The sequence below is a fragment of the Falco punctatus genome (genome assembly GCF_963210335.1).
Source record: "Falco punctatus genome assembly, chromosome: 3".
Lineage (NCBI taxonomy): Eukaryota > Metazoa > Chordata > Aves > Falconiformes > Falconidae > Falco > Falco punctatus.
In genome coordinates this window covers 25,112,302-25,184,390 of record NC_137582.1, presented here as the reverse complement: position 1 = coordinate 25,184,390, position 72,089 = coordinate 25,112,302, and the positions used below count along the sequence as shown (strand labels likewise).

Below are 72,089 nucleotides of genomic sequence, written 5' to 3'. Positions count from 1 at the left end.
GCACCCTAAGCTGTAATTTCTAAGGAATTCAGGCATTCCTTGATTTTTACAGTTATGAAAATTGTTAATTTTCTTGTTTACTAGCAGGACATATAGATACAGTAAAACACATTCTATCTAAAAGATGCCCACTTTAATGTGGGTTGGACCATTTCACGTGAATTCCCTGCAAATGCCTGAATATACCATTCCATCATTTTATTAGTATATCAACTGTGCTTGATGCATCAGGATCACAGCAGAACAAACTGTGACCCATAGGATGACCTAGGAAACTATTTGTGCTGGTAGTACCCATGTTCTCTTTTCATAACAAAAATACGGAATAGGAATTGTCTAAGAGGTAAAAAGAGCACACTGTATAGCTCTAGGTGACTTCATATTAACACTTTGGGCAGTATTAGCATATTGCCTTTTGCTTCTAATTTACTGGAAATATATACCGCAATACATTGTGAAGTCTTGCCCTTTACAGAAATAGAAATTACATTTATGGAGTAGGATCAAGTCCAGAAAATTCAGGACCAAATAAGTGCCACATATTATCTATGGATCTTTTCAATGCATTGGTGAACATGGACTATTTCATGTGATCATACTTACCAGTTTGTAAAACATTTTACCTAAACTGTCAGTACATGTAAACCAAAATAAATACTGAATAAAATGAAAGATGATACTGAAGCTAATGATAAATTCCCTTCATCAGTAGAGACTTCTTTCATGCTGGTTTTCAAAAGTAAAATAGTTTTTGAGCAACAGCCTGAACTACCCAGCTGAGAGTTGATGCAGTGACAATATTTTATGTATGGTGAGGTTCACAGCAGCTACTTTTTTGACAACTTTTGCACATTTTTAGTTCAGAAATAGTTTGTGGTTCATGTAGTGGAATAAGTTCTTATTCCTTTCCACTTAATAACCCTGGGGTTTCTAGCAGTGATACCTTTGAAAAGAATGTTGTGGTTGAAACTTTCAGTTGCTGTACTAATGCATCTCTGGTACTTATTGTAGAACTACTGTGCAATTGAGGGCAAGACAGTAAAAACTATTATTTTTAGCAGCCATCTATTTGCCAAGCAAAGTGCTGATGACTAAATAATTTGTTACATATGTACTGGTCCAGATTCTGCTTGTCTTTTGCAATCAAAGCTCTCCTTGATGCGTCTAGGAGAACTGAGATTGCAAGCATAGCCAATTCATTCCCCTAAACATTGAAGGATATGTTTTTCTGCTTTTCTAACCATTGAGTATGAACATACCCTGGAAATAATATTTGTAGGATCAGTCACAGAGTGAAAAAACATTCACTGAAAGTGAAAAATTTTCCCTTAGATTTGTAACATGCTTGTACAGGCAGAAAAAATACTAAAACTATGAATACTAAAAAAAAAATCTCAATTAAAATAATACAGCAACAATGTGTATTATCATCTAAAAGCCAGGATGTCACAAATCCACTACTATTCAGTGCTGAGTGTCTAAGCTCAGTAACTGTTTGCCATTCCTTTAATCTCTGCCATTATCTCTCAATTTACATGTGCCAGTGGTCTCATTTACTCTTCTAAATGGTATCCAATGACTACATCTAGGTTAGTAAATCAAACAGCATTTCCAGGAGCAGAAAATCAACTGCCTCCACTATTAAATTGCCCGAATAGTCCCTGGGATGGCTGTGTCCCAGGGCAGCTGGCAATCTCCCAAGTAATTCCCGGGTGCAATTCAGGAAGAGGCATAGGCCAAAGACCATTGCAGTTTGGATGCAGCCACCATGTTTTGGAGGACAAGAGAGGTCAGCAGTAGAGATGCAGACCATTCAGTGCCAATTTGCTTCAGTACCAAAGAATGGTCCTGCACACATGGATTCACCTACATGGGCACAGCCAGTGAGGACCACATCAGAGCACAGCCTCTGAGACCTCACCCATGGTAAATGCAGTCCTTTCACCAAGAATTTCAGGATACAGAATATGACAGTCCAAATAGCATCACTCACAAGCATGACCTTTTCTGTATTACCAGAGAAGTACATGAAGTTTCAGTAACCCTGTTAATTCTCACTACAAGGGGTCTTTCACCAGAAAGCTCTCACACCCTGGCATCTGGGTTTGAGTTCAGGTCCTGTGATTCACTCACTAGAGGCAAATCCATTGTAGGAGTATCATGGAGATTTTTCTCTCCCAACATCCATATGGTTGTTGTTATAGTTAGGGGTGATCTAGCCATCAGCTCTCACTTCTGTTTCTATGATGCCAGTTCTTCAAGAGAGGTTATTAGTGTAAATGACAACATGGTATGGTTTCTTACACTTCAGAAGGGCTGTTAATACATATATATTCACCATTATTTTCCTCTTGCCTGTGGAGCTAAACTAAAGACATATGCACAATTTCTTTGGGTTTCCGCAATAAGCAATTTCAGCATGTAAGCTGTGTTCCTCCCTGCTCGAAGTTTCCATCTGCAGCTTACTTTCAGAAGCTGGAAGACAAGCAGTTGTTTTGCAAGGAAGAGCTGTTGACGTCAAAGCTGTATTTGAGGCAGGTCTGGAGTGCAGCTTGAGATTTTAACTTCCCTTATATTTTGGTCCTTTTGAGACAAGTTGTAGTTAGACAAAAGGCAGTTAAATATTTTATGTGGTTATAGAAATGTTTGAGTTCCCTGGTAAGTCTGGATGCATAGCCACTCACAATCATCTGGAGATACTAAGATCTAAGACCTAGAGATAAGTGAAGCAGAAATTTAAAAAATGACCATATGCAATTCATTTTGATGTCCTTCAAAATTAATTTTTACAGATCCTACATGAGCATTCCACTTACCCATCTCTATGGACACATCATGTATTTTTACATTAATTGCTGCATTTTCCAAAAATTGCAGTTCCATGGAACAGCAAACAAGTAATAAAAAAGAAAAGCAGAGGAAATATTTATCTTTTTTTTAAAAAAAGAATAGAATAAATCATTGGAATTAAAGGAAAAATAATGCATTTTAAACTCATACTCCCATCAGAATCTCGTTAAAACCTAGGCAGGTCTTGGTGCATATTTGCTTGATCCTCTCAAAATGGTATTAACGTAACTAAGTTTTTATTGCTTAGGACACAAAATAAAATTAGCAGGTGTGTGAAAATATCAGGTCAGAAACTATGTCCTCGAATTTCCAAGAAAGTTGTATGTATGCTTATACAGTTTTGGATAGGCATAACATTCACTTCGACTCTGTGCTGCTGGCCTTTACCAAAAACTAGTGAGTTGTGACAAAAGACCAAAGAATTGCCTGCAGATATATTTCAGCATAAAAAGTAGCTTTTTAGGGAATTTAGGAAGTACTTACTTATGTTTATCAGCCTCTACACAGAATATGAAATAATATATATCCATTTGTACAGTAGCTTGCAAAGAAGTATATACTAAAGTGCATTATATCAGCACTTCATACAATTTATTATTGCAACTGAGCTGTTACAAGGCTGGGTCTACTTAATTGTGGTGTGAAATGTAAAGAGGGCAGATACCCCTGATTTCTGGCTGTGCATACATGGTAAGCAATGCAGAAGCTAATCAAGCCACATTTGGGAAGCATATAGGATCTCGTCCATAGGTGCATGGGGGATTCATAAACTGCCCTCAGGATTTAGTGCAGGCAGACTCTCTGCTGGACACTTGAGTGGACCTTGATAGATGGAAGTCCCTTCCTTGTAACAACAGGGCTTCATCATAGAATGGGCAGGAAGTCTGGATTAGCAGTGATCCATTTTCATCCTCAGCTGGTATGGTTATCACTGTTAATGTTTTGTGGAAGGAAAAGCTCTGCAACTTTTAGATTTGCCATTCTCAAATGTTTTATTTCCAAAGTGAAAAATATTTTTTTTTTGGATCGAGGAAACTTAAAACTTAATTTGCCAGTACCCGAGTCCTTTAACAGCAGGCAGACAATAGAAGGAGAAGGTGTGGGGGGGTCTGGTTTTTGTGGTTGTTGTGCTGGGTTTTTTACTGACAGGGAAGATGGTAGCTGCTAAAGAAGTGGAAGAGATCTGGAAGATTGCAGAGATAATGAAGATCACCTGCACACAACGGTTGTGGGTTGAATGTTACCACTGAGCATTCAACAGGAGTTTGTGCCATATCAGGTCATCTGATAGGCCCCAAGGAAAAGAAGATCCAGAAATGTGTCTGGAGTCCACACTGCAGTTGAGAGAGGCACATAATGGAGAAAAGGAGAGGAAGAACCAAGATTTTCAGAAAGGTGTTGATGAGAAAACTTGAAAAACTGATCTGTGAGTGGTAACAGTAACCCATCATATGACCAGGAAGACAACACAGAATAAAAAGGAGAATTACTGGTGTATTTCCTTCATGGAAGAATGAAAAGGAGAAACAAAAGGTTGAAGAGAAAGGAGATTCTGTATTAAGTAGAGAAGAAATACGCTGGAGATGGTCAATGGTCACAGATTAAGTGGAAATCATGGTGGTATTTAGTAGAGCATCAGAAAGGACAAAAGGCAGAGTGATATTCAGAAAGCTGAGAGAATAGAAAGAACTTAAAGACCCACACTAAGAAAAGGCAGGTCTGTCTTACAGAAGAGCCCTTGTTAAAGATTAATAGATGTGCAATGTTGGATAGCAGAAGGGTAGAACTGAAAGGTGAGTGCAGTGTTAGTTTCAAGCCTTGGAAGAGTAGGCCAGCAGGCAAAATTATCCTTGTGGAACCAGAAAAAGGCCACAACCCATTCTTCACTTTGGGAGTGCCATGGCAAGGTTCCTGTTACAATAGATGTGGAATGATTGTATCATCTTAAAAAAATATTCACAGAAGTTCTGTGAATCAAAGGACAAAAACCGGTTGTGTGGTACAAAGCAACAACCACAGATCCAACAGAAGAATTTTTTAGAATGTGGACCAAATGTCTGTGAGGCAGGCAGATGGTCAGATAGAAGCTGAATGACTTCGGGAATCTTCCAAGATGTTCAAGGCCAGAAGATCTTGAGGACTGTGACAAAATGTCAGAGATTTGCAAAATTCATTGGCCCAAATGATCTCCTATCCCTCAGTCAACCTACAAAGTCTACCAATCACTCTAGTATAGAAGCACACCAATTAAAGGGCTTATGCAAGCAGATCATGATCTGAAAGCCAATCAAGACTAGCATCTGTTCTTGAAAAACCCTTGTGTGTATTAGTACAGATCTGTAATGCTGTTTTAAAAGTTGTTAACCTCTGAGCAATAAACACTGGAGTCTGTCTTTCAGAGAACAGGGCTTTCAAACTGCAGTAAGATCGTCGGTGGTACAAATATACTCATTATTTCCCTTTCACCAAAGAAGCCAGTGAGTAAGTGAACCATAAGAGCCCTGAGAACCATGGAGCAAGCTTATGAGCACCAGCCTGGGAGGCATTGGCAAGATCTACAACATCTGTGTTTGAGGCAGATAAGACACACAAACCCCTGGACAAGCTGAGATCCTTAGTCTCTCCCACTAATAACATTCTCAATAGGGTGCAGGTGCCTCCTGTTATTTTGAGGAATTCCATCTAGCTTCTCCTGCCAGAACTTAAGCAGCCAAATATACACAAGTGCATCCACCCAGTGCATATTATTACAGCCTGTAATGGTTGCAGAATGGTGGTGGATTATTCACTGGGAAAGCTGGAGGCAAGAAGGCATGGTTTCCAGAGTCACTTGAATGCCAATATTATAAATACTGCACATATGATGATGACCTGCTTTACCTTTCTGCAACATATGGGAAACTGGAGGTAGGGGGGTTTTATTATTGGAATAATATCTGGATACTGATGAACTCATTAGCTGAACTGAAAATCTGGAAAGAGCTCCCAAAGGCAATGCAGGCCCTAGTTCAAGAGACTAGGGAAATTAGGAAAGTCACATTGGAACTTTAGTGTGTAACGATTACAAATTTTTCAGGATCACTTTATGGTCAATAGCATTTTTATAGCACCTTTTGTTATTGAAATTCTTCACATTTTTCTCCTGCTTACTTTTTCTGCCTTCACAGAAAAGCATGAGAAGGACAAAAAGCGTTTTACAAAAAGCAACAACACCTGTTTTATTATATGAAATGTAACACATATACTTCTTTCTCCTCTGCATATATTCACCAAACAAATATAGCCCATATGGCGCTCCAAGTATGTATGTGTTCACATTCATGCCACACATAGTTATCCTTTCAAGAAGTCACCTGCTAACTCATGCTATTCTGCAGACTAGAAGTGCTCCTACTGTTGCAATGCTGCACTGAAGAAGATGGTGATCTGTAGGGCAGATGTTACTTCTGATAAATTCTAAGTGTGGTAGTGTATAAAACATGGATTTATTTTTTTTTTTTTTGCTGAATTAGGTATTGATTTAATTGGAGCCTTTTCTGCCTGCAATTTTGAGATCATGGAATGCTATTTCTGGGGCTTGTACACATTGCTTGGTGGTTTCTAATATTTCTGTAATGTCTTGAGGCTTTCTGTTTCATTGCAATCGCATTTACAGCAATAAGTTGTTCAACAAACACTGAATTTTATTAAACTGGCAAAATATGTGATAAAGAAAGCTAAACAAGCCCACAGTCAGCTGTGCCAAAAGCAAACAAGTGTTTTCTTTTAAATGCCAAAATAATGTGTAGATGAGGCTCGGCAAATCTAACACGCATAATAATTCAAAAACTGAAGTGTGTATAAAATGAGAGTTCAAGAGAAGAATAGTCACACCATTCGACTGCAGTGCCACTACAGAAGGGATTCATCATTCCACATGTAAGGAAATCTTTAACCATTTTTTCCTGTCCTTGGCAACAGTGTATTGCTCCCAGTTCAGTTAACTTAACTGAGAGACTAGATCTCTGGCCCTGAGCTGGAGCAAATGATCCTCCTTTTTTAAAACTTGTTGGGTTAATTTTCACCTGCCTGTATGTACTGGTTGAGAACCAGGAAACAGTTGTACCAGCGCAACTGAGGGCACACCGTGTTTGTCAGGGGTGAGAAAATAGGTCTGGACAAGACAGGCAACCCTTTACACCAGCCTTGCTGCCTAATCTTATATGTGGCATAAGTATGGTCCCCCTAGACGTGATGCCCTCTACCATGTTTTCCCTTTGCTTTTTACTTTCCTTTCCCATCCTTTCTCCAGTGAACGAGTGTGAAAGAAGAGGGGACAGCCTTGGCCTCGCAGTAGCTGAGCTGCTTCAGCACCCATGGAATGACTGTCAGGGTTCATCTTCTGGCCTCTTGAAGCAGCAGTGCCATACTCTTGTTGATCAGCAGGCAGCTCACCCCACAAAACCCCATGTGCTTTCAGTGTGAAACAAAAGTAGTTCATTCACTGTTTTAAATTAAGTACATATAGTTTCTCCTCCTTTCCTCTTGTATCCTGTCTTGAGTATTACAAAGCTACAGTTTGCATTTTATGGTTTTATCATGTCTACATATATCTAAGATAGGTAATTTGGAGGTGAATATTGGAAGACAAAGCAACTGTAGTCATATCAGAAGGTGTTTCCTTCTTTTTGATACAAATCATATAGGAAGTCATAGAAACATGAAATCCATCCCCTAATGCAATCATTGCTATCTTGTCTGTTCTTAACACCCTTCAGTAACAAAGACTCTGTAACTTGCTCAAGCAGTCTCTTACAGTGTTTAATTAACTTCACTTTTTTTTTTTTTTTCATTGGTGTCCTGTCTTGGTGGATAGCAATTTTTCTGTAACTGGGACACAGTTATGGCTGATAAAAAAGTCCTCTTTCACTAGTTAGGGCTCCATTGCTCTTTTGCAAACTAATCATCTTGTTAGGATCGTAACTATTTCACAGGTTCGTGGCTGGAAAAGTGTGGTGGTACTTCACACCAGAGAAGTCTTCTTCAAAGACACTCTTTCACAAGTCTGGTGACTGCAAAATATACACATGAACAAAGTGGGCATGTTTATTTCCTTAACTTGCTGATTATTAGATGTATAAAAACTTGCAAATGTCACTTCTTTACAGTGGTGAGAGAAAGCAAGAATATCACTGGGGTGAAGAAAGAAGACACTCAGGAGTTTTGTGTTGAGAACTTTAATGACTAGTTCCCTAACAGAGAGAGATTCGCTAAAAGCATTGCTTCCTCTTTCCCATTTTCAGTGGCTGTAGCAAGGCTCGAGTGAGGACACGAGGCACTTATCTAGGGAGAATTCATCTGACTAAACATAGACATTGTCAACGAAGCCATCTGCAGCTGGGCTAGTCGTCTTGATTCCCTTTACAGTTGATCAAAAGAGTTGCTTTTGGGTTATGATTTAGCTTATACCTTGGACACCTACTTTAGGAGGAGATGAACCCCACAAACACATAATTTGCTCCACTGACTATAAATTGAACCTGAGACAAATAGCTTGTATATAGACATCTAGACTCTATGGATTTATAGTGAAGTGAGATGAACCCTTCTGCTGCTGACTTTTAACATTAACAGTTTCCATGGAAGGAGTCATATTATTTGCAGGAAAATCACAGCCTTGTTTTGATTAACTTTTTTTTTCTGAAGCTGCAGTCCATTAACACTCACTCATGCAGATTGTAATGATGTATATTCTTTTAAAATCTTATGTAACAGCTCTAGTGTGTAACAACATCATGGTAATTAGAATCACAGTTTAGATTATTATGAGGCACTTTTTGCTTGGCTTGTGCTTTTAAAATGTTGTTTCTCTCCTTTGGCAGCCACACTGCCAAAGATGTGGCAAGGCAGGGGAGATGTGTAAATCATCCACTAAATTTTCTACCCCAAATCAAATCAAATCTAGTGACGTCCCAGGAAAGTCAGAATCCTCCTTTAACTCTGTTTTTGTTCACAATAAAACTTCCTCCCTTCTTTGAAAGTTTTCTTCCAGAATCAAAGAAAGATGGCAAAAATTGAGACTTCCCAGTAGCTTTGGGTGCAGCTGAGGCTGCACTACTAAAAGCATCTGCAGAGAAACTCCTCACACCATTTCATTGAGCAGGTTCAGAGCGTACAGTTCTGTGCTTACCCAGGGATACCTGATATTGCAGTGTCCGTGTTCTACCACTGCTCCTTTAGTCTGCTTTTGCCTCCAAACATAAGTCCCAGGCTGAGTAAGAACTGGATGAAGTGATCGGTAGATTAGCATTCAGAGAACCAGCAAGTATCTAATTCAGGTTGTTGTAGTAGGGTATGTAAAGGCATTCTTGACCTTCTAATGAATTTCTTTTGATTCTAAATTGAGCTGTTTCATATTTGTTGTGCTCATGGCTCTGGTAGTATAAAAACACAGCTGAGGAGGCTGCTGCCAATACTGATGTGTGTTACTACTGCAATGGTGGTGTTCACTGTAGCTCCTCCAGACGTGACCCATCCTTTGGATACAGACTTTACTTTTCTAACCAGGGACTTGGAGTGTGAGAGCAATTGGTTGAAGTGGTAAAACAGCAGCTAGCTGGTGGTGTGGAAACTCATAAAAGTTGGCCAAGAAGCCTGGAACAGCTTGTAAGGAAAATGAAAAGTTAAATGACAAATAACAGGGTATACCTTGCCACTAAGTTTCTAAGAAGTCAAGGCAGGAGAAGGGCTGGAATACCTACAAAAATTTATATTGAAGTTTGACACCTCACAAACCTACCCAAACTGCAGCAGGACCTGGCAGTGTACGTTGTGAGCAGCATGTAAAACAGATGTATGTGAATACCAAATAGTGATATTGTTAAAACTAGGAATAAAGACTTTCAAATTGGACAATTAAATTGTGCATTTGTTTTGCTTTAGGAGTTCAGGTAAGTTACTTGTATCAGCTCCTTGTATTCTGATTGTTTCTCATCTCAGTATTAGAGATGAGAAACATACACACAGAGACTTCTTCTTTTCCTCAGTATGAGGAGGCACCTTGCTCAAGGAACTGCATGGAAGTCATTCCTGCCTCAACCAAAGCAAGAAGGGATCGGCTACCACTGGCAAACTGTTACCATCATTTTGCTTTGGCAGGTATGATAACCAGTCCTTGTTTCCACTAGGCTTTACCTTTCTTTTTAAGCATGGAACACAAAGCACTGTACCCATGAATAAAACATGCTGCCTTACAAAGAGATCATTTCACCTTGTGAGTCCGGTGATTGTCCTGACAGAACCATCTCAGAAACATTGCAAAAATAATGAGATGTAGTTGAACACAAGGGGAGAACTTGGAAAAAGGAACAAAGTTAATAAATAAGGATTGGGAGAAAGCACAGGAGACTTCTTTGTGAGACAGAGATGTGGTTCAGAAATGAGAAGATTTTTAAATGGTCAGGATGTCAGGAGGGCATTAAAAAGACATTCTGAGAGCAGACTTCAGCCTGGGGAGAGAACTGTAATTCCCTTAACTTCAGTACAATTTATTTCAAGTCAGTCAAAAAAGACCCCAAATGTATATGACACACTGCTGCAGCTATGAGGAGATGCGTAACCGGGCTGGGAGCTGGAGAGGTGAGTGTGGAAGGGAACGTCCGATGCCCCTTGGCCACAGGCCTGCAGGCATACAGCTGCCTGCAGTGTCCCCCACCGCCCTCCAAGGAAGCCCACGGGACCTGCCCACCCTGCAGCCCCCCGGTCCCGCGCCCTCCCTTTGGGTCTCTTCCCCATCCATTCCCCTACAGCTGATGGCTCGGGAGCGCATGCATGTCTGCTGCCCTGGGAGAGGGGATCTCTCCGGTCCTGCCGCTTCTTGTCCTCATTTCTTGTGCAAGAGCGAAGCATTCAACTCAGCCCAGCAGGCATGTGAGCAAGGCATTTATTTCTTCTGCTCTGCCCTTAGAGGGGTGTTGCTGCTTAATACAAGCAAGCACGAGACCGCTGAGTACTGCAGGCCTGCTTGAGGAGCATGGTGCACTCACACCGCTGGGGAGCGGGAGGGAAATGGGGTGAAAACTGCCATGAGGTCAGCTGGTGATCTGCACACATTGCTCCCTGCCCTGCCTGGTACTGGGACGGCAGGACCAGATTCTGCCCACCTCCCAGTAGGGCTGGCCCCCTTCTTGGGCTCCACCAGGGGGAAAAGGAGGGCAACGGGCACATGGGGGCTTGTGCTGGCCCGGATGCCCCCTCTTCAGCTCCCCACCTGCCCCCGGCAAGGGCGGCTCCTTATCGCAAATATGTTCACTTTAGCTATAGGAAGCAACAGCTTCCAGCACCAAATTTAAGCTTCTGCAACATATTATTGTTAATGTATTCTTACATTTAATTAATGCCCACAGGATCTAGTTAAGACTCTACAAAAATTCTTAGTTAAGCATGCAGAGAGTTGTCTTTGGGGCAGCAGTTTCAAACTTGCGTATACTCAGCTAGTAAATGCTGAAACTGCGGCACATACTACCTTACCATATGAACTCAGAAAGTTGGATCGGTGGTGTTTGCTCACTTCACTGCCATTTTAAATTCTGTCTCAGGAGGCTCTCAGGATACAGTTTAGAGTATCAAGCTGTAGAGGAAGTGTTGTTTGACTTGCTTAAGGATTGCTAACATTGTCAATTCATCAAGTTGATTTATATTTCTTGTTTTCCCCAGATTTCCAAAAGTGTCTCCTCTCTGCCTTTTTTCACGGCACGCTGAATGATGTAATTCTGGTGTGTTCTTCATTTGCGAGTGTCAATAGACAGGAAGATTTATAGCTTAAGGCGGAAAAAAAATATTCCTCCAGCTATGGTCTCCTCTTGTCTTTTAGTTTAGAAGTCAGAAAGAGGGAATTAATTTTAAATTGACTGTAAATACTAATTCTGAATTAGAAATTCAACACATTACTGCTTTGCTAAGTATGTTCCAACATCTAATAGTTTGTACTAGTCAAAATGATAAGGAAAAAAACCTCAAAATCTTTCAGGATGACTTACAAAAATCTTACTTGGCATTTCTTATTTGTGGTGATGCTATGATAAAACTTAAAAGGATGTTAAAATGTTCTCCTCTATATACTAACCATTACAGTAATCCACTTAGAGCAAATCTATTCATTTATTTTCTTACTTATTTTTCTTTCATGTTGGGAAATTTTAAACTTGGTGTACAAAAAACCTCTGAAGTTTCAACATTAATAAACCAATGTTGAGCAGGAACAGGCTCAAAGGCAGATACATTAAAGCACAGAGTACTTCAGTTGCATGATTCCAATTTCTTGCATCTCCTGTATTTTTCATCCACAAATTTATCTTCTGGGACTCATCTTTACCATCACTACACAAATTCATAGTATCTGTAAATGCTCCATACATAAAATTTTTTCCATACTCTTGCACAGTGGGAATGTGCATGTCAACAAGCAAATAAATCATTTGGTTCACAGAGAAAACAAATTACCACTTTATTTGTTCACAGCATACACAAGTCCTACACGTGTACGTTCTTTGTGCCACAACTGTTCCAGATGGCACTGTTGTTACACTACTAACCTCCCATTACTGAACTAAAATAGGTTCTAGATCCTATTAGGTGATGAACCCAAGCATCTTTATATGCTGTGTAGCTCATGCACAGGATGCAGGCTTCCATGCTTTGCTATATTGGTAAGGTATAAATTAAATTGCCATGTTCTTCCTCGGTAGGTATCACTCCTCTGAACTGTAATTCCGACTGAATTATTATTGAACTGACTGATGGGTTTCATAATAAAAGAGAAAGGTTTTTTTAACAGGAAACTGAGCAAAAAAAAGGGTATTTGTTATTTTTTTTTCATTGTCATTTGGTAACATGTAGAACTAGCAGTGCTGCCCACAAAAAGCTCATGGTGAGTTTTCTGCACTTTTAATTAGCCCTCTCAAAACATCCTGCATTTACCATTATTATGCAAGATTTGGGTCGCTACTTTTCTGATAGGTTCCTGAAGAACTGGCACAAGACAGATCCAGAAAAGAAAATTCACATGACTACTCCCTTTTCAGAGCATTTTAAGCTTTATTAGCAAAACAGTTTAAACTTTGAATTAAGTAATGGAGGTCCTTGGCATTAGACATCAGCTTTCAAAACCACTGTTTTAGTTTCCAAGAAGAAAAAGCTTAATACCAAAAACATTTCTATTTCCAACTATAACAGTATCTAGCATAATGGGATATTGTAACAATAATTCCCGTCTCTCGGTAAGTGTGGATGGTTTTCTCTTCCACAGTAAGAGCAGAGGAATGCAGTGGAAGGGTCAGTTTTGAGCTCGGCAGAACACAGTGTATGTGATTTTAGGCAAGTTGCTCAAGGTTACATACAAAAGAGGTGACAGGCAACACTTACAGCATGTAACTTCAGGATCCAGTCTCCTCTTACAGTGCAGGTGGAGGGCTGCGTGTCTTAGGAAGCAATCCTGCACAACTGGGGAGGTGTCTAAATCTAGCCAGGAGAGAGACCAGAGTTATTCCTGAGAGCAGCAACTGGATGGAACACCTGTGAGGTACCGTCTCCTGCCGAGACAGAAAGTTCTGGGCAGGTGCAGAAGCACAGAAGTAGATGTCCAGGGACCTGAAAGTCTGAACCCCTCCCAAACACTTAAAATACACATTTCTCAAATTTCAGTTCCTCTAGCATTAGGTGCAGCTGACGGGGCTTTTGAAAGGATCAAAATTTTGGATTTATATGCTTAAAAGTTCTGCCTGTGTCCTACATTAAGCATTACAGCTAGCTCAGCAATCCAGCAGCTCTGAACTCTGCAAGCGAACCTACCATTTTAACTCAGCTATTGCAGTGTTACCGTGTAACATGTAGAGCAGGTATGTGCTAAACCCTTCATGAATCTGGCACATAACTGTTCTGCATTTGTTCCTTTACCTGTGAAACAGGAATAATAGTTCCCTACTCATAGTCACACTATAAAAATAAATACGTACATGGTTTTGGAAGTGTTCAGGTAATACAGACACTGGCATTGTAAAAATTAGCTGGAAGCATAGCTGTGCTATACAAGGTCCCAACAGTTCAGTAGTGGCTTTGAGGATCAAACCACTTTTAAGGGAAGAAAAATTAGGCATACACAGTCTTTCTAGACCACCATTTGCATTCCAGTCAAGGCCTTTTAGCTGTTGAAGTCAACACATGTAATTACACTGCAGATTGTATCAAGAATTAGTAGTTTATTCTAGTTCAGAGGAAGCAACACAAAAAATACAGAAACTGTTTTCTTGATACTAGGGTACCTTTGTTAATGGAGCTAGGGGATTAATTTTGGAGTCAGAGGCATTTACCAGAACAGAACTTGTAAGAGTTGAATGCCAGACAAGTAAGCTTCTGGTGATAGTTTTCTAAAAACTAGTTCCTTCAGAATACATTAAGTTAAAAATCCACAACCATTTCTTCAAGATCTTTAGCAGAAAGATATTGATTTTTCAACAGCTATGCAGTATTGAAATCAGGAGCCGCCTTTACTAAGAAACGCTTCATCTCTGTGACTGGTGGTCAGCAGGAGCCTGAGCGGTGGAAAATAAATAGTGAAGACTGAGGTGGGCATGGCTGGTGATGGCCTCTGGTCCTGCTCCGGGCTAGACTGAGGTGGGCATGGCTGGTGATGTCCTCTGGCCCCGCTCCGGGCTGTCGGCCCCCTCTGGCCTCCTCTCAAGCCTATGCCAGCAGTTCGTGGCTGGGGTGGCTGGCGGCACGGCTTGTGGGGTGGCTGGGGTGAATGCGGGTAAGCAGATGACTCACCCTCCATGGTTCATCCCAGCCTCCAGGAGCCTGGGGACATGAGACACCCTGACAGTCCACACGCTGGGAACAAAGCTGGCGCCTCCTCATGCTCCGCGTTATTTGAGCTGTGAAACTTTGAGCCACGTGAACTGGAGGGGGGTTGTGTGTGTGTTTGCATGGATTATAAAAGAGGAGAAACTAACCTGCAGCCCTGAGTGCCACCTCCAGAGCCAGTTTAGGCTCCGCGCATTTTAATTCAGCTAAACCAGGCCTCTCCGGGTGCCACGGAAAAGGCGACCACGCGTCTGCCCCGGTCACCGCGCTTTGCGAGCAAACACAGGCTACACGTGGCCCCGGAGCCGCGGAGGCTTTTCAGTTCTCCGTCCCCGCCAGCTCCGGCTCTCCGAGGACCAGCGCCCAGCGCGCTCCCTCCCCCTCTCGCCGCCCCGGCCTGCGAGGGGCAGGGGGGGCGGCCGCAGCCCGGGCGGGGCGGTGCCGGCGGGCGGTGCCTCGGGCGGGCCCCGCGCCCCGCTGCCCCGGGCCGGCCCCGCCGCGGGACGCCCCCCGCCCGCCCCGCCAATGAGGGCCGCGGCCGTCACGGCGCCGCGTCACGCGGGTGGCCGCCAAGATGGCGAAGGTGTCGGAGATGTACGACGTAACTTGGGAAGGTAACGGCGCGGCCGCCGGCCCACCGACCCCCGGGAGCAGGGAGGGGGCGGCGCCCCCCGTCCCCCCGGGCCGGAGCCCCGCTGCGCGCCGGGCCCGAGGGTGGGCGGGCGCCTGTGTCCCGGCCGCCGGTGCCGGGCGGTGGCGGTATCCAGCCGGGGCCGGGGGGCGGCGGTTCTGGCAGCTGCCGGGTCGTGCGGGGGCGGGCCGGCCCAGGCGGGGGCGGCCGCGCCGGAGGAACGGGCTCGGCGGGCCGTGCTCAGCCGCTCGGTGCCCGGGGACCGCCTGCTTGCGGCGCGCCCCCGCCCGGGGAGCAGAGTGGGCCCTGACGACCGTCCGGGTGCGGGGGTGCGCGGAGGGCGCCTGTGCGGGCCCCGGTGCGGGCCCAGGCGCTTCAGCCGCGGCCTCCGCTTGACGGGGCCGGGCCCCGTGCCCCAGAGGACGGCGGCGGGGCGCCCTCACAGCCCTGCTCCTCGACACCCCCCGCCGCCCAGCACTAGTACGGCGCTCGCGGGAAAACATGGCCTCTCGGTTGGGTCAGCAGTTCGTGCCCCAGCTCACCTTCGGAGCGCCTGAAAACTGCCTGATACTTGGCTAAAACCCGATGATAAGTGTGTGCGCAGGAACTCCTGGAAGCTCTGAAGCAATGTAAAAATTTTTGGAAATCCTGCTCTCCAGATGTTTGTAGTGTTCACGTCTGTTTGATCATAATGATTATTTTCGTATAGCAATGTTTTCTGAGGTTTACCAGACGTCCTCAGTGGTTCTCTCGTAAGCAGTACGTGTTTAAATGCGAGTTCATGCAGCACTCAACCCCGTTACAGTCTCATTATCAGCAATAAATTAACGCTTCTGCATAATTGTGGCCATAAAGGGGAAACCTTTAGATTGGTGGTCCCATACGTTACAAACATTATACGTTAGAGAAGGTAACGCAGAGAGAAGCTGTGTGATCTTTGGTTTTTTTGTTTAGGTACAGCTAATTTGTGAAGAAATAACTAAGGAATAGAATAATTCCCCAAGCATTAATTATTGAGTTTTGTGGTATGGTGATAAGGGGAGGACATTGCATGTTTTGGATTGTAGCAGATGCCAGTAACTTGCCCGCCATAATTATTGCCTGTGCTGTCTTTCCTGCACCATTTTCTGTAGGACTGTGAAGCAAAACAAGAGGGAATTCGAGGTACTGAGTTTTCAGCTCAACTTGCATTAATCTTAGGAAGTATTTTATCTGTTATTGAAGAAAATGGTGCTGTAACTGAGTGATTAATGATGAAGAAGAGGGCTTTTTTGCTATCGTGTCTGGTGGTTGGTTTGTAGGTAATTCTGCTCTGATACTTGGTTGTATCATCATGATGTCATTATACTAATTTAGCACTTTGGGTAAAGCTTGGTTGTGTGTTCCTTTATATCTCTTGTGAGAAGGTATAGCAGTTGTAAAGCTTGGCTTGGGTAGCAAGCAGGCTGGCCACTGTACAGAAGTATGGGACATTACTGGTGTTATTGTTAGGCTTTCCCAGAATTTGCTGGAAAACAGCTTGTGTAAAGAACTTTTCCAGTTTTTATTTCGCTTGAACATACATTGTTACAAAACCCAGAGATTTTGAGATTTCCCCCCCTCCCATTGTTCTTTTGTTGGAAAGAGAAATGAGATTTTTCACGGGATAGGTGGTGTGCACTGTGTATGGGGTCTCTGGACATATAGCATGAAATTGTTTTGGCTGAGAGTATTGCAGAGTTGGTGTCTTTATCCTCTAATGTAAAAGCCAGGTACAGGATGCTCAAGCTCACTATTTTTAGACTTCGCTAATTCATTCTGAGTGTCCTACTTGTAGAAATAACCTCCATATTAAATTTCCAAGAGTTTTGATCAACAATTTGTGGCATTGTGCTTGGTGCACAGTTTTGCGTATGTTGAACAAGAAATTCTTGTGGACCAGCTGGGGAGTTTTATCATATCAGATTCTCTGTTGGTATCTTACAGTCTATGTCCATTTGAAAGAATTGGAGTGTATGGAAAGATCTCGATTGATACAGGGAGCTGTCTGCTGTAGAAGCATACATTTAAAAAAACCTTATATTTTTTCCTCTATTTTAAGGGATGCGAAGTCAAGTGAAAATGAATGGAGTCCTGCAACAGACCGTGCCGTGACTTTTCTTGGAGAAGAAGGCTTTTTGCTCTCTTCTCCATATGTACTTTAACAGATCCGTGGTGCAATGAGGCTTTTCATGGGTGAGGTGGTCCCAGCAGCATTGTGACCTAGTCCCTACCAAAGACCTTGAACACAGTTACAGGAATTTAATGTAGCTCAGGTTGAGTTTGTCTAAAATGCTTAATTTCTGTGAAAGCAGGTGTATGGTTGGTGTTTTTCTGAAAAATGGCCTTTATATACTTAGTCCTTTCAAAACAAGGCAGTTTTTATTTACATATTGCTCAAAGATGGAAGCTGTGATTGGAGGTTAGGAAAAAAGAATAACAAGATGCAAAATAAATACAATTGGTACTTTGCTTTGCTTTTCACTTGGGTTCTTTGTGACAAAGGTGGGAGTTTAACCATGATTAAATTTTATGTTAGGTGAATGGAATGCACAGGCGGTTAGGAAAGACTACAGAAAATAACTGTGTTTTCCACTGTTGGAGCTGTTGTCATTATTTCTCTTTCTTTTCTGTGCTGCTGTGTCTTGAGCTTTGAAGTATATTTTGGAATCAGTGGAGCAGGAAAACCTCTCATTAAACTTCAGGGTCTTAGAGGATCAAACATGACTTTGGGGTGCTGTGGTATTAAAAGAAGTGATTACATGTGGATATGCATCATATATTTTACAGCTTATTTATTTGAGATGAAGATGGTATATTGCTCTTTTTTTTTTTTTTTTTTTTTTTTTTTTGTCACTGTTGCTCATTATCCTGTAGCAAATGGTATTACATTTCCTGCTTCCTTCATATTTACAAGTGGAGTGACAGGGAGCCAAGAATTTCAGGTTTGGCAGGGAAGCTTGATGTGGTAGGTTAGCATGTCAGTTGTAACTGGTGATGTGAAGCCTCTTATAAGAGTCTCTTAAGCTGTATAGAACTTTATAGAGACCACTCGGAAAAAATTAATATGGTTTTAGTGATACATTAAAGGAGACTTTGGCCCATCAGTGGAAATATATATAGAAAAAAAATACACCTGTATAACTTTATTTTAAGAGCAGGTTTTGGAGCACACAGATTACTTGTGTGTCCAGAATTAGTGTGGTTTGCAAACCAGAAGCAGTCATGATAGTCAGGAACTAATAAAATAATAATTGGCTTTCACAGAAAATTAATCTGACATATTGTCAGAATTGGACAAAATAAACCAGGTTTTCTTTTCTTTACCTTGCACAGAAGCATAATAGTGTTAACATCTCAAATCCAGCTAAAATGGCTAGTGTTAAGATGGGCTTTCTGGAGATCTTTGAATGCTGTCATGGCAACTCTTGTTTCAGTCAGTAATTTTTCTTCACCGTCTATCAAAACCAAAAAAAGAAAGGAATGGCATAGTCTCTAAACTAGGTTTCTTTTAATATAAATCAAAAAGAAGCGAAAAGGATGTTTTGGAAGATTTTTAATAGCTCATGGTAACTGTTGCTTAAGTTATGTTTTCTGTATCATTAGATTAGTGTTAATATTTTCTGTATTAAAAATTGTGCTGCTTAAGTAGTGGCATGTTAAAGAGTTTTTGTCAACATGTTCATGTGAGACTTTTTTTCAAGGAATTCTTTGTAATTTTGGAAGGTACCATAAAATGCTTTATAAGACAACTACCTTCGTTTCATCAGATGCGTTAGATATCAAGGACTTGAAAACTACTATCCAACTAAACAATGGGAGTATAAGTAATTATAAGAGGATTACTTCATATCTGGTTGCTCAGGCCAAATTAACTGATGCCTTAACAGACACAAGAATAAAACACAGGTTATTTCCTTTGGCTTGCTGTAGACTGCTTGCATGTTTTTCGGAAACAGCAAACACTGTGACAAGTGCGTCTGATCCTTTGAACTTGTAATGTTTTGATTTATATGTGCAAAGCTTGCTAATTTAAGAGAAACTACGACTAAAAAAAATGTATCAGTGGCTTTGGACCAGCCTATATATGTGACAGGAGTAATTGTAATTCAAACTAGACATTTATTTAACAATTCTTTTTTCTAAAATCCCTGATTGCTACTGCCAAACCTTGTATTACGTGCTTTATGTAGATTTTTCTCCAAGACTTAATTTATTTTTGGCTGACTCTTGATGGCTTTCTTAGTAAAAAATTAATTAAGTTTAATAACATTGTAAAAAGCCTAGTGTGATGTTTGCGGCAGTTTTTAGCATTCTCTTTCCTTTATCTTTTGCTTAAAATTCAGTACTTCTAAAACTAACGAGCCTCTCAATAGAGTCACGTTAATGAGAACATTTTTTTTTTTAACCTTGTTTTTTGGTCATCAGCTGATATACTATTCTCTGTCCTGCATTTTTTTTTTCCATTGCTGTAAATGCTGTACTTGGGTGATGAATGGTAGATGTGTGTTCTGTTAAAACATAATTTAGATGTGATTCCATTTGGAATCACACTGGCATGGAGGCATTGATAATTTCCAAGTAAATGAGTGGGTAGAAATCAGACAGCTTATTTATTTTCATGCCTTTAGCTTGTCAGCTTTTGTGAATGTTTGTGTTCTTTCACATTCTTGCTGTCTGACTTTGAATTTCCAGGGACCATCATGTGTCTAGAACCATTTAACTTTACCCATGCATATGAAATGTAACCCTGTGGTGGTTTTGGTTGAATTTCAAAATACAAAACATAGCACAATAACAGTCTTATGAGCTATTCGAGATCACTTCAGGTAGATGGGAGAAAGTTCAGTACTTAGTTTTAAACTGTCAGTTATGTTAAGTGCAGGAAAAACTGACAGTGTTTAGATCTATTGTGGTGTTTGTTTTCCCAGCTGTTGTACAGTTTAAAAACAATATTGCCAACAGTTATCCTGGTACCTTCATATTAATAAAGCCATTATATAGTAATGAAGAGTATTTTCCTTAAGTTTCCTTAGAATTTTTCTTGTGTATGGAACATCTACGTGTATATAAATGTATGTATGTATATAAAATCACATTCTTAGCAATTTCCTGGTCCAGAGGATGGATAAAGTCTAGGCTAGGTAGTGCTCTCTAGCTGACTTCATGAGCATGCTCGCTCTCTTGGAGATCAGATCCATAGTAAATGTACTCTTGAAACACAAATCCTAATGCTAAGATGTCTTTTCTATCCCACCTAGACAAACAGTGATGATTTTTATATCTTTGGGCACTTCCCTAATGTAGAAAGCCTTCACTTCCATGTCTGCCTTTCTTGAGGCTCCTTGTTACAGGAGCCTGTAGATTATTTTTGGAGTGGACGTTCACAGCATTTTGCTTACACTGATAAATGTAAGCAGTGATTGAGTTGTTAGTTTTTCTAATACTTCAAGTGAAAAATTATTCACCTGGAGCAGAAGTGCAATTTTAACATTGTTTGTAAATTTAAGGATGAACCGGTCTGGGAGAAGTCTCTTGTAGCCTATTTTTCCTAACCGTGGTTAATGTCTGTTAAATGTTATTAATTATTTGCCAAGCAGGTATAAGGGGGTTTGTACTGCATATGTTACTAACCTGAGACTACGAACTTAGAAGTTGAATTCCTTATATTAGAGCATGAGCATGGTTTGTGTGACATGGATTCAGAGGTCTGGTACCCCCATCTGTTCTCCAGTAGTTTTCTGGTATTAGAAGAAGTCACTTTTTTAGATCTATTGCTCTCTAAACCCATTCTTCATATGTATATTTTCCAGAAATAACATTCAGATTACATTACTACATGGAAATCTCAATATTTTCATTTTATTTTTTCTCCCCTTTGCCCCCAGATATGCGTGATAAAATGAGGAAATGGAGGGAAGAAAACTACCGAAACAGTGAACAGATAGTGGATGTTGGAGAAGAGTTAATTAATGAATATGCATCTAAACTTGGAGATGACAGTAAGTAAACAACCATTATTTTAAAAACTCCAGTTGTCTGATGATGTTTTCTCTTTTCAGCCTCTGTTTTGTACTTCTGTGTTGCCTTTCTGTGTCTGCTGATGTTGATGAAATATATTTTACTTTCTTAGTCCAGTAGGCTGCCAGAATTCCTATATTTTCTTTCCCAAGTGTGAGCTGCAGTGAAAACAGATGGAAAAACTAGAACTGTTGGTTAGCTATATAAAAAAAGTTAGGTCATTATATTAAAACTTAGCACAAAACTGTTATCTAGCTGGCATTTGATTTTCTGTTTTCAACATGGTGGCAAAAATTGAAGTATCTTTTTATAACGGAGAAAGTTATTCCTTAATCAAGTCATAGATACTGCAAGAATTAATATTAAGGCAGTTTTTATTACTATGTTACATTTGTAATATTATCGTTGAGGGTAAGTCTAAGTTTCCACTATTCATGAAATTACTCTTTTCAGGGTTTTTTAACTACCTTATACTAATTTAAGTAGACAGAGGCTTGAATGTATGAAAAAGAATTGCTTAGGAACATGTCACGGTACAGCAGCACTCTTTTATTATAACCATAAATTAAAACAAAGTGCTATAAAGATTGTATAGATTTCTATATTAGCCTCACAGGCTTTTATTTTAATGCTGCTTCTTCTTTTTCCTTTTTTTATAATTTGGGTAATTTAATGTAGATATTCTTTAATACATTTCTCTTGAAGTTCTTTCATTTTATTAGCTGCTGTTGTGTAGTGGATTTTAGCAGCCACAGTAGTACATTGTATTTACTAATAAAAGTTACAGTATTCCATATGATTAACTTGGCTCAGTTAGTTAACTTGTTCACTTAGTTTAGTGAGTTAACTTTAATTTCAAATGCCTAACGTCTTACAATGTTCCAGGAATTAAAATTTACTTAGTAATTTCAGAGACACTTTGGCTCTTTTTTTTTTTTTTTTTTTTTTTTTTTGTCAGGTGAGGAATCTTTCAGTATTGGGTTTGGGGTTCTGCAGATAGGATTTGTTTTATATTGATGCTTTGCTCTGGTTCTGTCTTGCACCCTCCAAGCTGTAATTCTGTTCTAGAGCCCCTTCCATTGTTAAGGAGCTTGGCCACTGCAAATGTTGTATTTTTTTGTATATAGATAGATGGATAATCTACTCAAAGTGTCATGTATTGAAGACACCTCTGTGCGTAGCAGTGAGTTTTGGAGTGTGTGTGTAGATTGAGTGCCTGAAGAAGATACTGCACTGTGAGGGGGTCTTGCACTGGAACAGTGAGGAACATGCTTGTTTTTAGACTGCATGGGTAGGCTTAATACACCCAATTGCAAGGGAGTTGTCATAAGTGCTTTCTGCTTTAGGAGACCTTTGAGAACTAACCTTGATTTTACTTTCTTCTCACCATTTTGCTAGTAATTTGAGAACTGTATTTTAGTAAGAAGTTGTTGAGGAGCTTGATGTTACTTTCAGATTTTACCAATGCTTTTCTGAAACACTGTTCTCTGTAATACAGGCTGAGTCATTCCTTTCTTGTCAGGGTTGAGTTTGTCCTTCTTTTTAAGACGTATGTATTTTATTCTTTTATAAACTTGACATTGAGGATTCATTAGATAAATTAGCTGCAGTGTTCATGCGGTTCTTAGCAAATGCGTAAAATTATCTGGAATTTATTTACATATTTGCATTTTGTTTAATATTTTTTTTAAAAAGTAGCATCAGAATGGCAACTGTATACAGTTTTAAAACAACTAAAAAAAACCCCCAGAACAGCTATAGTAGGCTTTAGAAGGTAGCCACAGAAGGTGAAGGAGTTGTATATCATGGATGTTAGTCTTGTTGCTTTGTGTATTTTCAGAAAATACCTGGATATTACAGTGGCTTATTTCAGAATGCATGTAGAAGGGAAAATAATGAATGCAATGGAGTAGATTATTTGGGTGTATCTGTAATTTACCTACTCGGGTAGAAGACATCCAATGTAATTGCCTGGGGGGGGCGGATCATTACTAAGAGTTTTAAAAATAAAAATAACTCATTGACAATTCAGCCTAAGAGGGATACTATTATACACATCATAATTTAATGAAAAGTTGGGATTTTCTGATGGATAATCAGTAGTCCAAAGCTATAGGTTTGGACTTCAAAGTAGAGGAGTAAGACCTGTGGCTTGTTGTTTTTAAGCTTGAAGAAGAAATCTCTAGTACAGCTTAGAACAACACGTCTCCCTGGACTGGTTACTTGGTTCTCTTACAAGTGTTCTTTTGCTTAATATCTGACATTAACCTGTGTTAGGGTTACGGTATCAAAGTAGAGGTTTGATCAAATGGGAAGAGCCACTTCATAGACTATGAAAGTATATTATTATTCTGTTTAGAATTACTTAAAAAGACATAATATATAATTTATATCATGGATATATGTTATCTGTATTTTGTCTGTATCTGTGTATGTACTTTTACAATTATGGAAAAATTGTATACATTATATAATAAAGATAGAATATATCTCTTACAACTATTTCCAGTGAGGAAGAGGGGTTACAGGCAAATTTATGCCTGGTTTTCTTCCTTTGTATAGTTAGCAAGAAGTAGTATTTTCTTAAAAAAATAGTGGAAATTCGTATCATAGAAATTATTTTAAAAAATCAGAGAACCTTTGTTATTTTTATTATATATTTTTATTTTTGAAGACATTTGGTTCTGTTTTAGTTCACTGACACACCTGATTGGATTTACATGAGTTCAAAACGCTTAGTACTTCCAGTACTCGCATTACATGTTTCCCTCTAACATAACCGCTCTCTTCTGCAACTAGCGTAGCTGCACTGTTAAGTTTTTTTACAGACAAGAACTCAGTAGATAGCCTAGAACAGAAATAATGTAACCTGGCAGTGATTTGGAGTTGTTCAACTCCAGGAAGAAGACTATGTTTGTAGGACTTTCAGCAGTGAAACAGTTAAGAGAGATGTGTTTCTTTCTAGCCCAGATGGCTGATCTCCAGGTCTGATCAGAGAGCAAGTCCTAATGGGGATCTGTTTAGAAGACTGCAACTATAACGTTAGGAAAAGTAGAGAATTAGAGCTTTTTTGCCTTTCAAGATGTCAAAAGGTACTTTGTTACTAAAAGCAATAAAATCACTTAAATACGTTTTTAATTAATTCCAGCAGTTTCTTAAAATGTCCCCATTTCAGTAGTGATCCACAGGAGTAGGAGGGGAAGAATATGCAGACAGAATTAATGAATCTTCTTTACATTTAGGTGTTTCACATTATCTTTAAAAAAATCTGTTATCTGCATTTAATGCCTCTTTTGTGTCTAGTTTGGATAATATATGAACAAGTGATGATTGCTGCCCTGGACTGCAGTCGAGATGATTTGGCATTGGTAAGTTTTCAAGTTGACTTTTCCCTCAAACCTTAAGCTTTCTTCCTGAGTGTCTCTTCCAGATAGTTCTTCAGTCAGTTACAGGATATTCTGAACTCCATAGCTTGGACTTGTAGAATATCTATCAAGAAGTACACTGCTGGGAATAAACCACCACCATCTACCTTCTGTAATGTGTAACTTTTGTTTAGACAGATTGTGTCTCTTCCAACAGCCATGAAAATATTTACAGCTACTCTGGTATGGGCTAAATGTCAAGAATAATATTGAGGTTGCCATATTGTACAGACAGTGTTTGTTTATTGAAAACCTATCAAATTATATTGGTTTTTCGAATGTTTTGAGGTAAAAAGTCCTGTCATGCATCTCATATGTCATGTTGGCTATCATCAAAGAAAGTCATTGACGTATTTGAGCAAGGCTTCAAGATGAATAAGGAGCTGGACTGCATAATGTATGAGGAAAGGCTGAGAGATGTGAGTTTAAGTCTTGAGAAAGCTAAGAAGGGATTTTATTGCTGTCTTTGAATATGTAAAAATGGGACGATGTAAAGAATCTGGACATGAATTTTTGTGGATGTCCAGCAAAAGTGCAAGAGACAAGTTGCAACAAAGGAAATTCTAATCAGGTATTAGGGAAAAGTTTTTAACAGTGGGGTTGATGAACACTTCAGGACAAATGGCACAGAGGGGTTGTGGAATCTGCTTTGGAGGTGCTCACAAATGGATTAGGATGTGGCCCAGCATTCATTTGGAAGCTGGCTCTGTTTTGAGTGGGGATTTGGAGCAGGTGACCTCCTAAGGTCCCTTGCAATCCATATTATACAGTGATTCTTGATAAAAATATTGTTAATGGATATTTGGGTTTAGTCAACTTGTATGCAGATTTATTTGAATTAAATAATTTAGATAAGTAAGATTATTTGGAACTGGAACACCTGTTCACTAGTTTAAAAATAGAAAACTACTGAAACAAAACAAAAAACCTAGCTAAGCTTAGCTAATCTTTAAAGGCAGCAACTGAAAAAGGCAAAAATGTGTATTGCTTGAAAATTGTAATAATCTTTTCATCTCTCCTTCACAGAATGCTGAAAAAAACCCCATGGGCTCATGAGCTCATCTTGTGCCCTGAAAGCCAGCAAGCTTGAGATTATTCTAAGTAAAAAGAAAGTTATTTTCAGGAGTCCAGGTCTTTTCGTGGGGATTACTCTTCCAGTGCCTTGTTCTCTGTCAGATGGCAAAATACCTCATAAAGTCTTTGAGCTTCATGTGATGTCATTTGGGTGAAACTTAATGGTCTGTGATATACAAGGGGTCAGACTAGAGGATGTAGTTGCTAGAAGGGCAATTTGAAAGTAGGCAGAACTAGACAAGTTTATCTCACATCCCATATGTATATGGTAAAATAGAGTACACTGGAAACTACAGCACAACACTCTGAACTTGTTGTGAACCCACTGAACTTCCCTTTCTTTTGCTCCTCAGAAGAAGATACTGTTGTAATATAGCTGTCTGTTTAAATGAAAACAAATAGACTTACTGTTTAAATAAATATATTTCTCTGTTCTGATTTATATCAAAAACAGTTTTGGTCTGTATCTTCAGGGTCTTTTTAGGAGGACTTTCACAAAATTGGTGAGGGAGCCAGTGTTGAAAGATCAGTTGTGAAACAATTTGTTTTTACTAACCCTGGCAGGGATTTTAAATTTCAGTTTCTGTGCCCTCTAAGGAATATTGCTTGAAATGAGGGAGTGCAACATTTTATATGCAGCTCAGAAAGGAAGTTAAAAACTTCGGGGGAAACTTAGTTGTATTTTTATTTTTTTAAGTTTGATTGATTTATAATAAAGAAGTAGTTAATTCAAACAAGCCAACATTATATGTGGCTTTTTGCTACAGCTGTAGTCCCAAAGTAGACAAACAGCTTTGGAACTTCTGTTTTTTAGCAGTGAGCTTTTGACAGCTGTGATGCATTTTGCTTAGGGGGATAGGTCTCATCTGCTCCAAATGAGGAGGCTGAGATGGTTTTCAGAGTAATTTATCTGACTTTTGTTTTTTCTTTTTCTTTCCTCTTTTTATTACTGTTGTCATCTCAGTCCTGCACAAAATGACTACACATGATGCGTGCCCCTACTGCAATCAGCCAGTTCTTTCATGTGCATGTTTCAGTGCAGTCACCTGCTGTTGGCAGGCACTTGCACTACCGGAGTTTTACATTCTGAAGCCCAGGTTTATATTTCTTTGCCTTATGTCAGACCTTTGCAGTTGAAAACTGATGTGATTAAATAAATCAGAAAGCAAATTAACTGCAAATTAAAGTTTCACAAATGAGATTTGCCATTTTAACTGCCGAGTTACTGAGAAAATCTCCAAAGTAGATTATTGACACAGTGCAGAACCAGTCCTCAGTAACATAAATGATTATGGGGATTGCAGGTTCAATTTGAGAACGGGACATTCAGTGCTGCTGAGTCCAGAATATTCTGAAGATATAGCTAGTGTAGTTTATCATGCACTTTTGTGTTTGAAAGTGTTACAGTGAGTTGTTCGTGACTGTCTCGCAGCTTTTCTAGTTACTTTGTGTCTGATGTCTTGATTTACAGGAGTTTACTTTGGCCTTGAGGCTGCTGTGTTTGGGTGAATAATGATTGTGTAGTCAGATTTAATGTGAACAATTGTGTTCTCGTAGTATTCCTGCATGTGAATAGTACTTCATCAGCATTTTACATATTGTTGATGGCATTCTTCTAGATGTAAAAGTCCATCTGCCGATTGTGGAGTTTAGTAGTATTGCATATGTTATAATTTGTGACATTTCAAAATGGGAGAAAAGCAGTGCACATTTTTATACTGAAAATCACTGTCCTTCAGGATTCCCAGGTCATTGGGCCACCGGGTGGATTTATTGTCTGCAAAACTTCTTGTTAAAATGTAGAAGGTTGGTGGGATTTTAAAAGCTGCAGTGAAACTACTCTTCTGGAGTTTGATGCAAGTTTTCCTGTCTCTTAAGAATGTTCACAGATTAGTTCAGATGTCATATAATGTGCTGCTAAGTACATGTAGGTTTTTTATGACAAATTTGTTGTCCAGAGCAGCAGCAGTTCTAACCTAGATGTCACTCAAAGTGCCAGTAAACTCTTTCTGTACTAATCCTGAGCCTTTCTGCGTGAAATTGCATTGTTAAGATCTTGGTTCATTGGAAGCAGAGATGATCATGTTGAAGGTAGTCTGTGCTTACTTGAGGCTAAGTGTGAGTTCTTTGATTACTGTTTCCTTTCTCTCTTCCTTCTCTATTTTTTTTGCATCTGAGAATATTTCTCTTTGCTGTGCTCTAGCGACATGTTTATCCACAGCAACGGAGACAGAACCTACTAATTTTTACTGATTCTCTTCTGTACTTTTCCTTTGACCAGTGGGTATGATGAGATGGAACAATAGGCCTCTGCTTGAACCTTAGATCTGAAGAAGTAGTTTATAAGCTGAGTTGTATAAATAAAAACTTCAGACAGAACCCTCTTTTCCAGGCTTTTAATGTGATTTAAACCACTGGTCTTTTTGAGAGCCTGGGGACTGTCCTGCGTCTCACTGTAATGAGTCAGCTACAAACTTTACAATGCTATCTAGCCACATTCATGATATGGTTAGAGTTAGTTTGCTCTGGGGAAGTTGTGACTCAGTCCCTCTAACAAACATCCTTTTTCACTAATCCAGAGAAATCTGCCTGTGATGAATTCCTTTTATCCAGCCCAGGTGTCTCATTGATTTCAAAAGTTAAAAGCCATGCCTGTTCTGCCAGCAGACTCAGCCCAAACCAGTGACAAACATTTTCTTTGGATTTCAAAGTTTTGTTTTAAAAATAAACACAGAGCATAGTATTAGCATAGTTTGGTCCATTGTTAGATATCCATTTATGAAAGAAGTATCATGTAAGCCCTTACCGTCTTTATTTTGGTTTTTTACTGTCTTGTGTTATTATGAGGCAACTGAATAGACTTCAAGTTTTTATAGTATCAGAACTGTTTTAGGAGGTTCAATTTTCTAGATAAATATTTCCCATAAGGCCTGACAATCTAATGACCTGCATGGAAGTTATTGCTTAGAATTAGTCTTCTAACAGATAAAGTTTCAGTTTCTGAGCTTGTCTTTGTCAATACATTTCATTGCATATTTCAAAAATTAGTATTCGCTTTTACTCAGAAGTGCCATTTCAGGTAGTTGAATTATCAGCCAAGGAGGTGGTTTTTTTTTGTTACATCTTCTGTGTAGATAATTATATTCAAAATACTATTTTTGGTTTTATTTGTGTAGTTTTGTCTTCAGGAACTAAGGCGGCAGTTTCCTGGGAGCCACAGAGTTAAACGATTGACTGGAATGCGATTTGAAGCTATGGAAAGGTAAAACCTGAATTAAAAAAAAAATTAGTTTCTGTCTGGAAAGGTGTTTTTCTTAAAAAGGCATTCAGGCACTACAAAAACGTGGCAAAGCAATGCTGGCTGGTTTCTTTATAGAAAATAATGGTGTGCATGATCATATTACAATGTTTAGACACCTTTTTATTGCATTTTTGCATGTATTTTGCAGCGTTACATTTTTTGCAGTCTTCCCATCGGACTTTGTAGATTAGAAATATCTCTTACTTGACAGTATAAGTCATTGTACAGTAAAAGCACCAGGCACTTTTCTGGCAAAGTCTGAGAGATATAAGTTTCATCTTACAGAGCTAAAGCAGCATGTGAAAATCAGTGCCAGCATTTTTTTGCCTTCATTGTTCTCCGATGCTCCTAATTACTGCAGGATGTAGCTCTTTTTCCTTGTTTTCTGAGTGTGGATAAATCCAGTAGAACTTAAGAAGGATTAAATCTATAGCGTTTGTTATAGAAACAGCTCAAAAAATGTATAGAATAGAATGGCAGAATTTAAAACTCAGACTGATCTTTTTGAAATATCCTGTAGAAGCATTACAACATACTAAGTTTAACAGGAATTATTAAAGTAATGAACAGCTTAAAACTTTACAGCTTTACAAGATTGATGACCTCAGGGCTTGACACTGGCCTTTATTGCCTGCCTTTCTCCTTGCGTACATCTTTGATATCAACATTCTGTTCTAAAGCACTTTTCTTGGGTGTTGAGAAGGTCTTCCAGTGCCTTTGAATGCTAGGAAGTCTGTTCCTTGCTACATTTTGCATGCAGTATTAGTGGGATTTGGAGCCTCTGGGCCATCTTGATAAGAAGGAATTAGAATTTAGAAGTAAACTCTATATGTTTGGGTTTTTTTTAATATATTTATTTAGGAGATGTTCTTCATGCACTACATTCTTGCAAAATTAACTGTAAAGATGTGATTTGTTATGAGCCACTGATGAGCTTGGATCAAAAAGAGTGGATAACTGGACTCCACAACCACAGGAGTAGTCATACTATCCATATTTCACACTCACTTTGTATCAAATAAACATTCATGAGGAATTTCCATTGAACTTAGCTCTCTTTGTGTCTTCATTGGATATAGGGTAGGAAGACAGTGAGAGAATGGCAGCAGATTTTCCACCATCCCAAAACCTGTTCAGACAGGCAGTTCCCTGATCAGATGATAAGTCTGTTCAGGCTTTTGTGAGTACATGGAAGATGTTTGTGCAGTAGTCATCTTCCACAAAGATCTGTTCCCATGCAATAACATGTGTTGTTTCAGCTATGCAGTGCTATTGCACCATAGTTTTCTGAAGATGCTCATAAAAATTCTTGACAAAATGTCCCGGTTGAGATCCTTGAGATTGGAATATCAGGGGAGCAGAAGCATTAATGAAAGCTAAGGTTTCATCTTCATAGATTTTCTTCAGAAGTCAGAGAAGAAAGAGGCTTCAGCTCTGGGTGCTCTTGAACCTGTTTGCAGATGCTGTAAGCCATGCCCTGAAGAACCCTGTCTCTCTCCACTGATAGTAAATGAAGCCTGTGGAGACTTAGGCTGGATTTTCATTCAGAAGTGAGCTTCTTTTTAAATTTAAGTGACTTCTAGGATCTAGGAAGGATCCTGTCATCTCCAGCAGGAAGAGGAAACAGTGAAGAACATCCCAGTAGACGTTTGCTAATCATAAGAACAGTATTCTGGAACTTCACACTGTAAAGCTGGGATTATGGCCATCATGTTCAGTATTAAAAAATACATTTGATGTAGTAGCAACTAATAGGGAACATGAAACCAGCATTTTACAGCACGTCTGCTCAAGTCTGTAGCAGTCACCTACTCCTGCTTTTGTGCTTCCTTTCACGTTTGTTCTCTTACCTCATGGTAACTGAACTGGACAGCTGAGCAGTTGTCAGCAGTGCTTAGGGAGCCGTGAGAGTACATAAATAGGTGTCCAAGGTAAGAAGGGGATGTGTAGCATCAAAATCAATCATCAGTACCTCTGAAAAACCAGTTGTTGAAATATACATGAAGACACAAAGTGTGCCCTAGTTATGTGGTGCTAGCACAACAGCTGTGTAGTCAGTCAGATGTGTTTTGGATTGAATTACTTCGTATGTCCAGTTTGGGTCATGTACACAGCTGGTTGAACACACAGATCTGTTTCCCAGAAGATTTAAAGTGCTTATAGTGGACAGAGTAAACAGTTATGAGCATGCTTTAAATAGCTGAATTAATAAAACCTATATAGTGATGGTGGAAAACATTTTCTTTCAAGATTTGTGGTATAGTCTAGGGGTGGGCTCTTGTGTGAATCCTCCCATTTTACTGCATTTTACTGTATGGGGCTGCTTATACTTTATAAAATCATAACAGAAGAAACTTACATAAAGTTTTAAATTACAGCAGTGAAGCAAAAAGACATTATTTTGGATGGCCTTTCAAATTTTAAGGTTTCTTTTTCTTGGGAGGGGTGAAAGGGAGAGTTAGGATGTGATGATTTTACCTATTTGGTATAGAAAAAGAAAGAACAGACAGGAGAATATGAAACTGGGTGTAAAATACCTAAGTTGTTGCTGAAACGGTATTCCATGAAGCAGTTATGTATTTTTATAACTAGTGACATAAAATACTGCAGTTCATACAAAATTCTCGAGTGTTATGTATGAATATAGTTTGCTTAAATATATTCAGTGTAAAAAGTACAGGGGATTTATTAACTCTTGCAAGGACAGTCAAAATGTCAGGAGTTCTGTCTTAGCAGAAATAAATGCAAATGATTTCTTTGAACAGGTATGACGATGCTATCCAGTTATATGATAGAATTTTACAAGAAGATTCAACTAACACAGTAAGTTTAAAATATTTTTCTGAACTGCAGTGGTTTGTTGTTTGAAGTTGTGATTATGTTTTGTGGGTTTCAGTGTGGAAAAATATGTCTGTATTACTATATTTCCTTTAGTTTCCTAGTATAATAACCTGTGTTACCTTAATTAGAACAAATGAGATTAGTTTCATGATGAGAAGGTGTAATATATATAATACCTGCTTAAACATTGAATTTAGAAGACAGGATTATAACTAGAAACCTTTCCAGCAGTCTTGGTAGAGTTTAGTTTGAGCCTTTCAGCTTTTACATTTTTCCCTGAATATTCACTCTTTAAAGGACCAGTACAGCCTGCCATGTGTCTTCTCTCTTCCTAATGCTTAATCTTAAAGATTAAGTATGAAAACAGTCAGGTGGTGCTTGAATAGCAGTTATTTTTATGTATTGTCTGGGTGACTTTACTAGCTTTCAAATCAAAATGCTATAAAACTTGCCAATTGTATAAAACAAAATCTGAGGCAGACTGTACTTTTCATTTAAGCTTTTTTTTGAATACTGGTTGTAAAAGCTGCCTTGAGCTATTAGATGCCAAAATCAGTGTCTAGGGAAACTTGTAGCAATATATTTTCATGCATTATTTTCCACAAGGATAAAACTAGAAATACGAAGTCAAATTTTTCTGTTGCATGTTGCAAAGTCATTATTAATCATTGTCTGAGCGTATATGTTTGTCTGTATTACTTGATTTCGAGGAACTGGTTCTCTTTGTTGGGCAAACTTCTATTGGGGATGTTCTAGCAGTCTTGTGTAAACCTTCCTTGGTGTGTTTTGAACCTCTGCCTTTCTTCAGTCAGCTTATTTGATGTGGTCTGTTATTCAGGAGGGGAAAACCCACAGAAACACATATAAATGGGCTTCACTAGGTTATGCCAGAGATGGATATAGAAGTGCCATCACTTAAACTAGGTAAACCATTTAAAAAAAAAACACAAAACACATCAAAAAAAAACTTTAAAAAGCAACAACTAAACCCCACCCAAACACACCAAATCAGAAAATTATTTTCAAAGCAACACATCTGAAAATGTTAATACTGAGTTAAGCACTCGGGACAACAGTGGTAGATTAAACTCTGTGTCTTTTAGCAGTTGTAGAACTCATATTTTTTGTGCAAGGATAAAAAGAACTATTTCAATTCTTCAGTCTTTTATTTTTTGCCCTCCCTAGAGCAGTAATACTTAAACTATGTTTTGTGAGACAAGTGTAGGTCATCTGAAGTTGTTCTTTGAAAGTCCATAGTGTTTTTGAGTAGAAGTTTGAGTACAAGGTGCATAGCTGCCTGCGATAAATGGTGGATTTTATCAGTGTATGGCCCAAAGAGTTTCAGAGACACTATCTCTTCAGAGTCATGTTAAGACAAGATGGAACCCATTTGCCGTGAATCCCCAAGAACAGGTCACCTAGGTGCACATTTTACGATGCTTTGCTGAAGCCAGTGGAAAACGAAGCACCGTATTACAATGACCTCTGTAGACCACAGATCTTTGGAGTGTGCATTTTTGGCAATTTGACTGTTCAGCTGTCTCAACATGGCTAACGTCATCTGAGCGGTTTGTGGATGGTTTTATAAAACAAAATTATATATTTAAATAATATGCATGACTGTTACCTAATTTGGATCACCGCCTTAAGAAGATCATAAAGATCTATGACATGATAAAGTTTAGAAGCATAAGATGTAAATATTAGAACAGCTGCATGATCCATTTGATTTCTTAAGATCTGAGAATAGAAGTGGTGTGTGTAAAATGCAAAGCAAAGGTTCCTTGCTTTGTTACGGTAGAATAGGTTGGTTAAGCCTTGCATGTGAAGAGTGAAAGTTAAATAGAAAGTTTTGATAAATTGTTGTGTACAGATTTCTTTGTGTCTTTTACCTGTTGATTATGCCATGCACACATGTGGCTGCTGTAGGAGAATAAATATTTTAAGATTTTAAAAAAGAAACTGTTGCTGAGTTTGTCTTGGCACTCCTTACCTTGTAGCAATTTCTTCTGGTCTGCTGACACAGAGTTGTTTTTATACATTAAACATTTTGGCAAGTGCTGTAAGTGATACGTGGACATTTTTTCACATGAATCATGTAAAAATCATACTTTGCATCAACTGACAGTTTCAAATAGAAGCATGGAAAAAGTTTTTTCAAAAAAACATTTATTTTAGACACCTAGCAGACTTTTCCATCGTGAAAAGTGAACTTTGAACTCAGATTATGTAATGGACACTTACACTTTCAGATGAAGTTTTGTTACATACAAAATGCTGAAATTAAGATAACAGTAATTATTTTATTTCCTTTCTTAGGAGAGAATTCAAAGTAGTCTTTGTTTGTTTTTTAAAAAAATGACCATTTCTCAGTGTTTTAGTCTGAGCTTGCTTGCTGAAAAAGGCGACTCATTTGACAATGGAACAATGTTAATACTGTCACTTGAGAGAATGTGTTTCATTTTTCAGAGCATGTAGGCATTGAGTAAGAGCCTGTTCCTTCTCTAAGGATTTTAACAGTAATGAATGAGATGTGACTCCTGTGAAAAGTACAACTTGTGTGCATTTTATATAGGGTAAGAATGGGAACCTTTTCCTTTCTCATCCATTTTGGTTGAAATGAAGGCTTATTAAGGCTGTAGAACATTTTCCATTTTAGAGTCTTTTTTATTAATTAAAATTTAATGTAGTATTCATTTGAAAATTTTTATACTGGTGCTGAGCAGTGGCTGCATTGTTTATAGATCTTTAGATAAAGTGCTTAGTCGGTTTCTCAGGACAGAGTAAGAGGGGCATTGTTTTTTTAGCAGGGTTGGTAGAAAGGACTTTTTTGGGGGTTTTTTGCTGTTGTTAATGTATTTCATTGAGAAATCCTGACCTGCTTTGGAGGAAAGCCTTTTAATTAGAGCTAAATATTTTTGTCAGTGAGGCCCTTCTCAAGGTGGCCTGTTCTGGAGTGCAAAGAAATTGATGATGAGAAAGGATATAGAGTTCATGTGTACAAGACTGAGATTGGTGTCTAACCCACTCCACTGTCATCCTAGTGCATCTCCAGTTTCTCCTGATTCTTCAGCTCAGCCATCAAGAAGATTGCAGAGCACTTGGCCAACATCAGGAGAAAGTGAGATAAAGCACAAAGTTCTGCCTTAATTCTAATCCACAGAAAATGTGATGTCTTTATAGGGATAATTCTGCTGTTTTTCTTGCTGCTTTTTCAACTAAGCTTTTAATACAACAAGACACCATATGTGCTTACTTAGCTTAGGCGATGTGGATAATCTTATTAACTTCATGGGTCTAGTAATATGATTGTGTGAACAAAGTATTAAAAATTAGAATTTTCAGAACAAGATAATGTGCTTGGTGAAGCTGTTGTCTTTCAGGCTTTCGTAAAATACTTCACTAACTCTTGTTTATGGGGGTGGGCAGGAACAAGTTTCTTCATATGGTAGCATGAGGTTACACTTTTCTGTACTATTTTGATACTCTTTCTAGCCAAGATGGACATGTTTCAGACAGGCACAGGAGGTTGTTGAGATGCAGATACTAGAAAGGTTCAGAGCAAAATCTTAGTACTTAGTGTCATGTAAACAGGCAGCAATTCTATATTACGAGTATCTGAGTTCATTCTTCCTAGCATCTCGTTCTGCCATTGTGCATTACTACCATCTTGACTGTATAGGTAATTTTTTCGCCCAGTTTCTTGTCTCTGCTAAATAAGATGAGAATAATGAGCACCAGGACTGAGCATTTATTTGTCGTATGAACAGTGATAATTCTTTGAAACTCCTGCAGTAGCTGTGAATTCATTTTGAACAGAGACCTCCTGTGAAGTTCTTACAGCTTTTTACATTTACCTACAGGCTGCTTTAAGTTGCAGAAAGGAAAATTGCTCATCAAATGAAGGATCTACTAATAGGGGTAACTTTCTGAGGTGGCGTGTATGTTTCACTAGATATATTGCTAGCACTGCCAGGAAAGATACAGCTAGTCCTCAATTTAAATATGTATAGTGGTAGTTTTAAAGGGAATCAAAAAAGGTAGTTTGGCATTGTATCTGTTGCAGGATGGAGTTGGTGAAATGTGTGAAGAGCTGCAGCTCTTGCTGCAGATAGTCCCCAGGGGGACTGATGGTTCAACTGGAGATGCGCTACATGGATCCTAAAGGAATGTTTTCTTCTTTTAACAGAGCATATTTTACCTTTGCAAGGGTTTTCTTGTTTCTTGTTCAGTCATGATTGGTGGAGAGAGAACAGAGTGCATTCCAGTACTTTTCCTGTTTTACTTCTGTAAGCGTAGCACTTTTAAATGTTGCTGGAGATTTTGTCCCTTGAAATTAAGTGTTTGAGAACATAAGAACAGCTGTTCTGAAGTTGTGCCACAAGTCCTGTTTCTGACAGTGACCAATAGCAGATGCCAGGAGAGGTGTATAAGAACAGGGCAATCACAGGTTGCTCTGGTCTGTTCTGCCCGTTTCTCTTCATCTTCATGTTACAGTTTTGCTGTGTCAGAAGTGGTAACTGTTTCTAATAGTTCTGATGAAATGTCTGTGTTGATTTATTATTTTTTAACTGTTTTTTGAATTTCTGTAAGTTTGGTGTGCATGTGTCTACATCATTCAGAAATTATGAAAAAATCATTACGGAATTTCATAATTTCTTAATGGATTGGGCACAAATCTACACACACACACCCCTTCAATCTGACAATTGTATTTAACACTCTTAATGCGTCTTGTTACGGTCAATGGTTCTTTTTCTGTTCACTTTATTCATGCTCATGATTTTAGGGATCTTTTACATTTTTCTTCCTTCTAAGCTGAGAAGTCCCCATCTGTTCAGAAATTCTTGTTGCCATACTGTGCCCTGAAACCCTGGTGAAAGTGTCCTTTCTGTTTGTTTGGTTTTTTTTCTGTATTTGGGTGAGGAAGGAGAGGACAGAACTGCAGTCAGTATTAAAAATGAAGGAGCATTATGGAGTTACACAATGGCAAAGTGATACCACTGATGTGTTTGCTTCTGTATTCTTTTCTGATACTGGAATGATCACAGTTGTTTTTTATTTTTAAAGACCTCTTCTGAACATTGAACTGACGTTCTGTAGAACTGTGTATTGCAACTCTAGCGCCTCCTTCCTAACTGGGCAAATTCGGACAGCTTATATGTGTACTTTCAAGTAGTATTGTTTTACCCTACATGCGACCCTTTATCTAGTTTAAATTTCAGGGGCTGTTTTATTGTGCTGACATACACTGTTGTGAATGCTGTTCTTTGCCGTTGGCTTTTATTCTTTATACTTGCGTTACTCATCATCAGTTAACTTTAGCACATCGCTGTTCATTCCCTTGTTAGATTATTTGTGAAGATGCTGTGCAGTAGCAGTTTTTAGCACAGGCGACTGGGATTCTCAGTGCAGAGAAGTCACTGGTGGACAAGAATTCTATTCTCCTCTATTTCATAACTTTTGACAAATCTGTTTATCCATGTGATGACCTTCCCCTCTTGTGCTGTGGTGGCTTAGTTTCCTTCAGAGATTTCTGCTTCAGAGTGAAAGGTCTTGTTGAAGTTATTTTTGAAGTCACAGTTGACTTTTATATGGATCTTTATTAATCCACACTCTTAGTAACTCCTTTGGAGAACTCCAGTGGAACAGAAGCCTAACTTTCCTCTGCGTGAGCTGTTCTTACTCTTCTTTGGTGTATAACATTTTTCATGTTTTCCAATGCCAGGCTTTAGCTCTTTAGCCTTTATAGCTTCTACCAATTTGCTGTGTGCTGGTGTTCGACTTTATGGGCTGTTGTTTATTGGATTCCCCCTAGAATCCTGTAAAGTTACATTCACCATTGCTACTTATGTTTTGACATGTTCAACTCAGCAGCTCTCTGTGCCTGCATAGATTAATTCGCAAGATTTGGCCCGATTTAACTGTCTTCCATGCCTAACTCTGAAAAAAACTTACATCTGGTAAGAATACATTCATTACTGTGGTTGTATTCAGATTATGTGCTATTTTTTGATGTCTATAATATCTTCCCGTTGTTGTTGTTGTAGATGTTTACACTTGTTTTGATTTGCATATTGCGATTCGAAGGAAATTATTCTAATGTATCAAAATTAGACCAAATTCATATTTTCTGAAGTGTTAAATCCTTGATAAAGACAAATTTTAAAAATTGGAGGAATTTTAAGATGCAAAATGTGATTTAACACTGCAACAGTTATACAGATAGAAAATAGTTCCTTTCTTAGAGGTGTCAGTCCCTGAAATTTTTCCTACTAATACGTTCTTTGCAACCATTAAATTTACAACAATCTGAAGACTCTGTCTTGATACGTTTTACTAATAAAATGCAGAAGTTGATAAATGTTCAACTCTTCACTTCACTTTGAGTCTGCTTAATGCTAATTAAAAAGAATCATGACAAATGGAGGATTAGTTCTTGTGCCAGATTGGGGATTATTAGTCTTTATAAAGAAATAGATTAGAAAGGTTCACTGTTTAATAAGTATGTGACATACTGAAGTACCTTCGTCCATATGATACTGATTATGGTATAAGTGTTTCTTTAACATAGCATATATCTTTCAATTAAGAATGCTAGTTTTACAGAATCAGCCAATAACCATTCTAGCGTTTTGTATTAAATGCTGGAAAATTGATAGGAGGGACTCCGTGTCATAAGTTCTGCATGTTCAAACACTGCAGATCTTATTGCAGCGCTGAGAGTTTTGTCTTTTGCTTTTGATTTAAGGTGGAAGGAGAAATGAGGTTGAGTTCATTTTTGTATCAGGCTTGCTCTTAAAAATCTTACTGTTGTGATGAAAAGAACTGAGAAGTTTAAACATTATTTTTTTACCTTTATGAACATAATTGCTATAACTATTTTAGTATGCTTTGTAGATTTAAAAATTATCTCAGATCTTGTAGTTAAAAGTTTTTCGTTAATATTCTTAGTGGACTTGAAATTAATGATTGAACAGATTTGCACTCTGCATTTTGCAGTTTTTCAGTGTCTTGCAGTAGGTCCCCTAAAAGTTGGCTTATATTTTGAAATGTGAGATTTTTACCCAAAAGAGGCCTGAAACATAATAAAACAGATAAAATTGCCTGCTTTTCTTATATCAGCTGATACTAAAGCAGGTAATAAATCAGATATATGAAATAAATGCTAGGTAAAGTTTCTGTAGAGTTGGTGGGAGTCTGGCTTTCCTTATCAAAAACCTACTTTTTTTGACTCATAAAGTGGTTACTAGTGTTGGCAGTGTTCTGCACAGTAAAGCATTTAGTTTAATTTGATGGAAATAAGTAAAATGTGATGCTATGCATGTAAATTGTCATTAGTTATACTGCTTTCCTCAGGACGCTCAGTAAGTATGCTGAGTGTGAGCCCCAGCTCACTGAGGAGGAAGCTGGTACACAGGGAGCTAGATGGGGACTCAGGGACAATACAAATCAAAATAAGAACTAGAAGTTTACAGCACACAAAATGGCCCATGCCTTGTTTTCAGTGCAGGCCTTTTCATATATGTTGTTCTTAGAGTCAGATTCTATTTTTTAAAAATCCTGATAGTCTTTATGATTAAAAAAAAAAAAAACACCCTAGGAAGTGAAATGGGAGAGTAGCCTGTGAATACAGATGAAAGCAATAGCAGTTTGCTTTTCTGTCTATTTTTTAGCCTGTCTTATCACTCCTTGGAATCATAGGTCCGAATACTTCAGTTCTAGTGAACACCTATGAGTATGCCTCTTGGCAATGTGGTCGGAATATTTGTGTTATAATTTTGTTTATATGATGGAAAACTAATAATAGCTTTAAAAAACCCTACACCCTCACCGACTTCTTCGCAGCTTAAAGAAACTTAAAAAAATTCTGTGCTACTATACGTTTTGTTCATCCTCTGAATGCCAGCACTGCTTTGAGTGGCTGAGCCTCCTTTTTGTACTAAGAGTTCTTTGTAAATAAACTTATCCTAGCATTTTTAAGGTTTATTTGAGGGTGAAGAGAGTGCAGATTTCAAGCCCAGATGCTGCTTTACTTTTGGTGATAAAGAAGGTGGATAAAAAAGGAAGTTGTAAATACTGTTTTTCCTCAACTAAGAAACAAGTGTAATTTTGAAGTCGTGGGATTTGGTGCAGTTTAGAAGCAGATACATTCTGTCTAATGGATATGTAATTCATTTAACTCCTCAATGCTACCATCAGAACATGTTAATTATGTTTAATCCTCTTATCCTCATTATTTGATTGCATTAGATGATATGCTTGTTACAAGTAAACATCAGTTTATATTTGTGACTAGGAATAGTTGTAGCTTTTCATAAATTAATGTCTTGAGGTTCCAGTGATTTATGTTACTTAGGAGTGCTGTGGTTAAGGAATAAAGCAGCCATGGAGAAAATCTGTTTCCAGATTCTTTTGGAGGACTGACTTGCATGCGATTGAAGGAGTTGCATTAGAAACAAAAGAGTGGCTTATGTAGACTGTTCCTGTTTGCCCTTGCAAATTAAGTTGGTGGATGCAATGATTGATTTTATATATTAAGCACATGATTTCAGTTCTCAAGTAGTTTAGTTTTGATCAGTCTCTTGATTTTTTTTTTCTTTACGTTTTGAAAATAACAACGGAATTTTTAATCCAAAAGCTACATTTTAAACTAGGGAGTCTGTTACCTGCAAAAAACCAGAATATTCTGTATTCGTAAGCCGTAATTGCATGATACACTCCTTTGGCTGTGCACGCTGTTATCCTCTCTTCCCATTCTTTCGTGTTTCAGGCTCAGTGGGCAGGTCACTGGGCTGTGTATAATGTCAGCCTTGGGTAGTGAGTTTAACTCTGCCCTGGTGTTCCCACCATAGCAAGGATGCTGACCTGCTTTGTGAAATGCTTTGAGACCTCTTCATAAAATGTGGTAGAGAACAATGGTTTTGTTGGGGTTTTTTTTTTGTTTAGTAATAGTAGTGATATGATAAACATGTGGGATTATTTTTATATTAAAAAGTAAGTTTAATTGCACTGCTAGCTTTATTTTAAAAACTCAAAAATAAAGAGTGTATGTTGTTGTAGTGATAAATGTGGTCAGCAGTTAAAATGTCCCGAGTCAGTTACGGATTTTAGCTGGGTGTCTCCCAGTAAAAGTAGAACGATGAATTCACAGGTTGCAGTTTGATAAAGCAGCAGTGGAAAAAATGACTGAGTAAACCTACCACACTGCCTGTGTCCTGATTTGTCTCCTGGTTGTTCTGATGAATTTTCTGTCTGCGTGTGCCTTACATTTAAGCAGAAGAGTGAAATATTTTTTCCTCACTTGAGTCATTTTCGCTGAATTTTCGTTGAATAGATGTTTGTGGGGAAGGTGAAGGGGATGAACTCAAAGGAAAGAATTAACTTACAGCTAGTGTTAAAAAGCATTTTTAGCTGTGCTGTTTTGGTAGCTTGAACTAGTTTACTTAAATGTTACACTTATCTTCTTCTGGAAGTAATTAATTTGTTCAAATGATGATCAAAGGATAAGAAACAATTTAAGAGAAGATGGTTAAGTTTAAAATACTGTAGAAATACAAGAACTCTTTTGGGATATATGTGACTGATTTTAGGAAGATACATCATGAAGAAACTAATTTCAGAGCTATCTTAAATTCGAAGATCAAAGTTGTTTAAGGTTTAGGTGAAGAGTTGTCCATTCCCATGCTGTCAAGAATTCCGTAAGGTAATACCCAACTATATAACCTTTTCATAAGATACGAGATGGGATGAGAGCTATGAGGGGAATAAGCAGTGGGACTTCATTACTGGAAAATTGTGCTTGCTTTTTTTTTCCTCTCTTTTCATTAATACTATCTCATGGAGAAATGGCCTGTGAGTGTGTGTGTACACAGATACATCACGCACACCGGACAGTCTGTCTTGTTGTGTCTGACTACAGTGGTTGTGATCACCCAGGAAAACAGGGGTTATAGACAAGGCAGGAGGCTGATGGCATTCATTCTTTGAGGCATGTTATGCTGGAATTCGGTTCTACTTTCATTCTATCAGATTCCTGATCTGGTGGCTTTCAGGCTGGCTGAGATGTAGAGCTGTATGCTCCAAACTCTGTCAGGCTGCTGGGAAGATGTCTGTTTTGAATTACACCTCAAATGTATCTTGACTCACAACTGCTAAAGGTCGGAAAACTGCTTTTAGAGAACTGTAACAAACATACTTCAGAAACTGGAATATTGAAGTACAGAACAATCAACTTAAAATTCTGTGTATTTTTTCTTGTGGTGGTTTGTAACAACTTTTAGGGAGGTCAAAATTTAAATATGTCATAATTCTTAAAACTGGTTTTTATATTGTGTATGTTGAAATACGTTTTCCACCCACATATGGAAGTACTATTCAGTTTTGCCATTGAAATGGCTGTTTTGTATTCCCTTTACATTGAAGAGCCTACTTTGTGCTCCAGGAATGATGAGACTTATATTATGAAATTGGTGTGTATTTAACATTAATTAAAGATGGCATTTGGCACTCCAACAACAATCTTTAAAAATGGCTAAAATCTATATACAGTGGCACCCAAGATGCCTCTGGGATTCTCTTAAGAGTCACCATCTCTCTTCTGTAGTCATGGATCTTGTGAATGACAAGGTGGGGGTCTTTGGAATGACTGAAGATTAGCATCCCCTGCTGTTTTGTAATTATCAGAATCTGGACAGTCATTTATTTTAATGAAATAATGCATACAGTTTGTGCTTCCAAAGAAAAGCATACATAATGTGATTGTAAGAAGAAGTTTTCAGTCTCTCAGTGGGATGTCATAGGGTATGTTTATAAACTTCAACCTAGCAGTTGCTCTGCAGTGGAATTCCACTGGTATTGAGATAATAATTTGCACAGTCAAATTGCTTTCTTTACAAAAACCCAGGGAATTGTGAGACCCTAATCCTTTATTAATGTCAACCCATAGGCAGCAAGAAAGCGTAAGATTGCCATTCGAAAAGCCCAGGGGAAAAATCTTGAGGCCATCCGAGAGCTGAATGAGTATCTGGAACAGTGAGTGTCTTACAAGAATACGGATTGTGTTTTGCTATTCTGATAAATCTTTTTAATTAAAATGGAATTTGCATTTGATTTACACTCTTGCTTCCATGCTGGTCATTTACAGAATCCCTTGCATATTCTTTCTCTCTTTCCTTTTTTTCCCCCTTCTTGTCTGCTCTATACAGATTTGTTGGAGACCAAGAAGCTTGGCATGAACTTGCAGAACTTTACATCAATGAGCATGAGTAAGTTGTTTCCTAAGTCTGCATAAAAACTGTTAAATTGAAACCTACTCTGTGTAAGTCAAAGACCTCAGCAATTTATTTTCAAGAACTTGTGTTAGAAAGTATTCTGTCTCATTCATTTCCAATGTAACAAGCATCAACAGGAATAATTACCAGCCTTATTTGACTAACATATGCTTTAAAAAGGCATTTGATTTTAAAACAGAAACGGTTTACTTAATTACCTGTGTTTCAGTAATTTTTTAAAAACCACTATTTTAAAACAAGTGGTTTGAATGTAGCAGGGAACACCACTGATTTCCCATAATTTTTCATTCAAGTGATGTTTTTTACTAGTTCTAGACTTTAAGTTCTTTACTTCTAAAATCAATTGATCATGGCAGCTGATAGTCTGATTTTCTTTTAGCCTACCTCTGCAAGAACTTTTAGTAACCTTTAAAAAAAGCCCAAACCAAAACACAGATCCAGAACTAGAGGCATCTGGTCGCCTGGGTACAAAACCCAATGCAATCAAGAATGCTGAATGTTGTAGTAACTTGCTTATTGGATATTTAATGTTTTGTTAGCTTTTTTTTTATTGCTGTAGTGACAAGAGGAAATCCCAGTGTGAGAGGATTAGCTCAAAGCCTTAGTGCAAGTTTTCTAATATCACAGCATTAATTCTAACCTCCACCCAAAGGCGTATCTTTTTTCCCCCTTTATTTAGTTCTTCAGCCCAGCCTGAATTATATCACATTGTTTCCTTCCTTCCTTTCCAGAGAGTAGTAAAAGCATCTAATTCTCAAGGAAGAAATAGCTGTTCTCAGTGTGATGGAAAAATTGTTCCCCTATCACCTCTTATTCCACCCCATTCTCAAAGAAAATAATTATTAAACTCTTTCAAATGCTGACTTAAGGAATAATCTAGAATTTTGATATCCAGATTTCCATTTGTTTTGGGAAATTCACTAGCCTCTTTTCCAAGAAAATAGCTATTAAAAAAAAAAAAAGTTAGAAAGATATTTAAGCCTGTCAAATCTGTAGGTGCAAAAGTGAATGATAGAGTGGTGCAAACATACATATTTTGTTACTGGGTTTGGGTTGGGGTTTTTTTTCTACAGTCTTTTTTACAAAATTGTGTAATAAAACCTGAGAAAGAAATGACTTTTTCTTGTATTTGTCTTGGTCTGTAATTCCAATTAAAAAAAATATTTAGAACTTTCTCCAGTTCATTGAAAGATTTGACAATTCTCACTGTACTTTTATGAGCTTTATTATTATTTTGATGATTAAGTGGGTTAAAAATTCGGGATCTTGCCTAAAAAGCAAATAAAAGTCAATTTTTAAAAAAGGACACAGTTCATCATGTTACTTGTTTTAACATCAGTATCACAAATTTAATCTCGCTTGTGAAATCACCATTGTTCATATACACACTGAGATGTACGAGGTTTACGTAGTCCTCAATTCTACATTCGGTTATGAGGACTGTGGTTTCCGTTTTTGGAGAACGAGGTGGCTGTCCTTTTATGTCAAAATGAATATTTAAAATACAAGTGCGACTGTCATAATATGCACAGGAGAAAACCACAATATATTTATTTTAAGAAATAAGATTTTACAGATTATATGGTCTTATACTGTCTCGTAATTGCTAGATTGCTTTTACTCTGACACGAAATATCTATCCACACTGTCGTTATAAACATTGCATCTCTGAATTTTGGAACTGTCATGTGAACTCTGTATAACAGTGCTTTCGCATACCCGTAGAACATGCACATTCTTCAGGAACCTTATTTGTTGAAAGATTATGAAGCTAACATTTTTATAATTAAATAAACCTATATTTTGAGCTTGACTTCTTAATTCTACCTGAAAGCTTTAAGGCTTTTCTATTCAAATGATAAGTCGTTGCCCATTTGGACTGGTATGATGCTATTATTTTCACGTATAGGTTTGAATTTATTTTTAGAACCGTTCTTAGTATAGTTTTTTTTATCTCTCTTCTGTGGTTAACTGTGAGCAGGTAAAGTTAACTGACAGTGTTAAGTGCTCAGGTCTGTAGCTTGGTTTGTAGATCTTTGGGTAGCTGAATTTTCTTGCAGGAAAAAAATTAACTATTTTGTAGTCCGAGTTTGCTATCTTATAGTACTTAATGCCTGTTTCTGCTCATCATCTGTTGATTAGAGATGGCACGTATTAATGATACAAGTATATTAAATGCTTTCCATGAGCTGTTCATATATACCTATATTTATTTTTCACTACCTATGATGTAAAAACAGTAAATTGAGGTTTCAAACATAGTTTCCTAATTGTGAATCACATGAAGTTGGGGGGGGGGGAAGTAACACTTCTTTTATTGTGCTGTAAAGAAACTGAAGCAAAGAACTGTATACTCTGTTTCATTTTGTCACTGTGTTTTATATTCCTCAGCTATGCAAAGGCAGCTTTCTGCTTAGAGGAGCTTATGATGACTAATCCACACAACCACTTATATTGTCAGCAGTATGCTGAAGTAGGTATCTTCAGAAAAATCAATTAAGTTTGAATACATTTCCTTTTTCTGTGTTACTGAAGTGGTGAAAATGGAATAAAAATGGTTTATTTAATTTTTCCCTAGGAGATTTAAGCGAGTACACAGAGGATGTTAACATCTCATAGAACTTAATATGTAAAGAAAACTTTCTTACTCAGTGTGACTAAGCTACATATAAGAGTAAGGACAGGAATAATTGAAGATAAAAATTTGTTTTAAATGAGCTATTCCTGTTGAAGTGTGTATGCACTTTTCAAATTCAGTGCATGAGAATTTAAACTTTTTCACAACAATGCTGCCTGGGAGGTTGGAGCCAGATCTTGGAATCCACACAGATTTTGGCTGAAATCTACGGGGAGAGCAAGCCCTTAGAAGTTTATAGCGGAAGGTTTTCAGCCATTTGCACTCTTGTTTTTCAGATTTATATTATTTTTTTCCTAAGTTATACTGTTAACTGCTTAGAATGGATTTAATTTGTTTTGTTAATGTGGATTGGGTTAACATTGGGTTAAAATTGGGTTAACATTAAAACTTGAAAGTCTAAATAGCTTTCTGATAGAAAAACTATGAAGCATGTCTTCTACTATTTTATCCTTTTTGTTGATCTAATAATAGGCAAAATGAATAGAAAAACAATGGACTAATCTTCTTTAACTTTGTGCACTTTTTTGCAGTTGAATAGGTAATGAAAGATGTTTTATTTTGTGTACTGGTATAACACATGCTGAAGGAATATGGAGTTAGTATGGATTTGTAGTAGTCAGAATTTAGCTTTAGACTTAAGGTTAGTGTTACTTTTCATAAAAGACTATCCCAAGGTTGTAAGTGTGTATACGTGCAAAATAATAAGTTTGTATCCTTATATCATTATAGCAATAAATTTAATTACATTAATGCTGGCTTTTTTTGTCTTGGAGTTACGTGTTTTAGAATTTGTATATTGAAAAGAGCTCAGATTGCTCCCAAGCCAGTTGGTAGGATTCACCTGATTTGAAGTATGTGAAACAAACCTGAAGTGAACAAACCTTTGCTTTAAGAGTGAATGCCTGAGGTATGGATGATGTGCAAGTTTCAGGAGCTTATAATTTTTCCAGGTTAAATACACTCAAGGGGGACTTGAAAACCTTGAGCTATCAAGAAAATATTTTGCACAAGCACTGAAGCTTAACAACAGAAATATGAGAGCTTTGTTTGGACTTTACATGGTAAGCACTATTATATATTTTCTGTGTTACAATTTTGAATACATTTTTATGCATGTATATTGTATTTTACCATTTGCTGATTGGTTGGGGTTTTTTCCTGTTGTTTTAACCTAATAGCTCAGATTATTGACACTTTTTAAATACTGAGTATGGACAATGTTATGCCAGTAAGTACTTTCTAATCTTAAGCTTTAAGTCTTGCCCATGTTTTCCAAAGAATTATAATTACTGACACATGAAGGTAGCTTCTTGAAAAAGGATTTAAAGTCGTACTCCTCTTTACAGGATGGTGAACTGATGAAGAGTACCAGCACAGTATGATGGCTGCTTTTTTCTTTTTTCTTTTTTTTTTTCTTTTTTTTTTTTTTTTTTTTTAATGAGCCTGGGGTTTGTTCTTTGTTTTTCTCACTCCAGTTTCTAAATACAACTTTCTACTTCCAATTTCAAAATGAGTCTTTAGCTTGCATGGCGTCGTTGGCTTGAGTGTGGCCACGACCACATTAACTACAGCACAGCAGTTCTTCAGTTTCTTCAAAGATACTGAGGCCTCTATTAAGGAACTTCCTTTAGATCTTAGATGTTCTAAAAAAGTCATTTTAGGGACAAAACCAGAAAAGTTCCTTTTTCTTTTTCTTTTTCTTTTTTTTTTCTTTTTTTAATTTTTAATTCTATGCCACCCTTTTATATTCTGGGAAGGGGGGCAGTTTACAGAGATACATCAGGCAGGTAACTTTGAGGCTTCCTAGTAAATACCAGGCAATAGAGGAACTTCCTTTCAAGGACTTGTTAGGCATCACCTTTAAGACTCAAAGAGACTTGAACCTAATCTTCTCAGCCCATCTGCAGAGACTCTTGGTTTGGTGATAGTATGCTCAAGAAGGAGAAGAGACTGACTCCTTGCTGTTCCTTAGGTCATTTAGCTTTTTAGGAGTAAGTTTTGTAGCAGATCTGTTTATTGGCCTAAACTGATATTTAAGGTGTGTTTACATAGAGACTTCTGCATTGATTCTAGAACAGGCCTGGGTGTTTGTTATGGCCAATCTTGGCTTGTCCTCTGTCAGATCTTAGACCCTGCCTGTTACTTTCAGCTTGCAAAGCAGGTTTAGAGCCTGTTACCTACGGTGACCGATCTGGCTGGCAGCCTTGAGCTAATATATGACCCAAGCATTTGAGAAACTTTTTGTTTTGGCAGACCCTGAAAGTCATACATGCAAACCCCAATTTCCATAATGCAGGTTTATTACTGCTAAAAGTGCATGTGTGCTCTGTTTCAGTTCTTTAGTTTTGCTCAGCTGGCTGCTGTCAACATTTCACTAGGTATTTTTTGCAAGCACAACTTGCCATCACTGCTTCTGCGTATATCCTTTGGGTCCTGGTTTCTTCGTAATGCTGTTTCCAAGTTTTAGGATCTGATTTTGTTGTAGCTGCTGCTTTTGTACTTGACAGATGTGCCCGCTGTTTGTAGTCCCCCAAAGAATATTTGTAACTCTAATAAATTCACCACAAAGGTGTTCAGCTATATCTGCTGAGGAAACTGGTCAGTACTTCATCGAATTCAGGAAACAGGAAGAATTATGCCTCGTTTTAGGACCCTGACCTTGTACTAGATCACATATTCAGTTCATGTGGGCATGGCTTCACAGAATGTGTTTGGAGCGTGTGGAGGCTGCTGCTTTTGACAGTCCCACTCCTCTCCCATTTCTGGAGGTAGTTTTGGGGAAACAGTTGTTCTTCAAGTCTGAAACATAGTATTCATGTAGGCATTTGCTTCCCATAGTCCTTTCTAAAGTATCTGGAGGTTTTTCTTTGATGGTGAAAGTTCTGTGGCTCTTTGCATTCAAGTGCTTTTGCACTCAAAGATATTCAGGGAAGGAGTAGCAATGATTCCTTGCAAAGTAGATTTATTTATATAGGTGGAAAAGTGTTTGAGATGAGTTCAGTTCTTAAGTAATCTTCCTTTATTTTTTCAGGTGAAGATGGGCATAGTTTATATAGAGAGTCTTACCTGCTTTTAAAATACGTTTTCTGATGCCACAGGGAAAAAAATGTCATGTTTTTAATGGCAGTTTGGACCCACAAATGGAGTATTTTATATTGTCTCCGGTAACAGATTGAATGGGGAAAACTAATTCATAACTCTCACTTTACAGAAAGCAAATTGGATTAGCTGATCATGTCCAGGTTTGGTTCATAACTCACTACACAACTGAAGTCTAGTTTAGCTTTAATTGAAACAAATGCTTGTTTAAAAAGTTCAGATATTTCTTATTTGGGTACTGTTTACCAGTAACTCATTTTATTTTGTCTCTTTTTCTGCTATCATTGTGTGGGGGGCCCTGGATCAGAGGTGCTGAATGCTTTCAGTTTAATTCATGCACATATATTTTGTAGTAATACTGGTTTTATTTTTGTATTCCTAGTCTGCCAGCCATATTGCTTCTAATCCAAAAGCAAGTGCAAAAATGAAAAAAGATAATATGAAATATGCCAGCTGGGCAGCTAACCAAATAAATAGAGCATACCAGGTTAGTACATCATTGTTTCCTGATACTCTCAACATTCTCTGTAGTTCTTTTCTGCACTTATATCAACTACTGTTCCAAGAAGTTAGATACAATGTATAAATCAGCATAATTTGCTTGGATTTTTTTGTATTCTGCTTCTGTTTGATTTCCTGGAAGCCTTGATTAATACAAAGTTGATATTTTACAGTTCTTGATTAGTGTTTACTTACTAGCTTTAAACAGATTTTTTTTTTCTACTAACATTAACTGAATGTGCATTAGAGTAGTGTTGACCTCCAAGGCAGTTCTACAGCTAAGTATTTTAATAAAGATTTCTTAGAGTGACATGGTCAGCTACTTTACTAGAAAACAAATGAAAACCATAAAATTTTATTTTTCTTCAGTTTATTCTGAGCTTTCGAAATCATATTCAATGGTGTTTCTAATAGTTACCTTAGTAATTGTGACTGAAATTGGTTTTGCATAGTTACATAGAAAAATTTCCATTGAATTATGAAAGTATACGCTTTTTAGGCAACGTTCAGAGCTTATTGAAGTCATTAGAAGTCTTTTCAGCTATTTGAAAAGTTATGCATAAACATCTATATTTGCTTTTGGTGTTATAAGCCTCTGTATTTTTTCTCTATGAATTAAACCGAGTTTTAGTTCATAGGTTTTGCTGTCTGTGAATCCCAAACATAGTATGTATATTTGACTCCCTTACAGCTATTCTTAAGGATAGGCCAAAGTTTATGTACAAGTAATCCTGAACATCATGATCATACTGTCTAGTTTTCCTCAGAGCATTTTCTAAGCAAAATTTTTGCTGATGCAGAGACTTTATATACATGTAACGCTCCTTTCTTCTTGTGGTATTTTGGTATCAGAACCCAATATCTAGTTTTTCTCTTGCTGATACTCTTTCACAGTTAATACAACCAAGTGGCCTTTTGACCACCTCTGTTATGGAGCTACGTGTTGTTGTTTTTTTTAAGACAATGCAGTTTTCTTAATACACTGTATGTCAGTTCATTGTCAAGAGTGCAGCTTCTTGTGGCTAACACGCTTTTGATGTATTACAGCTTAGAAGTATTTTTCATTTCCCCTGATTGACCCTGTAGCTTCTGTGTGTATTTTACAGTGAAGAATATTGTATCCCTGAGGACATAATTAAGCATTTTATACTTGTGTACCTAGAAGTTTATTTCTTTGTTTTGCTCTTTAAATGCTTTTCATTAATAAATCACTTACCTGCTCTTGACAGTAAGGTGTGTATGAATTACGAAATTCGTCCCATAAATAAGTCAGATTTCTTTTGGCTTCATCATGTCTGACATTCCCGTAAGTGCAATACTGATGGAAAACTCAAGTATTGCAGGATTAAAAAAAAAACCAAAACACCCCCACCCCCCCCCCCAAAAAAAAAAGTCCCTTGAAGAACAGAATACACAGTGGATTCACCATTGATAGAACAAAACAGGTTTTAAAAGGTGTGTGAATTTTGAGTGAAAGCTGTATTACATGCTTTACATCTTAATAAAACTAACTGCTTAGATTAGATTGTTTCTGAACATGTTTTAAGTGAACATTAAGACTGAGATTTCCAGTTCAAAGCACCAGTAGAGACCTGGGAGCACTTCTGGGGTACAGCCCTTTTCAGGGTGCATCAGGATGGAAATGTAAAACCAGAGTTGGCTGTGGAATGGTGGCATACCAAGACTAAGACCTAGAAATAGGCATCTCCTGGTTCTAAATATAATGAAAGTTTAATTATGACAGTTTGTAGTAACTTGACTCACAGCAGGTAAGCATGCTTGGGCTTTTTCTTTTCTTTTCTTTTCTTTTCTTTTTTATCTCTCTCTCCATGTGGCTGTCTATTAATATCACAATATCTCTAACAAAATATGACTTGTACTAGGAGGTGATAGTCATGGAGTTTCTGGGTGTGTGGAGGTGGTTTGAGGTTTTTTTTACTGGCGAGTTCAATTCCACTGTTTCTGTGAAGCTCTTTTGTATCTTATGTTAAGCATTTTTGGTTGATGCTTACCAAAACAGATCGCATTAACACAACTAACACTTATTTAAAACACGTCATAACTTCTTCGTGACTTCATAATTTTGTGATAAGTTGCATACTTCAGCTGCTGGTTTTAGCTGTTTGGGCCATAAAGTCACAAACACCATATCTGACTGGAGTCATAGGGGGAATTTAGCTATACAGAAAATGTAAGTTCTCAAGCTAGGATTTGGTGAGCAAATGGTGTGAACACCCCCTTCCTCTTCACAGAAGTACCAGAAGAAGCTCTAGTGACTACAGCTGGACAGGACTGCCCCAGCCCAACCCTACTGAGCTTGTTACATGACTGCAGAAATTTTTGGCTGCTCCAGTGTGTATGTCAGAGACTTACAACATCCAACTGCTACAGCAAATGGTGTTTGGTGATGTAGTAGGTGGCAGTTTCCCCTATGAGTCAGTATCGGTTTGTTGCTCCCTTAGTGTGTTGAGTGGTTGGAAATTGGCGTCTTTTGGACCTAAAGATGAAACTTTGGTGGCTTGTGCCAGTGGAAGCCCTTACAGCATTCCTCCATTAGTGGAGGGTTTTCTAGCCAGGTTTTAAGCTAGATACTTACATTATCTCTATAAATCCTCCCTACTTTCCTTGCGTTATCTAAAACACCTTGTAAAGTGTAATAAGAGCCTTAAGAGCTTGTTGACTTTGGCATTAACTTCTTTTTATTAGTTGGACCTTCTTACACTGTTAAATGAAAATTTTCTGGTAGTCATGTTCTAGAGAATAGGATGCACTTAGAATTCTGATTTGGGTGCCTACAAAAATTATATGAAGTTGTGAGTTTAAAATCTGAAGTTACTAATTCAAAAAGTTACTTTAAAGCAGTTGTCTTGCAGTGAGATCTTTCCCCATTTCCAGTCTGGATTTGAACTTGAGTTACCAGCAGTTTGCTCAGTAATTTTGGAAAACTACCTTTAGTTTTTGAAATTCAGCACTGGCTGTAGTTGCTTGGTTTTAATTTTATATGCAATTTACTTGCAATATTTTTAATGGTCCCCTTCTTTCAATTTATTCTCTCATTCAGGCACTTTGCTTTGGCAATTGGTTTTTGCTTTTCCTGTGCATTCCTGTATGAAATCAGAGGAACTTTTACTTTATTGTCATTTAAAGAACACAATCTTTGGGTGTAAAAGGAAAACCTTAACTTTCACCAGTGTTGGCTGGACTGTGAAGCAGTTTCTTTACAGGAAAACATAGTGATAAAGAATAACTGAATTAAATAATTTTCTGAAAAGCACAAGATATTTGATGCTGTATATGTAACCCTCTGGGCTGATTATTAATTCTCATCTGTGCCTAATCTAGGAGAAATGTAAACTTTTGCAGGATGACAGAAAGGTTTTGTAGCTAGGGCTGCTGTATGGAGCTGAAATCCCTGGCTGCCAACACATGCTCTGGAAAAAAAAAGCCCTTATTCTCTAGGCCACTTAAATATAATTGACGAGGTTAAAAAAAAAAATCAAATCTAATTTTAATCTTGTATTTCAGGTGTTAGAGAATTACTCATTATTCAAAGAATTATTTTCAGTTTATTATTTTAAGCTTAGTTTTACCTTATCACTGGGAAACTGGATTGTTCCTTCTGTGCAGACTCTGTGAAGAAAGTTTATCTATTCTGACTGAGGACATGAGTCACAGTTACTTTAACATCGAAACAAAGCATGGCTGCCTAGTGCTCTTCAATTAGGTAATTGGTTTAGCATGTCCTCGGTAGAAGTGTTTCAGCAGAGGCAGGGAAGTTTGATTAATGCTCACAAAAATCTTTAATGTGATCCTACTTGTAGTAATTTTCCAGATACATGCTTCTTGGGTACATTGCTAAATTCTTCTGTGTTAGCAATCCACATGTTATTTATGGTTGGAGAGAGGTGATTTTGTTACAAACCATTTGGGAAACAGAAAATTAAATCATGATTTTAAGAAATAGATTCCGGCTCAATCAGTCAAATTGCTGTGTAATGGCAGAATAGACAAAATAATTGTTCGTCAGGGCAAATTTGAAGTGATTACATTTCCAAGTATACTTCTGTTTGTTATGACACAGAGTTTGGTTTTATTTGTTCAGCTTAAAGTACATGTCAGTATCATGAAGTCAACCACTCTTGAAATTAGCAAGTAACATTTTTTAAACTAATGTCTTATGTTGGTTTTGCTTTCAGGGTCCCTGAAGACAAGTAAAATAAGTAAAATTCTTATTCTGAAGCTTTCCTTTCTGTACTTTCTGTGTCTTGCCAAGCATGCTTTTTGACCGCAGTATATTCAGGCTTCTGTGCTTTTTATTGAAATCTGAGTGCTTTGAATTTGAAACAGTTTTTCAGTCGAGGATTTAAAGTTCTATTTTTTCATTTGCTTGTTTTTATGAAAGGATTTGGACCCCCCAGGTATCTGCTTGGGACTGTTCTTGTTTAGTGTCAACAAAAAGAGGATACTGTATTAAGTCAGATTGAAGCAGAAGTTACTTCTCTTACCTGGGAGAGTGTTAAGAAGTCTCTGATTTTCCTCTGAAGTTGACTGTTGCAGGTCACTATGGAACCTGCACAACCTAAAGAAGGAATTCATACATACTACTAGAGTCAAAACATGGCACATCAGTTCATCATTTGGAAATATGAAATAGGAAAATACGGTGTTTTCAGTATGTCTCTTAACGATAAAGTGTTGTCGTTATAACAACATTTCATTCTCCTAACTATTTAATTTGAAATAGCTTTTCATTTACTGTTCCAAACCTGGTTTTTTAAGAACTCTGTACTGACTGGGAATCCCAGCGTTAGATTGTAGCTTGGGGGTCAAAAGCAGGTTAACAGGTCCTGCAGCTTGTTGCTGGTGTGATATTACCTGGGTTTGATGACTTAATCTTTCTTAACAGGTCATGAAGAGTTTGCTAAATTAAGTTAATTACAAGAGAGAAGGGACACATTATAAATCAAGGACTAACTATGCAAGACACCAGTGGTATTTGAAATAAAAAACATTAAATTGAAAATTTATTGAGTGTTTAGATGTTAACATTTAGGTAGAGGATATGATATTTTACTAGCAGCAACTAGCTATAGTTACTGCTTCTGTAATTTCTTTACCACCCCTCGCAACCCCAAATGCAAAACTTTTTAATGCAGGTGTATTAAAAATGGTTGAGAATTTCATTTAACTGAAGACCAACGTAGTCAATAAATCCACTGTGTTAGATAAGGCTGGTGAGTGATGGGAACCGTCATACTGTTAGAAGAACCCTTCTGAGGTCAATGTGGGGTGATCAGCATCTCCTGCCCTTCTGCCCCTTCCTTTCCCAAACTCAGATTCCCCAAGACATGCAGCTAAGCCATAAGTAGTATTTATTAAGCTGTATCTTTCTTTGTTACCAAGCCATGCTATTTCAGATGCTCTCTGAAATTGCTGTTGTAGTAGTAGGTTACAATCAAATAGAGGGTCATTACTCACAGTTACTTTGAACCATAAAATATCATTATATGATGACTGGATTATTTTATAAGTAGATTATGATAAGTGGAACTTTGTCTCACCATAACAAAAATAGAAGATAGAATAACTTCAATAATAGGTCCAAGTTTTGCTACTATTTAGATTATGAATATAGTCTAATTTGGATAACATAAAAAAATCAAGTCAGAAATAAAAATTATGTTAAAGTTTACAGAGCAAACAAAACAGCAGAAAGATCTCTGTTCAGATAAATGTTAAATTTCAAAGTATTTTGTGCTGATTATTCAAATTCAGAGCAAATGAGTGAAATTAAGGAGTTTGTTGTATTTTTCATTACTAGAGGAAGGCTGACACAGCTTGTATGCTAGTAAAAATGCTGAGTTTCAGTGAAACAATAAAGAAGCTGTGCTTTTAAGTTTGTAGTAAATAGAGTTAAGTTTTGGTACTTAAAATTTAGAACTGTTATTTGCACAGGATCTATATACAGGTTTTCTGATACAAAACAAATAACAATCCTTTTTTATTGTTTAGTTTGCAGGTCGCAGTAAGAAGGAAACTAAATACTCTTTGAAGGCAGTGGAAGACATGTTGGAGACCCTGCAAATCACTCAGTCTTAGGTTGGCACAGAGATCCAATATTACATTTTCCATTTCCGTGATCAACCTGTAATGACCTATGAGTTATGTTACTCTAGTGCTGTTAAAAGGTTAATTTTGTATTGATTAATGTGCTATCTAAAATAATGTTTTATGAAAAGTAAAATGCCTATTTATTGCTGCTAAAAGAAATGTGATGAATACTCACTGAAATGAATAACTTATCCACACAGACAATATAAAGAAATTATGTATGCTGCACGTTAGTCTCTTCAGATTTTTGTATCTACAGTATCTGCTTTTAAGCCATAATTTGTAGAAATAAACTTGTTAAATGATTAAAAAGAAATTACAGTGATTCATTTGGACTTGCAAATAGAAGTTACAAATTTATGTGTGTAGATGAATAATGTATGTTAGGCATTTTTATCTTATTTGCATATTTAATAGTAAAGGCATGAGATGTATACTTGCTGGTAAATGTTTACCGTACAGCAAGGAGTGTTTATCAAATACACTTTATTAGAGAAAGAAGTTGGTGTTAATGGTTTTATTAATGAATTAATATCCAGTACTGTAGAAATGGAGAAGACTGTGTACTTTGCTTCAGAGGTGCTCTTGTACTGGCTTAAGGCCAAAGTCATCTCTGACTTTGTGAGCAAATGCTTCCATGTCCCATGTAGTTCTTCAATCGGTATATGCATATGCACTTCTTTTATTCCTTCTGTGTGTCCTTTGTTGTATATATGTTCTACATCATAAATTTCAAACCCATCTGAATGCAGGGCTGCATGCTCCTCTACTAATTTTGTACCTACGGTATGGGTGGTGTAAGCTATGGTATATAGGTTTCTCCACAGTAACCAAGTGTTCCTACAGTGTAAAGATGAGAGCTTCTTCAGCTGCCTTGTACTTACTAGAGGATAAAAGTGTTTTTACACCATTAGCATGAAGCACCTAGCACCCTGTAAATCTATATTGTATTTACTTTTAGGTGCTTGTTTACTCACATAATTAGTCAAACACCCTAACGCATGCATTTTGCAGTTCTGATCATTCTGAATGTTGTTCAGATGTGTACTGTGGCAGTTCAGTTGCACAGCTATCATTTCATTTATTACAGCTTCAGTGAGATTGCATAACAGCAGGAACAAAGCCTTGACAAATTCTAATAAAAATATTGCAATGTCATTTTCATGACTGTTACACCATCCAAGCTGATTTGAGTTTCCGATTTTATACTGCCTCCTCTACATAGATGGGTAGGTCAAAGGCTGTGTATTAAAGTGTCCATTTTATGACCCTGGACGTGATGTAATAAAACAAAGCTGAGCTCCTGCTTAAAAACAAAGCAGCAACAAAAACTTCCATTGTGAGTTCAGAGATTTAAAATGTGTATAACTGAACTGGTTGTTGAATGAGACTGGGCTTTTTAGAAACATCTTAAGATCTCATTCCCATTATCCATGAAGTAGGTTGGAGTGTGATAACGTGACAGGATGCTATGCCATGAGAATTAATTGTATATGGAATCTTTAATTAATGTGAAATTATGAAAAAAAATGTGAAAAAACCATACTGTTGAAGTATAAAACTGCGTAGTATTACATTAAATTGCTCAATTCTAACTTGGGGAATGCAGACCCTTTTATAATAATATTTCACAAACTGGCCTCAGAATAGTATTTGCAGATAGATTGTTTCAGGTGGAAAACCAAGAAAAGCATCAGTGAACCTGTGTATTTCTGTTCAGATGTTCAGATTTATAGTATTTTACTGTATGAGTGTGCCATCTAGAGTTTTAAACCCTCATTAGTCCTCTTTTGTTTTGCCTACATCTCAAATAACTTGGTTGCATCCTATAATTAAAAATGGTGGGAAGCTGTACTGTAGACTAAAATTACTTGGGGATGCTAACATTTTACCTCCAAGGTATTAAAGAACACCAGTGCAGTCGTCTTGTGCAGCAGCCATCTATGCTGCTGGAAAGTGTCTTGTATAATGTTTTATTCAGAGGCAACATTTAACATAAGAATGCCAGACTTGGGCATATAGTATATTAGTTTCTCTGTCAGGAAATTTGTTCTATTTCTTGTTTTCAGTGATTTGATGGCAAATTTCATCTCAGTTGGCTGCTTAGAACCTTCTAGTTTTCACTACTGCTTGGCACCTTTTGAAATTAATTCTTAGCACTCTGATTTGTGCTTGTGTTTTGGCATAGTTCCCACAAGTAAGTTTGAGCTTACAAATTGACCTAGCAAATATTTCTGACAAATTTGTATTTACTTCAAAGATAAAATAAATTACTCCTATGAAAAGGCATGGGCAGACTTTGGTAGAACTATTGCATTGCAGCAATGGAAATTCAGGGGGTTTTCTGTACTCAAATGAAAAAAAAAATATTAAAAAAGATCCTGTGACTGCAGGAGAAGTAACTGTGTGAAATGCCCTGCACTCTCGGCAAGCAAAGGGTACAGAAGAGAAGCTGTGATATAATGTGATCTTTATGAAAGTAATTTTTCAATTCTAGTAAATGATTTTGTAACATGTCACTGACGCTGTCTTGCGTTAAATAATAGGTTTTCAAAGAATGGGTTACTTAGTTAACAAATGAACTTGATTATGTTCTGTATTGTCCTCTGACAGTGACTAATGCTACACAAAAATACTATTATTAAGCATGCAGTCTCCTCTTTCCAGAATAAAAGGCTATGTTTTCATATTGTTTCAATCAACAGCAAAACCCTTGAGACCTTTGCAATGCCACACTGTGCAGCAGCGGCTTGTGTCTTTGTTTTTTGTCTAATAGCCTTGATAATAGTTTTGGTAGGGAGCGGTTAGTTTACCTGTTGAAGTAAAGGTCGTTGAAGAGCTAGCAAAACCTCTGATTCTGCCCTTCTAATTTCTTAAAACCCTTTTCTCCAAATGTTATACAATTCATATTCTGTAGCTGCAAAAAGCACGTCTTGTTTAGAATACATCTTTAAATCTCTTCAGTCCGGTGCCCAGAATATGTTGCAGTTGCTATTGGAAACTCTGTTATTAGTCAACGGAGGACTTCCTCTTGGCAGCGCTGTATTTGTGATGGCATCCATGTTTGCTAGTCACTGCGTTTACAGTGGAACTTGTATTTCAGCCAGCTTTAGAAGGGAGGGGAAAAGGAAAGCAAATTAAACTTGACTTACTGGCATGAGTGTGTTAGCTTCTTGTTACTTGCAGCCTCATCTTCCAAGAACACCAACTTTAGCTGTAGTCAGGTTTGCAATAATAATTCTTCTTGTAACTCAAAAGCTTCCACAGATTCAGCTCTAAAACCAACACCGTTAAAATCTAAACCATACAGATTCCAGTGAAGCAATGCTATACAGTGTGCACGTACACCAGCATGCAGGGAAAGGATGGCTCTCCCACCTCCCTCAGCTCGGTGTGATAGAACACTTTGTGGATATGGTCTTATCTAAAAGACAAATAAATAGTCCTTAATATGTCTTAAAATATTGGTTATTACTTGCATTGCTGAGTGCATGAATAGAATTTTAGGACTAGCTATTGCTTAATTACAGATACTTAAGTCTACATGGAGAATAAAGTACTTGAAATTAGTTGTTAGTCTTTTCTGGAATGACTCGGCACCCTTTTAGATTTCAGTCCTCTTGATAGGTATCAACTTGGATTGATATGGAACTTGGATTCAACCCAGAGACTAGTTTTCAGAAATAAATGATCATCAATATCTCTGCCTCCTAACAGCCAAACAAAACCAAACAACATACCCACAAAGAAACAAAAAAACCCAACCCCCAAAAAAACCCCAGCCTGAAAAGCCCCAAGCACCGCCCTCAAAAAAAAACAAACAAAACAAAACAAAAAAGCAACAACAACAAAAGCAATCAACCCCCAAAAACCACCTCTGGTAGAGAAGGTTGTTTTTTAGCTGCTGGATGCAAAATGGAAAACCTTTATCGGTGCACTTCATAGGTGAATTTATGTTGTCCTGTGATGATGAGGTCCCCTTTATAAAGCAGTGCAATCCTTCTGATGCTTGTCTAGAAGAAAGGATGGAGAGCGGCACAAAGGCCTGCCCCACCCGTATGCCATTGTAGAACATCCTGTGGCAAGTTGCAAAGAAAATGCTGTTCTTTTGCACTTCAGATCCCAGTGGTGAGCAGGCACGGTTGCAACTGAAGAGGGCTAAATCAGGCTGGACCAGCATAGCCCAGAGCCTACGGAATAGGAGCTCCGATACAAGTGCTTTGACACCCAGCACAGCACGTGAGTGTCCTCTCTGGCCTCGGCAGGGCTGCATGTTGGCATGAATCTGCCTGCAGGTTTTTGCCCCTGTATTTTACTTTTCTCCTCTTGGCCTCTGCACAGCAGGAATCTTGCAGAAGATTCTCCTGATGTGGTACCCTGCCAGTTTCACTGGGGCTAGGTGCGGAGAGGAGGGTAGAGATGGATCAGTTTGCAGGGTTGATCCTGGATCTGTGGAGGTTTTACACATTCTTAGCTTCAGTGTGCTCAATTACCAGCGCACACCTGAAGGTCAGCGTGTAAGCCTTTGCCTTGGACTGAAAAGACACCAGACACCAGACCTGTCCTGTTAAAGATCTGCAGTCTGCTTTGCTCCTTTGTGGGTGCTTGACAGAGAATGTAAGAGGGTGGATGTTATCCATGCTGAACGACGTGCAAATGCATAGAAAGATCTGTTCCTCATGTCATGGTGACTGCAGTTTAGTTCTCACAGTCACTGGGCCTTTTTTTTGTGTGTGTGTGTATATATGAAAGAGCATGGAGTGAATAACTTGGGGAAAACGCTTCCAGATGGGAGGCCCGTTATCCAAGGTCAAAGGGATGGCTGGAGGGAGGAAGAGCCACCTTTTCAGCTTGCTTAAGTAAGCATAGGTCCAGTAGTTCTCTTCCCTGCAGTAGATTACAATATATGCTGCACGTTTGCATTGCATAAATAGTAAGAGCTGTAAGGTTGTTTTGGAAAGAAGATTTGAGTTATAGTGAAAAAATGTTTTTCTCTTCATCCCTATGCATTTTAACTGCTTTCTGTGTGACCTTGTTGATGTTAGGGTTCCTCATGCCGTTTGGCTAGCACGTAGGCATCTGCCTCAGGGCTACCAGTGGAGAAAGACACATTTAGAGTGACTGCTCACTTGGGAAAAGCTCCTGAAGGGATCCCGTCATGGCAGGTCATGACCTGTTTGCGTCAGCGGTAGGAGCACTGCTTGTCCCACAGACCGGGCTTGCTTAATTAAGAGTCCTCTTAGGATCAAAGCCAATTTTCCCCAAAGAATGAAGGATCTTTCCCCAAATTTATACAGGTTTTCTGTACCAAGCTTTTAGGTTTTGGACATGATGTTTGGAAGTGAAACTTTAAACCAGGCAGATGTAAGCCTCCTGGGAAAAGGCTGCAAAAATCAACGCTGAGGCAGTTTCTAAAAAGTGAGCAGCAAGTAAAATTAACCATTACCTCTGTTTGTTTAGGTAATGGAGCTTGACACAGTGGTGTGTCTGACAAGTTGGTTTGTGTTTTTTATTCCATTAAGTACAGATGCGACACTCAAAGCTGTCACTGGCTGTCTGAGAATGTTTGTTTCAGTTTAGACTTTGGAAATTGTGTAGATCTGGATAGATCAAGATGTGAGCAGCAGTGTAAGAAAACTACCCAGCAGAAGAGTATCTAACTTTCCCTGGACAGCTGCTGCAGTTTATTCTGTTTACGGTAGAATCAAGAATGACAACCATGAGAAATTATTAATAGGTCTATTGGAAGTGAATAGCTGCTGTGTCCTTTTAATTGTGTAATCAGCGTTGTTATTCCTTCACTTTTTTTAGTTGAACAATTATTGTATGGACTGCTTGGGTGTTACTAGCAGGCTTTTTTATAAGCTGGAAATACGTTTGAAAGATTCAAAGGGAGGAGGAAAATTCTGGAAAACCTGTAAATACCTTGGTCTTGCTGACTGCAGTTGAGATAAATTATATGTAAAATGAACACAAAATTTCTAATTTAAACATATCAATAACATTTAGTGACTTGTAACAATATTGTAACTGTAGCCATGCCAGGCTTTTTGATCAAAACTTCCCAGAAATGTGATGTCTGTATGGAGCCAAAAGCTTTAATAAGCTTTTAAGTAAACTTTGATTTAGTAAAGTGTAGGCACCACCCAGACTGAGAAAGAAACAGATAATTTGCTCCTCTTTGGAAGCTCCCGTGCTCAGGTAAATTTGAGCCTGATTAGCTGAAAGAAGCAGCTACGCCTGTTATCAGAGTAGTTTCAAGGAACATCAAGGCCTTTCCACTTACAAGCCGTCTTCTCAGCAAAGCAGAGAAGTAGATGTGGTCATTTGGGAGCAGTTTGAGAACAAATCGATCCATGACACCGTCCCTTTGGGAGGGGATTGGATGAAGCCTAGCAAGAGATCCATGTCTAATTTTCTTTAGCCTTTTTTTTTAATGCAACGTTTGCTGAAGAAAAAGCCCTTTGCAAAGAAAGTTCCTTTAGGCTGGCTGATACCTGGGTTTCAGCTGCCTTAACCACGTAACAGAGTGGGTTTGGGCAGGCGGTGGGAGCCGTGCCCCGCGTGCGGTCCGGGCAGGAGCACCTGGGCGTTCCGTGCCAAGGCGGTGCGGCATGTCACCCTGCGCTAACGTCCCTCTCTAGGGCAAGAGCAGTCTCTCTCGTGTCCTCCCAATGCCCAACTGTCGTATTCAGTCTTCTGAATTTCTGTATATTAGCAGTGCTTTTTTTAAAAATCCCACTGATTTGCCAGTTCGGAGCGGATCAACGATCCAATTTATTCTCTCCGGCTCTAGCTAGCATACGTACAAATATTTTGTTTAAAATGGGCTCCTGGGCCATATTCCTGGAATGCTATTCAGGCAACAAAATAAGGGATGGAATTCTACAAGTCATCGGCTCCCATTTGGCCTTGCTGGCACTTTTTTTATTCCAGTTGTGCTTTTTTTTTAAATCAGACCACATATTTAAGTGCTTAAGTGCTTAGACATGGATTCGATTCTGAAATTTAGGTACCAAATTTTATTTCTTTTCTTTGTGTCGTTCATTTGCCAGACTCCTAAGTGGAAGCAGGATAGGTAGTTTACTAAATCACCCTGGCCATGTGTTTGCAAGCAACGAAAAGGACCTTCTCATACATGGCCACCTATGTGTAAAATCATAGGAAGAAAGCAACAAAAGTGACCGCTGACTAATGCAGCAAGAACATTTTAAACAACATTAATGCAAGAAAGGCTGCAGTGACTGAAAGGGTAGAAATCTGCGAAGTAAAACGTCTGCTTGAAATAGAGAAGGTGAAACAAAGCCTCTGCTCTGCTGGGCTCTGGAGCAGTGTGTTCCTTTTAATTCGTGCTCTGTCCATCCCTGCAGTCTCATGCCTGTTGCCTCCCACCAGTTACATCTTTTGTGGGTTCTTTGTGGCAGAGTTTCTGGCCGTGTGCTGTGGCCTACCATGACACGCATGGGAACTGAGGGATGACATCTGGTCACACCAGGGTGGTGGTTTTTCTGTTGTTTTGTCCTGTCTCCTTTTCAGTGGTGGTTGAGAACCGAGGGTGTGTTCTTTGCAGTTAACAAAAAATACCAGAAGGCTGCCAGATACTGCCTGTGTTCACTTATTTCTCATCACTTCAGGTAAAGGAAACGGAGGAATTGAAGGTGTCAGGAGGATGTCCATCTGCTGTCAGGTCCCCAGTGACCTGAGGAAAGCTGTGGAACCAATGCTTCAGTGCCATCATGGGGATGGGAGGGAGGGGAGCACAAACACCCTGGATGAAGAAGACTATTCAAATGGGAAGTGGTATTACTGAGGACTGGCCAGAAGGCAAGAATTTTATTTTACAATATTTACAATAAAATTGAGGTTTAACTTCTGGTTTTGTTCCATATTAGAAAAAAACAGGAACCTTTTCACTGCTGAAAAAGCCATACCCACAAGGTTGACTCCACATTGAATTACTAGTAACCTAATGACTGAGTCATTTCCCTGGGTTGTAGGAGGTGGAGGTTTATGCTGTCTACCTGATTAAGAGAGACACTTTGAACTGGAGTTTCTCGTCTTCCTAGCAAGTGACCTAACCATCGTGTTGCTGAGTCAGTCTCTGGCTCACAGACAGTTGGGAAAATGGGAGAACTCAATAGAAGGGACCGGACAATTAGCTTTGATAGGTTGGGTTCTGTCTCACTAAAATTCTCTAAAATAAACTCGGCCCTGAGAAAGCTGCAGTGAAACAAATGCGTTTCTGTGGAAAGCATCTGGCTTTTATGGGTCCTAATGACTGCACCGTTAATTTCAATCTTTCACAACCAGGACATGGACTTCACAATTTATTTAATATACAGTGGCTCAGAGGCATTAAAAATAATCAAGTTGGATCTTTTTCAGCTAACAAATCTGGAACTTTACAGGGAAAGGAAAACACAAATCTGCTTTTGGTGCTTGCTCCCTTTCTTTGCTTGCTAATGCACTTTGTCCTGTACAGATGTGGATGGTTTCTCTGTGCTTTGAGGCAGCTCAGGACAGCAGGCAATGCAGGCAGCAGGACAGAACAGGAGGTTTTACGGAGCGTTGCCTGTGTCTGAGAAGGCGAAGGTGGGCTGTCTGAGCAGCATGCCTGCCTTCTCTGTGCACTGCTCGCTGTTCCAACAGAATCTAGCAAGGGAAAGATCAGTGCTCACGTGTGGGTTTGGGCAGCTCTGTTCCGTATAGCTTTCCCCATTCTCCTTTCTAACTCGCTGTAAAAGCAGCATTGAGCTGCTCATCCTGGCCATCTTCTTTTTCTGTCTGAAGGAAGAGACACCTCTAGAGTTGTGGCTGTTCTGGGGAGGAGGTATGAGGGGAAGCATCACTGCTTTATGCAGAGTAGAGTCAGGCAGAGGCAGGAGGGAGTGTGGCTGGTGAGTGGATGCGCATGCACAGCTGGTTCTCTCAAAGAGCAAGTGGAGGAGAGAGCCCCTAGTGAAAACTGGAGAGAGGGCAGTAAGGACTCAGCTACTTACAGGGACCAAATTCAGCCCAGGCTTCTCAAGTGCAGATAAACCAGGTGAAGAAACTTCTGAAATCATTGCTGTCTCTGGAGAGCCCGATTCCCAGCTTTATCCACTGATGGTTGCCCAAGAAATTCATGATGTGGGCATTTGCAGGGGCCGGCTGCAGCTCAGGTAATGGCCATGAAAAAAGGAAGAAGCCAGGAAGTATGTTGCCTGGCAGATATTTCTTTTTAAGGGCCAACATAGAAAAAAACCTTGAATTACTTCAGTATTTTGATAATTTAAGTTCTTGTCACGTAAACATTGTATGATAAATTACTTCTAAGAAGCATAAAGGACGAGGAAAATAGGGAAAGAGGTACTTGCTTCTGTATGCGTCAGTAGGACCTGGAGAGATGGGCCAACCTCGTTAAGTCTTGATTCTCTTGGCCGTTTGAAAGGAGAAGAAACCTTGCTTAGACACTTTGCGTGTCCTGGACAACTACATATATCAGCAAACTAGTGAAGCGGTAACAGCTTGAATCAAGTGAATTATCTTTCAGATGTACAGCTGCATCTTCACTTTTTTACAATCAATTAACTTAGCACATTGCTTGGTTCAGAGGACAAATGGTGTAACGTGCTGGTAAGGAAGATGCATGACATTTCAGCAAAGACAGATCTCTAAACATTAGTCTGTTTCTCTTATCTGCTGAAGGTTGGTGGGTTTGTGGTTTTGTGTATGATGTTAGTAGGGTTGAGTAGGTAGGTTTCCTTACTATGCCAGTGTTTTTGTAAAAGGCACCTGAAAATGCTGATCTTTGTTACTAGTAATGTGTCTTATCTCCTGAGTTATTGAATATGTGGGATTATTCCTTTATTCCCCCTCTTAGATAGTTTAATATCTCTCTGATGAAATCTGTATGCAGACGATAGGTAAGTTTGCTGGAGGTCTCTGATTATTTTTCCCCTTGTGGAGTAGAAGAGGAGTTACTCAGTCTGTTACGATTAGAGAAACCTTGCTAAGCTGAGGGCAGTGGTATAGTTTTGTGAAGCATGAAGCAGCTTGCCACTTTCCGTGTTTTCTAATTGACTTGGCTCTGTAATGTGACGCAATTCAGTAATGTAGGATTTTTCTGCTTCAGATTTCTCAAATGTAAAATAGGATGGGTGGAATCTGTTGTGCCTAAAAAAATCACTGCTTTTAGGTGTTGCCATGAAAATAATACAGTGCGTATCAGTTTTATCATGCTTAACTTCATAAATATTGTATTAGTAGTTGGCTGGTCAACCGGCTACATGTGTCTGGGGAAAGAAGTAATTTCTGTGTCCAGTTATTTCTCACAGGTAACAAGAAATTTATGCCATGTGAGTCACCCCAGTCAGTGTGTCGGGTGACAGGAAAGTGTAGGGTAAATTTGGCAGAATTCATGTACATTTTGTACAGGCTCTAGATGTTTTAGAGCATTCTGCGCATTCATTTAAAAAAATGGTCTTTTAATATTTGAGGTGGGCTTTTTGCTCAAACTGAACTTTAATGTGAATGGTTGATGGATTTGAGTTAGCATATCTTGCTAATGTAAAATGTTCATTAATAATTTGTGGTTTATTTTCTATACATGTCAAGAGCTTTTGGTCCTGTAGTCTTCGTTGAGTTTATAAAGAAGAATCTGCCATTTAGATTAACAAAAGAAATGAAATGAAATATGTGGTATGCAGAATTTTTATATGATCAACTGCAAAATGTTGAAACACACAGTAAAGGAGTTTGGAATAAAGTATAAAAAGTGCTTGAAGGAAAAAAGAAGTGGTTCTGAATGTGAGAGGGGTCACAGCTAATCCTGAGATGAATTATTCTGTATACTAAGAGTTGCATTCAGCTCTGATTTCACTCAGCGGGGGTTTTTATTTTGATCTAAACATGAACTTGGTGTTTTGAGTTTTACGTTAATGATTATATTCCATTAAAATACTAATTTGTATTTTATAAATCAGTTTAAAAACATTTTCATTTATAACCATAGTTTTTGGTATATTGAAAGCGCTGCATTGCCAAGTACCTTGCAGTGAATCAAACACATTTTCAAGTGTTCAGGGTGCTTGATAAAATAAGAAACTGATTTATAATTTTCTCTTATTTTTAAACTATTTTTCTATCACAAGTCTGGAAAGTGAATGACTGAATTCTTTTAATTATCATTAGGCAGCTCTGGTATAATTTATGTTAAGAGGTTTTGGCCTGTTTATGTGTGCTGGAATTTGCCAGAATTAGTAATGCGATATTCCATCTTTAGCAAGCCTATAGAGCAATAAATAATGACACATGACTGTATGTGAGTGTTGTTAGTTTAATTTTTTTTGTGGTGTTCATGAAACGCGATGATCTTCCAACCCAAATTCTGCAGTATTAGGCAGCAAGTTGTACTCTGAACTAAACCAGATGCTGATCAGCTCTGTTCCTATTATCGACTTGGGGCAGAGATGGTAACCAGACCTTATTTGCAATGTTAACATTTGGAACAGATTAACAGCAGTTAGGCTGAAATGAGAAACCTCCACTTTACTGAAAAGGTTCAAAACATGTAGTGCTGTAAAAATCAGGACGTCTGTAGTATGTTAGATAGGAATAAGTTAACCGTGGGCCACACTTTACCCTTTGCAGGATGTGTTGTTTCCACTTTATGAGTGGCTCTTTGAAGGGACATGTTTATGGGGTATAGTCAGGTTTAAGTCCCGATAAACCATCTACCCGAGGACGTATAGTATATCTGAACTCACTGTGCTTGTTCGTTGTGAGACAGCCCTCCCCAGAGCCAAGCTGTACAGAGGATTTTTGTCTGGGGGACAAATCCCACGTGCGCTCGTGAAGCTGGGGGACCCAGGATGCTCTTGAGTGCCAACCTTCTGCTACATTCAAAAGCAAACCTGGTGAGGGACGTGCGCCAGGGGTGCCCGGCAGTGTACGGTGAACACATGGTGGCCTGGGCACTGCACACAGGGCTGGAGATGTGCCTCTGCCTGCTTGTGGTGTCTCATTGGGTTCATGGGGAACTGGAGGGGTTCAACAGGAGTGTAGCCAAGGCCCAGCGCTTTTTAGGCTAAAACTGGGCTAAGCCTTATCACCTGTTTGTGAAGGTTGTACAGTTACGGCTGCAACCATTAGCTTCTACAGTGTGTTATTTCTGCTGCTGTATTACCTTTCTCCTCCTATCCTGTGCTTTTTTACTGGGAATATTGCTCTAGCAGGAACTGAAGAGCAAGCTGCAGGTCTAAGGAGAGTCTTTCTGCACGAGTCAGAGATGTTTCTTGGTTCTCATTGTGTCACCTGCTACGTGCTTTTTTGCATGTGCCTAGTTTGAAAACATAGTATTCAGGTTTGCAGAGAGTAAAAGCTTTTTGAAAACTCACATGCAAGGCTTCTATTTAAATCTAGTTATTAAAGACTGGAAGATGAATGTTGAGAGAGGAAGCTAGGACATCAATTACCCTGGTAATCCAGTCAAATTGTTCATATAGTAGCCAGGTCAGCCAAGGAAATCACCAACCATGGCTACGCGCATGAACTACACTGGGAAAAGAACCAGCAGTGAGGTGCTTCATTGGTGGCTGGAGGCTGCAGTGGTGGTTTCAAGCGCTCACTGCCGTGCTAAGCTAAATGGGGAATTAAACCCAATCCACTGTAATTACACTGGGTAAACAACCACATGGATTTCAGTTCAGTTTATGTTGACTTGAAACAGGTTTTGGTTAAGCGCATAGCGTGGCTGGAGGTGTGCACTGGAGCAGTAGCTGTAGTTCAGCTGTGACTTGAGTTGTTACATGCGAGTGTAAATTCCTGCAGGTGAAAGTTACAATCCTTCTTGTAGGGAGTAGCAAAAGCACTCCTGTCTTTTGGGAAGAAGCAAATTTGTAATGACAGGGATGCTCCCCTGTACTGCTCTGGGCAGGTGAGGGATGGGTTTGGCTTTTTTCTTTGTAGGATGGTGAGAGGAGCCAAGGTGCAGCCAGGCAGAGCAGGGACAGCACTGGGATGAGAAGCACTTGTCAGGAACATAGCTTGGAAAACACCAAGACTTGGAAACATTTACTGCATGCAGGCTGGTTAGAGGTAGGATCTAAAATGTGTCTAAGCTTGGACAGCAAATTAAGGGATCATGGAAGCACAGGACAACTGCTGGTCTGTAACGCTGTATCCACATGTGGCAGGTACATGCTGGCGTACGTTTTGACCCACACTTCTGAGAACCCAGGGTTTTGCTTCTGATGTTCAGTCACCATAAAGCATTGCCTCCCACCTTGGGCTTGCTTTGTCCACCCAGTGTGGATATGAGGCAAGTTCAGGTTTGTGGGTGGGTTCAGGCATGACTTGGATGCGTGCTGTAGAGCTGTGTTGGTTTTCCCTCCAGTAGCCCACAGCTGCATCTTACAGCTCCGGAGTGAATCCGCTTATAGGTCACCCAGGTGTGTGGTTTTATGTCATTATTTTTACTCCTTCCAAAATTTATTGTAGGAAGTATGTCTGCCTTTTTCTTGACCTTCTAGGTAGTTGGGCCTTATGAAAATTGATCAAGCTTTTCTTGAATTACAGGTCAGTGTGAAGTCACCCTTGGCCATGGTGTTTCTTAGAAGCTGGTCTGAATTTCAGGTTGTAGCTGGACCTCCTCCATGTTCCCTCTGTTTCAAATCAGGAGGAGTATTCTCAGATGGAGAAGAAAAGCTGTGAACACATTGCAAGTAATAGTATTTTCCATGTAAAAGTGAAAGAGTATTGAAATAAGAAACTGTGAGTATTTTAAAGCATGGCCTTCTTTTAGATGGTGTATGTGGGGAACTGAAAGGAGGAATGAATTTTCACCCCCCGGGTAAGATGCCATCTCCGAGGAAGCTTGGAGGGAAGCAGCTTATGGCACTGGCAGTGCAGAAACAGGTAGGCAGGCAGGCAGCTGAGGCAGAATGGATGCAGCTGTCTCTGCTTAAAGAAGATTTTGATCTGAGACTGAATTTGGACTGTTCCACGTAAGTGCACAGTGCAAGACGGTGAAGCAAGAGCATCCCCTTACGGAATCATCTGTGGCTCAGCATGCCACTACACACCTGGCTGTGGTGGTAAGTACTATCTTCCACACCCAAATGCCTGCAACTGTTTCTTAAAGTGGGAGCACTGCTTCAAGCCAGGCAGAGTTCTGAAGAGAAGACTTGAAGTGACACTGTTGCACAGAAAGTGTTATGTGCCCAGTCTTTCAGCTTTTCAGTCCTTCACCTCTCTGCGTTTCTTCATCTCTGAAGGCAGGCAGTGGGTGTAAGGTGGCACAGCTCACCTATCATTCAGCATCTGCTGGACCTGTTACCAAATCTTATTTCTTTATAGTAAAACTTTTGCTCGTCCTTCACCCAGGTCACTTGAAAAGTTTTGCTGGATAGTGGCCTATTTCCAAAGGCAATCTTCTGCTCTGAAGACAAAATCATACTGTTTCTAGCTCTTGCATTTTAACTTCTCTCTGCTTTACCTTTTCAATGAGCATTCCTATTGTAAGAGTCCCTTAACTTTTTTAAAGCCCTTTTAAAATATAAACCATTGCCATTTAAGGTCTATTTTGCCTATTGTAAGAAATCTGTTGTATTGGAATTAGTGAGTTTTAAATATGGAGTTGATACGCCATAAAATCTCAGTTGCAGTTTGCAATAGATTTAGATTTAAAAAGAGTAAAAATGTAATTGCGGGAGAAAAATTGGCGATGTTCACGGCCTAGGAATTATGTTTCAGACTTTGGGAGGAAAATGGTTTGGCTTATTTTTTTCCACTTTCAGGAACACTATTATGTGCTGACTTAATGGTTTCAGATGCTGTTAAATGAAAAAAAATATTTCTGGAGTAAGTGTATTTTGCAGGTGCTTTGTCCTGGAGTGTATCTCAAGAGTTTTTCAGTATGACTCTTTGTGAAAGCAACAGGTCACAAACCTTCATAAAGCAGCTTCCAGCCAGCCAGAGTTTTGCCTTGCTGGGTGGGTGGCTGCAGCAGGTGACAGCGTTCACTGATTCCCTTGGAAAAGAAATGTTTTGCATGGAAGGAAGAAAAAAGATTCATCTCTTATGGTCTCAAGGACTACTAATGACTTGGCACGTTGCACATATGCAGCCCAGTCATAACTGAAGTATTGGCTGGACTTAATCACAACTGGCACTTGGCTGGGCACCCAAACCGGTCGTTAACTGGGAAAAGTTTGCTCTCAGAAGAAGCCCATGGGCCTCTCAGATGATGAGTAAGAGAGAATGTTTTACATATCACAGGATTTGTTAAAAAAAAAACACGTTACTGTCTCAGATATTTATCATTATATATATATATATTATTTTCACTGTCTCAGGTGTGCATTTGGGTCAGCTGTGAGCTTAATTAAAAAGAAAAAGCATATTTTACATGGTGATTCTAACTAAGAGGAAACTATCCCCCTTCTCTTTTCCTCTTCCTCCAAGTGAAGGGGCAGAGCCCGGAGCATGCACTGTGCCGCCCTACCCCCACCCCGCTGGGAGCCCCCCCTCCATGCTACGCTCGTGTTTCGGGTCACGGCAACAAAATGGCTGAAACAGTGAAGTTTGTTGGGTCAGAGCTCCTTGTCAGAGACCACCTGCAGTTTTCCTGTCACTCAAAAATGGCCAGGGTCCCTGTCCTGGTACAGACAAAGCAAATTTGATGAACAGACATTCCAGCTGCTTCTATTGAAAAAAACCCCAACCTACCACTTGACCGCATGCGCTGAGGTTTCAGCACATACAGCTGCAAGGCGGAACTTATCTTGGAGAGCTGAGGTCTGGGCTATCCCTTACAACCAGCTCTCCTTGAGGAATGGTAAAACTGGCTGTACGTGCATCTGAAATGACCCAAATACATAATTTACTTTAAAGACAGCCCATGATTTTAGTGTCATGATTGCTTTTCTGACTTTTACTGGTTTTAGCAAAGTGAAATTACGCTTTTTTGTACCCAAATCTTATTTTCTCAACAAAAATTTGCATTTCAAATGGTAGAAAATAGTTGTTGGTGTTTTTGTTGAAATCATGAAGATGTAATTTAGTTGTTTTTTTAAAAAATAAGAGTTCTTATTTGTGTTCAAACACACTTGTTCTGTAATTTCTTAGATGCATCTCTTTTCTTCCCTTCTTTCCAAATGGAGAAGCCTTTTTAGGGAATTTTCCTTATGGTCAGATGCTCTTTCCTGCCTACAGAGTGTCATTGCAGTAAAGCTCAGAGACACTAGATTGCTAAGATGCTCTGTGGGCATATGTTGTGATACGTGACCTGTCCCAGGGGCATTTTTATTTAAGACAGCAACAGGGATATGCAACAAACATTTGGAGAGGGGAAAGGAGAGCAGGTTGACAATGATAAACACAGAAGTGGGCATTGGCCCTTGTTTCCAAGAATGATTATAATCACTTGGGAGCTAGTTTGCTTCTCTTTGTAGAAAATGTGCAGATA

At 38.6% G+C, this 72,089-nt stretch overlaps 1 protein-coding gene across 2 annotated transcripts; it reads left to right on the top strand.

Annotated features, from left to right (window-relative positions):
- Positions 1 to 15,152: 15,152 nt before the first annotated feature.
- Positions 15,153 to 57,168, top strand: EMC2 (ER membrane protein complex subunit 2). Of its 2 annotated transcripts, XM_080381570.1 has the most exons (11): positions 15,248 to 15,302; positions 21,226 to 21,339; positions 24,662 to 24,726; positions 29,034 to 29,119; positions 31,924 to 31,981; positions 42,948 to 43,033; positions 43,207 to 43,266; positions 45,685 to 45,766; positions 46,882 to 46,992; positions 49,413 to 49,517; positions 55,544 to 57,163. In XM_080381570.1, exons 1-11 carry the CDS (start codon positions 15,263 to 15,265, stop codon positions 55,628 to 55,630), a joined length of 894 nt encoding a protein of 297 aa, XP_080237696.1. In that variant the 5' UTR covers positions 15,248 to 15,262; the 3' UTR covers positions 55,631 to 57,163. The 2 variants fall into 2 exon arrangements, with proteins under 2 accessions (XP_080237697.1, XP_080237696.1); XM_080381571.1 differs by lacking the exon at positions 49,413 to 49,517 and having other exon boundaries at positions 15,153 to 15,302; positions 55,544 to 57,168.
- The last annotated feature ends 14,921 nt before the right edge of the window (positions 57,169 to 72,089 follow it).

Excerpts from the sequence above, each read along its gene's own strand:
- EMC2 (XM_080381570.1), top strand. The coding sequence starts at position 15,263 with ATGGCGAAGGTGTCGGAGATGTACGACGTAACTTGGGAAG. Across the intron at positions 15,303-21,225 it reads GTACGACGTAACTTGGGAAG|ATATGCGTGATAAAATGAGG; the intron begins GTAACGGCGCGG and ends CTTTGCCCCCAG. Across the intron at positions 31,982-42,947 it reads AAGAAGATTCAACTAACACA|GCAGCAAGAAAGCGTAAGAT; the intron begins GTAAGTTTAAAA and ends GTCAACCCATAG.